Source organism: Ursus arctos, unplaced genomic scaffold (genome assembly GCF_023065955.2).
Source record: "Ursus arctos isolate Adak ecotype North America unplaced genomic scaffold, UrsArc2.0 scaffold_32, whole genome shotgun sequence".
NCBI lineage: Eukaryota > Metazoa > Chordata > Mammalia > Carnivora > Ursidae > Ursus > Ursus arctos.
The window spans coordinates 12387341-12458772 of NW_026623008.1; positions in this window are offsets into that span (position 1 = coordinate 12387341).

The window sequence follows — 71432 nt, forward strand, 5'->3', positions numbered from 1 at the left end:
TCCCCGGGATCTAGCACTTCATCAGAACCACATCTATTTCCTTAGCTCCTTGCCTTCCTGTCCTGTCCCTCCCCCAACTCCTCCCCACCCCGCCACGTTACAGGTTTCTCCTGAGAGCTGTCCCTTAAAAATCCACTTGCATGCAAATCCCATCCCAGGCTCTGCTTCTGGAAAACCTGACCTAAGATAATAACTAACATTTTATTGAGCACAGATGACGCCAGACACCATTCTAAGCGTTCGACCTATACGAACAAATCTAATCACCTCACACAGCTGTGAAGTAGGCACTGTGAAGACAGTTGCTGACACGCAGTGAACGTTCACTAGGACTGACCTTTTGAACCAGAAGATAATTACAGAAGTGATAGAGTGTGGCTTCCTGGGCTAGGTCATAAGAGATGCTGAGGCTTCCATCCTGCTTTCTTGGGTCACCTTCTGAGAGGAAACCAGCTCCTATGTCATGAGGACACTCAAGCGGTCCTGTGGGAGGGTCCAGTTGGTGAGGAACTGAGCCCTCTTGCCAACAGCCAGCATGAACTTGAGAACTTGCCAGACATTGAGTCTGCCATCTTGGAATCAGATTCTCCGGTCCCAGGCAAGCCTTCAGATGAGTGCAGCCCCAGATGATGTCTCGAGAGACTCCCAGCCAGAACCACCCAGCTAAGCTACTCCCGAAACTCTGGCTCCAGAAACAGATCTTAAATGTCTATTGTTTGAAGCCACTAAGTCTTTGGAAAACAAAAAGTTTTATTGTTGAATCCATCACTGCTCCGGATGACTGGTTGCTTGATTCCAAGGGGCCTCTGAGAAATGTGTGAGATGAGTCTCAAGACCATCTCAGGCGAAGAAGGAAGGAAGCATTTACTGGGTGGTTTCCAAGTTTCACTGTCCAAGCGTTGCCTCCTGGGCATGGACACCTCCGTGCTTGCACACACGTGTCCGCCAGGCATCCCATGTCACCCCGTGCATCCCGTGTCACCGAGGGAGGACATCTCGGGGCAGGAAACAAGGCACTTCCCAGTGGTTCCAAAGATTGGAGTCCATACAGAACTGTCACCATACCAGTGGCTGGAGCAAAAGGTGGGGCCAAGAGCAATGGATTGGGTGTCCAAGAGGTGTCCTATACACGGAGTGGGAGGGAGGGAGGAGGCAGTCTGTGCATAAACGAGTAACTAAGAGACGGTGGAGTCAGGGAGTGAGGGAGTGAACATCTGATCACCCACCTGCAGACAGTGCTAGAAATATTACCTCCCCGTCCACTGGTGTGATTCCAGGAGCCCAGGCAGAGTCAGGGATGGAGATGCACCCGGGCTGTGCTGCCAAATCCAGGCAGGATCCTCTCGCGCTGCCGCTCAGCTCCATCTCCTCGTCCTCCCTGCAGGAGAGGGGGCCCTGAGTGCGGCCAGCGAGCTCCAGGTGAGTGAGACAGAGACAGAGACAGAGAGCAAGTCGTGAGCTGCGCCTGGCTCCAGGCACGAGGCAGCGGCGGGGTGCAGGGAGAGCCCTTGGTGCCTTTTCCCGTGGGCGGCATCATGCTAGAGAAACAACCCTGTCGTCTGGAGCCTGACAGGGAGATCGCAGACCCGAAAGGTGTTCCACGGCCTAGAAACTGGACCGGAACAACCTTTCGCTGGGCTGGGACGGCCTGGCTGGGTTTCTAAGTTTCTGGGCTCCGTGGCCACGTGGCTCAGCACCTCCTCCTCCCTTTCCTCACAGAAGAAAACAGGGCCCGAATGACAGCTGTCAGTCCCCATACAGCCCTGTGTCATACACATCCTGATTGTCCCCATTTTACAGATGGAGGAAGCGAGGCCTGGAGAAGGAGTGACTTGTCATGGAGCGACGGCAAGACGGGGAATGAGAACCCCATCAGGAATCTTTCCTATTCATGCCCCGAGAAGGAGCTAAAACCATCGATTCTGTGAGGAAAATGGGCTGCAGCACGATTTTGAAAGGGGGTAGCCAGAGCTCTGAATCAGAACCCTGCAGCTCTATTTCCTCGTCCTCCCTGCAGGAGAGGGGGCCCTGAGTGCTGCCAGCAAGCTCCAGGTGAGTGAGACAGGTGGACCCAGGCTCTGGCCCCTGCTTGGGATCCGGGGCAAGTAATTCCCTACTCCAAGCCTCAGCTTTCCCTGGGGTCTGGACTGTAGATGTGCTGGTGTCCTCTGCTGGGAACCCTGGCCAGAAACTGCAGTAGAGTGCTGCCGTGCATTTATTAAACACCTACCACATACCTGCACCCGGCAAGGCAGTCAACACACGTGCTTGCCCCCATGACTCGGTGAGCCTGGCACGACTGAGCCTGCTTTACAAGCGAAGAGGCAGAGGTTCCGAGAGGTGAGAGGTTAGCTAACTTGCCCAGAGACACTGAGCTGCTAAGGTTTAGAAGCAAAGATTGAACCCAGGTCCCCCTGCGAGCCACTAAGCCACGTGGCGTCCTAAGAAAAAGCATTTACTCTCCTTGCTGCTGCTGCTCATGGTGCCACATCTGGGAGTGCCATTTCCTGGGCACCTACTATTAGTCCGGTGTTATTCTAGGTGATTCTATGTACAATGCAAGTGTCTGCATCAGCGAAGACCTCTTCCTTTGCAAGTGAAGAAATACAACACAAACTCGATCACACAAAATATTTACTGGCTTCCATGGTTGGTAAATCCTGAGATGGACCCCCGCATAGCCAGATCTAGGGCTAAATTCTATTTTCTGTTTCCTCCACTCCACTCTGCTCAATTCCATTCCCTGCCCTGTGCGGGGGCAGGGACATTTTTCCATGTGGCTGCCCCCAGATTTCTGCCCCTCCGGCTTGGGGTGGAATGTGGAATGGAGACTGTCCCTCACCCGTGTGCGTAGAGCCATTCCAGGGAAGGTCCCTGATTGGCTTTTCTCTGGCGTGTAAGCCCATCCTTGGGCTCATCAGTATTTCCAGGGCTGATCAGTATTTCTGGGACCGGTTGGTGTTTCCAGGGCTGGTCGGTGTTTCCAGGGCAATGGGGTCTGTGCCTGGCCAAGCACGTGTCCCATGCCCACTCCCGAGGGTGTTGGTGGGTGAAGGTGGGGTTCTGCAATTGACAGTGCCCCCGGAATCATTCACTCTGTGCACAGAAAACACTGCGTAGCCCCGATTCCGTCCCATTAACCCTCACACAACCCCGTGAGAAAGGTACGACGAACCCGCGTTTTGTAAACGAGGACATAGCGGGTCCAGAAGGATGAATAAACTGTCCAGGTCACATTGCCAGCAAGTGACTCATGCTAATGAGTATTGAGAGATGGGGACTCAGTTAAACTGAATGGATAAAGCGTTAATTGAGCACCTCCTGTGTGCGGGGCTGCAAAGAGAAGCAGGAGGCCCAGCCCCTGCCACCGCGCTGTCTGCAATCTACCTGGGGAAACCACAGTTAAAGAACAACAATGAATTTGAACAATAGGTGGAGGCAGCCGCGGAAGGGCTGTCAGGAGGCTGGAGGTGATTAATTGCTAAACGAGCAGTGCAGACAGTAATTGCTTGAGGAGTTCAGAGGAGAGCGAGAACTGTGGGCTGCAGTCAGGAGCGTGTTTCTGAAAGAGAGAGAGAGACCCTGAACCCGAGCCTGAAGGACAGGAGGATTTGGGGGGTGGGGGGAGAGGCTCCCACATGGGTCCCAGGGCTTGAGACCCAGGCGCTCCTGGCTCTGCAACCCCGTGGCTTCGGCAAGATCCCCGGGCTCTGTCTACAACCTCACACGTTCTCGCCTTTGCCCATGGTCTTGTTCAGATCCCAGCTGTGTGACCTTGGGCCAGGCGCTTCACGTCTCTGAACCTTAGGGTTTTCATCCGTAAATTGGGAGATGGGATTCCTGCTCTGCGGATGTCACTAGATTGTTGTTAAGAATGGCATGAAATTTGGTGCATAAAAGCGTCTTGGGAAGCATAGTGCTTTGTAAATAGAGTGATGATTATGGATGGAGAGCTTCGATGCATTTATTCTTAGCCTGGGGGTGCTGCTGACGATGTGTCAAGGGAGGCTTGTTGTCTCCCTACCCCCTTGAGCCCCATGCTTTACTTTAGGCTGGCATAGCATATAAACGGATTGAAGCCAAAATCACCTGCTTCCCAAACCTGGCACCGCCCCTTACTGCCGGTCTTACTCGGGCATCACGCCTCTAAGCCCCAGTGTGAGGATTAAAAGGGGGACATAAACCACTCCAGCGCCTGGTTTAGAGGAGGTTAATTTATTTCAAACGCTCTTTCCCTTTGGGGGTGCCCTTCTCAAAGCACTTTCTTTATGTTCAGAAGTGACCGGGGGCCAGGAAAACGAATGGGGATTGGCCAGACCCGGGCTGCGTGACTGGCCGTGGACCTGGCAGGTGGAGTGGGCCATCCTGGGGCGGGGCTGTGGCCCCGAGAGCAGGAGGGGGTGTGCGTGCGTACCCCTCGCTCTTGTGGGGGGTCAGTGTACCACCGCTCGGGCCAGATCCGGCCCACAGCTTATCTCTGTGCCCCTCACAAGCTAAGAATAGTTTTCACATTTTAAAAGGCCTAATTAAAAATAAAAAAGAAGACCGCGCTCCCCGGACTCACGTGGCCTACAAAGTCTAAAACATTCCTCTCTGGCTCTTTCCAGGGAAAGTGGGCTGACCCCTGACCCATTTTGTTGTAAACACAGAGAACCCGCTTGCTCTCCTTCTTCTCAAATCCAGCATTTAATGAGTCCACGAGGCGAGGCGGCTCTCCGGGACCACGCCGAGGTTGTTTCTGACCAAATAAAGTTTTGGGGAAGGTGTGTCCGTCAGGCACCAACCAGGAAAAGAGAAACTGCTCTAAGTATTTAATATGGGGCGGGAGGGGCAGTGAGGGAGGCTTAATATAAGGACTTGGTATCCGCAGGGGATGGGAGAGCTGACAGAGGAGGGGAAGGTGACAGCACCCCTGGCTGGAGAATGGGGGCGGTGAGACTGGACCCAGGGTCCAGGGTCCAGGGTCCCGGGGAAGCGGGAAGCGCAGCCGCCCCGACCAGTGGGAGCTAGCCAGTGCCCCGGGGGATGGGCAAGTGAGGAGAGGAACACCTCGGCTTCTCCCTTCTTTCATCCTCTTATTTTCCACTGGTGCCTCCTTTGGGCTACACCTGGCCACCACCACTTCCCATGGGAGGCTTTGAAACAGCCTGCAGCGCCTGGCGGTCCTCTGCTTTCACACCAAACCTGGGTGGGGTGAGGGAGTGAGGGAAAGACACCCAGGCAGGGAGTCGGCCAGGAGGGAGAAGCGGATGTTGCCAAGTCCATCCCTCTGATGGCCACTGGTGAGGCTGAATGCCCGCGGCCATAGAAGTATGTCTGTGTCAGGGGAGGAGAATTTGCACAATGTCCAAGTTCACTGCCGCGCCCTCCTTGGCGGCAGGCGTCCTGTGAGAGGTGGGTCCACATTCATTGCTGTTTGCTTGTGACTTGGCATTCGGCTTCTATTTAATTAGTCGGAAGTGGTCTTAGGCTTCCCACTTCCTGCCTGCCTTTCTCAATCTGGCATTTCCTCTGCTTTGTGGTCACAGAGGTGTGGACAGTTCCCCAGGTTCAGGCATTCCGTGGGCCCCTTCTCAGCCTTCCCATACTCAGGTACCGCGTCCAACTACCTTTGTGACTCTGGTCCCGCGGGCACACTGCTGGTACCATTGTCTTTCTTTTTTTCCCATTCTATTTTTAAACACATTAATAAATCTACTGAGGAAGAAAACTTTCTACCACTGCTGTAAATAGAAACTCAGAATCATATGCCATCAATATAAATAAATACCATGAAGCAGAATCATGTTAATTAAATTCTGGCTAGATTCTCCTGCTTTGGCAAAGGCTGTGAATATGAGGCTCTTCGTTAAAATGGAAATTTGTTAAAAATAAAACAGAGAGGTGTTGCAGAGTGATACCGAGGGGAGACTTTTTCCTTGATGTAATCAGGGGGACCAAAACAGAGCTGGAAAGGGGTCAGCTCTCTCTCCCTGTGTGATTTTAGGCTATCGGTGCTACTGATGTCACTTCTCTTTCCACCCGAAATCATACCGAAATCACACTAAATCGGTCCCACCAGGAGGCTACGTGTCACACCTTGGGGAGCCCAGAGGAAAGGCATCCTTACTATACTATACTATACTCTGTTCATCTCTCCTCTAAAATTTTATTAGCCATTCTCTCACCTTTACCCGAGTTCTTACCTACAATTCAGCCATTTTTACACTTCTTAAAGCTCTGAAATCTCTGTCGAAGTAAATGAATGTTCAAAGACACTCCACGTTCTTTGATTAATTAAGCCAGTACCCAGAAACGAGGGGGATTCCTGTAAATACTTTATTCATGGAACGAGGGCAGGGAGAGCTCATGTTTACTCTTCCACCTTATGAAAATTCTAAGTTTGTTTTTTACAAACAACACTCTAATGATTAAGTTTTCAACAGTAACTTATAAATAGTTACAACTCACCTGTCATCTGTATCAACGTTTATGAATTAATGACATGGTTTTTATGCTATTACTGGTGTTCGGGGATGTTCGTCTTCCTGGTGGCACGTCCGGCTGAATTTTAGGGAAGTCTACCTCCATTACAGGTGGGAGCACACGCATACAGAATAGAATATATGCTATATTAGACCATAATGTCCCATCTTGCAAATGGCACATTGCTTATTATGCGTATGTATTTCTTAAGTGCTTACTGAATGTCAGACTCTGTGTAAAGTCCTCTACCCACCTTTCATCCTCACAACAACCCCAGTTGTGAAAGTACTGTATTAATTCTCATTTTTCCCCAAAGAAACTGAGGATCGGAGAGGTCAAGTCACAGACTTGCCCAAGGTCACAGACTGCTAAGCATCAAAACCGGGTTTAAGTCAGCATGTCTGACCCCAGCACCAACCATCAAAAGCACAGCACTCCTGGCTTTTCTCATTTTCCAATCCCTCCTATGGAGAAACTGAGGCCGGGGGGGGGGAGCAGCCTTGCTGTGGTCCCACTGCCACTGCCTGAGGTTGGGGAGAAGCCAGCCCCTGCCTCCTGCTGCCCTTTCCTGGGCCCTCCTGACTCCTGCACATCCCAATGCTGGACGGTGCCAAGGCCGTCTCTCTGGTCAACCGCACCGGCAGGACTGCCACCGAGCAGCTGAAAACATCGCCGGCATTCCTCCTAATTCTCCTGCCTTTTCTTCAGAACAGAGCATGGAGCTTTTTTTTCCCCCCTGCAGGTCCTAATGTGATTATTTGTGTAGCAGACAAACATACAAATGTACATGACTTTGAATTATGGGGAGTGCCAGGATAGGCTGTATTTAAAACAACAACTCTATTACTCAGAGCTTGAGAAGGCCAGAATAGCATCATCAGGAGGCCTTCTGCTGACGTTTGCCGCGGGATTCCATTTGCTGATGTTTTAGGTCGATTATCCCTTTGTTCAGATCCAACTAGTAATTAGCATTTGGCCTCCTAGGTGCAAGGCCCAGGGATGGGCCTGGGTTGGTGGCGGGCACAAAGAGAAATAAAACTTTCCAGTCTTGAGAGACTTCCTGCCCCCTTCCTTCTCCCCTTCTCCCCCTCCCACCTCTCCTTCTTCCCTCTTTGCTTTTCCCCCTTGTCTTTCTTCCTTCCCTCCCCCATTACCTGCCTCCCTTGTTCCAACAGGTTTGGGGTCCTATTATGTTCTGGGCACCCTGCTAAGGCATTCACACAAAGATAAATCACGATTCCTTTCATGAAGGAGCTAACAAGTTACTACGTTGAAGGTGTGGGAGCTGGAACGGTCCTTTGTTATCATGCCAACAGCTTGCTTTTGAGGTGGACAAGCGGAGTAACCAGAGAAGTGAGTGGACTTCCCCAGGTCACACAGCTGGAGGGCAGCAGCTCGGGATTAATCCTCAGAAATCGAGAATCTTTAGAGATGGCTCTTTCTACCACAGTGGGCTCAAACAACATCGTCAGGCCATGCGGGTACACGGCAGAGACACCTGGGGCCAGCCAGCCAAGGCCGGCTGACAGCAGAACAGTTTCCTGGGCCGTGTCCTAAAACAGGAACTCCTTCCGCGACCCACTGATCACTGACCCCATCTTGCTCCTCCCACCCGCCCCTGCCACAGTCCTCTGAGGGCCTCAATAGTGCTCCTCTAAGCTGTGGGGGTTGCAGCCCCCTTTGTCCCTCCCCCGATGTCCCAGCCAGGCCCAAATTTACGCAATGAAATGTCCAGGAAGAATTTCCCTGCGGTAGGTGAGCTGAGGGTCATGACGACAATCCCAATGAGTAAGAAAGAGGTGGACCTTGAGCACGTGACATACCCACTCTCTGCCTTGGCTTCCTCATCTGTAAAATGGGGTGACAAGAGCCTTACCTCACAAAGCTGCTGGGAGGACCACACGTTCGTTCAGGGGAATGAAGCAGCAGTGGGAAGTGCCGAATGCGTGTGGACTTGCTTTTCATGGGTACACCTGCTGCTCTGAGTCCTGTCCCATGGGCGCTCAGTCCCTCCCTCTTGGTGTCTAGCTCTGATCCTGCAACCCAAATGCAAATGCTTGTTGCCACATCCATGAGATGTTTCTCTGACCCCTCAGATTCCCAGAAGACAAGGCTATTATTGAGCTCCCACTGCATACAAGGCTCTGCGAGGCACACCAGCAGTGAGACCCCAGGCAGCTCAGGGAACCTTTCTATACCTCATGCTTCTCTTTGGAAAAACAGGCCTATGCACAGTACTTGCCTGCCTGGCTGTCCCGAGACAGTAACGAACAAGTTACAAAGACACATAGTGAGTGCGCGGGAATGAGTACAAGCTCTGAGGACTGAGGTGCCCAAGGCCATGGTGTTCAGAGAGAGATTAGCTATGGTCCCTGTCCGGTGGTCACACTTGTCCCAGATCCTGCATGGCCCACCGTGCCTGGCCTACTGATTCCTGCACCCAGTGCAAATCAAGTGCCATGCCCTGCCGTGTCCTCGTCCCTAGCCTGGTGGCTGGCTTGTCCTTCATGGAGACCCACCATCTGATTTGCTGGAAGGATTCCTGCCCAGGCGGCCAAGTCAGGCTCAGCTCTTCATGGCTTGTGCTGGCAACAGCAGGAGAAATCAGGATGAGTAGTTTCCAAAGACTATCTCATTTAATCTGCACGCTGACCCTACGAGGCGGAGGACAACATGACCCCTGTTTTACAGATGGGGAAGCAGAGGCTCAGAGAGGTTAAGGAATTTGCCCAGTGTTGCACGGGTCCTGAGTGGCAGAGCTGGGACTCTGAATCCTCAGGCCACTCTCTCTTTTTTGTAAGGGAGGTATTTCTTATCTTGCACCTTTCTCTTCCAGACTCATCCCGGCTAGTCCCCGGGAAGGCTGTCGGCTCCCGTTGCGCTGCACTCTTGCAGGAGGGGCGAGGGCTGTCCTCCAGGCTCTCTGGATCTGCCCTCTCCCAAGCTGAGGAACAGCCAAACAGGTCTCTGCTCTGACCTTCTGCGGACCCTCGTCCTGATCGCCTCCTGACCTTGACCCTGGCCTTTCCTCTTGCCTCTTGAGGTCATGCCTCCCAGGATGCAGTCACACTGTCCTGTGACTCACTCCCGCTGCCCTGTCCCCAGACACACTGTTGCCAGGGCCCCTGCCTTTGCAAGAGCTCCCCTTCAGCAACAGCCACATGGGCCTGTGTGGCTCTCAGCCTGGGGTCCCCAGAACACAGAGGAATGGGGGGGCGTGGGTTCTAGTCACCCCAAGCCCTGTCAGCTGGCCCCCAGCTGGAACCCCAACATTGACAACTCCTTGAGAACTCCCAGGATAAGCTAATATTTCCCAGACGCATTTGAAGATCAGATTTTTTTTTCCCCTTTGTGACTCCAGGTAACGTATCAAAGAGCCTCCAGGGCCAGCCCTGGTGGGAAGCAGCACAGTGGTCTCATCTGTTCAAATCGTTCCCACTTCTGCTGAAGATTCAACTCATCGTTCAAGGTCCCATTGGAAGCCCACCCCTTCCAGGAAGTTTTCCTTGATTCCTTCAGCTAGATACAATCTTTCGCTTCCAGGAGTCTCCACGCTGGCCGTTTCTGTGAGCAACTCTGTGGCAGGTGCTGGGTGGCACGGAGCCTGAGACGGACTTGGGAGTCCCATGCCAGTTTGTGTCCCGGTACTCCCTCTTAGGTGCTGGGTGACCTCAGACACAGTTACTCAATGTCTCTGAGCCCCACGTGTAACCGTGTCCTCACCTGCACCATGGGATAATAAGAGAACTTGTCTGCAGCGTTTTCACACGAACAGCACAGCAGATCGCGGGACACGTAGTACTCAGTTCGTGAATGGAGGTTGATACTCTTGCTATTGTCAGTAATATTGCTGTTAAGAGGAATGTCGATACCTGTGTGTGGAGTTGAGCTGCCATCTGTGCCAGGACGTAAAGGGCCATTTGGAGTGCGACCTCCCCTCAACGCCCCTCTGCGCCCTATGGCGGGCTGGGGGCCAAGGGAAGCTCAGGCACGCGGCTGGTGAATGGGGTGTCTCACGCCTGTAGTCAGCTCCAAGGAGGAGGCCAAGTTGGGAGGTTGGGCTTCTTCTCTACGAGAGCAGGGAGTTGTCAAGGCCTCCCTCCATCCCCGCTGGGAACGGAAGCCCAGAGCCTGCTGTGGGGTTCATGAGTCTCTCTCTCCCTGTAACACTCTGACAAATGGATCCTCCCTACCCCGCTCCTCCACGGAACCTCTAGGTCCTTTCTCTGGCTGCTTGCTGCCTGGTGGGGACCTCTGAGCAGCCCATTATTGCTTAATTACTGGCTAAGCGCTCTCATCTGTTCTCCGTTTGTCAGCGGCGAGCCCAGGCCAGGGCAGCGGAGAGAACTTCGAAATCCCTCATCGAGCTCTGGCTTCGGGAAAGCAAGCTGCCCGCGTGTCCTTCCTCTCTGAAGGCGGAGCGGCTCCCGGAGCTGGTGTTGGCCGCCCTCCCCTCCGCCGCCGTCTGCACTTCTGCCTTGGCCCTCCTCCTTGCTTTTCTCTTTGTTGTCTTTCCCTATCTCGGTCTTGGCCTCTCCGCTCCCTCTTGCCTGGTGCCACCGGATGAACTTGGTCCCTGCACTCCTGAAAGCCCGGATCTGAAATCCAGTCTCCCACTGGCCAGCTGGGCGACTGAGTGTCCATATGTGGACGTGTGGGATGGGTACAGCGGCAGCGCGGACCTCACGGCAGTGCGGGCAGGAGCAGGCGAGGGTGTGTTGCCCAGTGCAGCTGTGTGTGTTGTACGATGACTGACTGTAATTATAGTTTCGTCCCATACGCGATGTACCTCATCCCTTTCCGTCGCTTCCACAGGGACCTTCACGAAGTTAGGGAGGGATTTGGGCTCAGATCAGCCTGTCAAGCCGGCACCACGGTCCTCTGCTCCTTGTCCACTCGCTCACCTCCTTGCCCTGCAGCAGTGGTCCATATGGATGACGTGGGTCCGGGGGGCGGGGGAAGAGTTCTGCCTTTGTGATAATGCTGTTGAAAAATCTTCTCTGTGTTCTTTTCCCTTGGTGACAAATCAGCTTCCTAAGAAATAGCTAATCTAAAGTGCGAGTGCGCACACGGCCAGGGGCTGGCTGGTTGGGCGTCCCCGCGAGTGAAGTGGAGCGCCGAAGCTGTTGCTGGTTGGGTTCTACGGGAAGCCAGCTGCGGGACGGTGTGCGGGATGGCTGCTGGGGCAGGCGGGTGCTCGCAGGAACAACGCCTGTGGGAAGGAGAAGAAGGAAGCAGGACTGGCTAGAGGGAGAGTCTGAGCTGGGATGCAGTCCTCCATGGCCTTGGCCAGCCGGAGCTGGGACGGCTCATCGGAGTCTGCCCACACTGGGGGAGTGCTGGACTTTATAGCCGTGCGCCAACCAGTCAGTGGGTGTGGGCCACCCCGAAAGGGGGCTGAGACTTGGGAGAGGGGACTCCTCAGCCGAGGCCATCCCTGAAGGGGGCTGACAGTCAGGGTTTGTCAGCAGATAGCCTTCCCAGTAGCTGGGACACTAAGCCCTCTTTCTTTCCTAAGGACCGTCCTGGAGACACATTACAGAGACAACTACAGAAGTTCCTAGAATGTTTCGTCTAGGCTAGTCCTGACCTATCCACACTGGGACCCAGTTCTGCTTCTCCTGACTCTGGTCTTCCCGGCCCTACTTGCTGTTTGCTGCATTTTTTGTCCTCGGGGTCCCGATTACCCCCCCCCCCTCAGACCCAACCTGGCAACCGGACGTGGCTTAGAAGTACCCAGGCGTTTTCTGCCCTTGCGTCTCTCGGCTTCACCCTGACCCCAGTGACCCGTTCGCTAGAGGAAGGACGTAAGCCCCTTCATCAGTCAGCTCCTGGAGTTTCGCACTTATGGAAGGGAGCCATGTCACCAATCACGTAAAGCAGCAGATAATGCAAAATCATTTACATTCGTCCTTCAGCTGCGTTATGTGATTACAAGGGGACGGGAAAAGCGTGGTGGGATTGAGTGTGTGCACTCTGGATTCAGCCTGCCTGAGTGTGTATCTCGGCCCTACCACTTAGCAGCTGCACGACCTTGGAAAAATTATGACACCTTGTCGTGCCTCAGTTTCCTAGTCTGTAACAAGGTGGGTTTAATAATGGTACCTATCTTGTATGGCAGCTGTCAGCTTTAAATGGATCATTACGACATGTCAAGCCCTTAAGACGGTGGCTGGTACGTGGTAATTGCTCCATAAATCCCAGGCAGTAACCAGTGGACAGGGCATCGGAGAAGAGGACCAGCCCCGGGGACAGTCCTACCTCCCCGTCACATGCGTATTTCCTCTAAAGGACAACAAACAGCATGAACCCTGTTCACTGTTGTCTGCCAGACCTCCTGGCAAGTTAATGGCCCCCAATTCACACAGTCTGGGGATTCTGGGGTATCTGTCTTGATCCCCACAGGGTCGTAGAGAAAGGGCTGAAGGAGCCAGCAAGAGGAAGATCTGCCTCCCGGGTTGGCCTTGAACAGCCACATGTACTTGGGGGTGGGGGACCGTCAGAGCAGGGTTGTCCTCCCTGCTCTGGGACACTCCTTTCTTATCTGGAAGGCAAGGGGTTCCTTGCCAGGCTCTAGCGGCTTTGGGTCTTGGTGGGCCTCTGGGCACGGAGGCCATGGAGCCCAGGGGCCAGCAGATGGCACCCTCTCTCCTGTGTCCACCCTCGGGGCAAGGTTTCTCAACTGGCAGGCCCTCAAGGACAAGGATCTGAGGATCTCTAAGGCCGCGGCAGTGAGTGGAGTCCTTGAGCCCTGAACATCTCTGCTCTCCCCACCATCCCTCCCTACCCACCTCTCCAAGCCCCAGCCCTCTGGCTCCCATCATGGCGGCTGGGGCTGTCCCTATGCCTTGGAGATGGAGGTTTGCCCTGCTTTTCTGTTTGACCCCCTGTTACTGCCTGGTTCCATGGCATTTCACAGACACCGTGCTTGTCCCCAGGTCTGCACTGCAGGGCTTGGGGAGCAACAGGACCAGTCGCCTCCTCCCCTTCCTCACCCCTGCGGTCTCCTGCTGCAGGTGCATAGGGCTCTGAGCTGCGCCACACAGTAGAACAGCACGGGAAGCAAGGCAGGGAGGTAGACGGGAAGGAGTTCCCGCAGCCTGGGGTTCTGTCTTGCGGCCCCGGTTCTCTCCTGGAGGGGCTGGTATTTGCTGGGGGCTGGAGGTGATGCTCTTTGAGTCACAGGAGATGAAGAAGTGGAAAGCGGCCCTGAGACATGAGGGAGTAGATAACTTCACAATCATTATCGAGCACTTAGTCCGTGCCAAGCACGCAGCTAACCTACAGCCAGGGACGCAGGTACTGTTATCATGAGGAAGTCAACGGTCAGAGAGGTTCAAGCATTTCCTGAAGGTCACGCAGCCAAGAAGTGGCAAGACTTCAGAAGTGAGTTAGACCATGTGATGCTGTGGGAAGGAGCCTCGTGCAGGAGGCAGCCAATCAGTTCCCCTCTGCCCCTGAAATGTAGTCCGGTGACTTTGGTCAAGGCATTTCCTCTTCCTGGACCTCAGTTTCCCCATTTGAAAATGGAAGCATTGGACTAGCATGCTCTCGAAGGATCCTCCAGCATTAGGAGTCCACGGATAGACTTTCCCTGGGATTAACGCTTTTTAAACACTGTTTGCAAGAACCCACATATGCACAAGCCCAGCCTTATATACAAATGGCGTAGGTGGCAGCCCGCCATCCTGCTGCCAAAGCGCCTGGAGTCCCAGCGCTCTAGAGTCGTGCCTTCTGCGAGTCCCTATCTCAGAATGCCAGGACCAGGGCGGGTGGGGGAGGGCGGGCAGCTAACAGGTTTGGGCCTCTCCTTCTGGGAGGAAGAGTGCTTTCATTCTGATGAACACTGAAACGAGTCTGCATTTCCTGAGTTGAAAATAATTCTCCTATGGGGGAGGGAAGGCTGCCCAACACCGACTGACCGGGAGTGCAGGGAGCCTTCCTTGGGTCACTGGTGGGGAGGGAGCTGTGAAGGGCAGTGGGAGCATGCTGGCCGCTTTAGGAAGCCTCTCTGGCTTTGGCTCCGGACGGACCTGGGTTCAAATCCCGGCAGCTGGGGACCTTTGGGGTATGCTCTGACTTCCTCCCTCCCCGTGCCAAGTCCCTCACTTCTCTGCAACTCAGCAGCTAGAATGTCTTCTTCTGGAGACGGTGGGAGTCAGCCCGGCACCAGCCCCGCCAAATGATCATGTTCCCAGGAGAGGCCCGGAGGCTGGCGCCGGGGAAGTGCCACGCCTCTCCCCTGGATCCTCCTGGCAAGCCCAGCTCCGCACCTCTCCCCTCCCTGTCGGCAGTCTGTCAGCTGCTGATGGACGGGAAGCTGTCATCCTCTTCCCACATCCAGCATGGCCACCGCGTCCCCCACCGGCCCCCTCCTGGCTCCAGGAAGCTGGGAAGCCATTCCTGATGAGGAAGTACTCGGGACCATCTGTGAACCGCGGGCAGCAATAACGCCCGCCTCTCACGGCTCGCTGCACAGGTGGGGTGACGTGCTGGCACGAGATGGGGGCTTGATGTGTGTTGGTGACACCCCAACCGTTTCTGTCCTTAAGGCCGCTGTGTTTCTGAGCTAAAGATGAACGCGGGAATCAGGCCAGATGGGGAGCTTAAGCCTAAGCAACAGCTACATACATTCTCTCCCATAACTTACCAGTACATCTGGCCCCGGGGACCTCAACGGAGAGCAACCACCACAGTCCCAAAATGACAGGGCTACGGGGGCACGATCCATGCGTGGCACACCGTAGACGCCCAACTGATTGTGCCATACTCAGGAGAACACCCAAGTGCCTCCCGTGGCACCTCTGGCGTCTGGGGGATCTGGCCGGTCCCTGCACCGCTGTCTAACCTCATCCCTGCTACTCCCTCTGGCTCACCCACTCACGCCACGGGCCTTCCTGCCCTTCCTGCAACATACTGGGCATGCACCTGCCTCTGGCTTTTAGCCCTTGTGTCTCCTCTTTCTAGAAGGTTTTCCCTGATACCTTGGGTCATTCTCTCACCCCCTTCCCAACTCTTTAGGTGTCACCTCCACAGGGAAGGCTTCCCTGATGACCCTAGGGAAAATAACACCGTCCCCCCGCAACGATCTCTCCCTTCCACACCTCGCGTGTTTCTTTATCTGCTTAGGGTGAGAGCCAGGTGGCAGGGGTGGCAATTTTCACGAGTCTTGTTGGCTGCTGTGCCCCCGGCCCCTAGCACAGTGCCCGGCCCATAGTAGGTGCTCAGTAAACATGCGTGGCATGAATGAATGGATCCATGAATGACGACACGGTGGGCGAGATCATTTGCTCGGATTCATTGTTTCCCAACGCAGGTGCTCCGGATCTCAACGGTGCTGAGGTCTGTGCAGGGATTCCAGAGTTATTCTCAATGGCTCGAAAAAAGTAAAGGAGATCAAGTATTTACCTGGGATTAAAGATACACTGGCTATAGCCTAATAAATGAAGCTCGTTCTGTAACGCTTCGGCAAACATTAACTGAGCACCTACTGTAGCTGGGGCACGATGCCAGGCTGAGAGAGACACACAGTTTGCGCCTTTTGGAGCTCACATGATCCCTGGGGAGCTGACAACGTGCACAGAGAGGGATCCTGGGTGCCTCCACCGACAGGGTCTCTGAGTCTGCATTGGATGGTCCCTCTGCACTGATTGCAAATCTCTGCTCTGCCTTGAGAAGGATTTTACCCTTCATCCTGTTACACCCCAGCCTTCATTTCCTGTCTACAGGGTGACCTGTAAGACCCTCTCCAATTCCCACATTCTGTGGTTTCCTGCGAAGAGCTCAGGGACACAGAGCCGTTGGGTGCTCCTGTTCCTGGAGGAGGCTGGGACACGGAGGGACAGCTCACCACTGGGGTCCAGATGAGGGTAAACTGAGCCCCAGTCCTTCCCTGCTGCCCTTCATGTGGGGAGAAGGCTCTTTTCCCTCATCAGCATCCTGGCACAGCATGCCCGGAGCTGCTTTCCCTCGAGTGGTGAAAGCCAGGCTGAGTGCCAACTTGTTAGGAATAGCTTCCCAGCTTCCTGGAGCCAGGAGGGGGCCGGGTGGGGGATGTGGTGGCGATGCTAGGTGGGGGAAGAGGATGACAGCTTCCTGTCCATCAGCTGCTGACAGACTGCTGAAAGGGAAGGGAGAGGCACAGAGTTGGGCTTGCCAGAAGGATACAGGGGAGAGGTGACAGCATTTCCCGGGTACCAGCCTCCGGGCCTCTCTTGGGAACACACCAACCCAGGGGGGCTGCTGCTGGGCTGGCTCCCACCTCCCACATTCCACAGCCCGTGTGTGCTGAATCCTGCAGTAAAGGATTTGGCTTGGGGAGGGAAGCAGTCAGAGCAAAGCACAAAAGAGCTTCATGGGAAGAGTGGTGACTGTCTCTATAGAGCCTCTTTACCTGCAAAAAGCTGGAAGTATTTAAGTCAGATACCAAGAAGGACTTCCTGATATGGCCAGATGCCAAACAGGGGCTTGTATTATCAAAGAGGAGCGTGGATACCTGCCTGGAGATTGTTGTTTCTGATTTCTGAATCATCTGTATGAATTCTCATTCATTCATTCATTCATTCATTCATTCATTCATTCATTCAACCTTACTTACCTTACTATAGGCCAAGGTTGAGGGCTGGGGAAATAGAGATAAACAAGATAAAGTCCTTTCTCTCAAGGAGTCTAGGAGTGAGACCAGGCATGAAACCAGCTCATTGTAACACGTTAAAGCTTCTGGTGGCATCACAGAGGGGCTGACGAGGACAGCGGGAGTCAGAGGAGATGACATTGGGGCCAAAAATCACAGGAGGCTTCCTGTAGGAGGTGGTACCTGCACTGGGCCCTCTAGAATGTCAGATACCCTGGAGGAGAGGACAATGTGCACAAAGACCCAGAGGTGGGAGACTGCCAGGTGCATGCAGAAGTGGCCAGCGCCCCACGTGACTGAGGCCAATGTGGGTATCAGAGAAGGCTGGGTCACCTGACCCACATCTGGCCAATCAGTATAGTCCCTTCTCCTGGCAATGGGATTGGCTCCAGAATGGCATGTGATCCAAGGTGGTCCAATGAGAATCAGCCCTGGGACCCTTGTGTAATCACCTCCATAACTCAACCGAGGAGGTCCGTCTTAGTCAGCTCAGGCCACTCTAACAAAATACCATAGACCCAGCGACTTACACAACAGACCTTTATTTCTCCCAGTTCTGGAGGCTGGAAGTCCTAGATCAGGGTGCCAGATGGTTGCATCCTGGCAAGAGCCCTCTTCCTGGCTTGCAGATGATTGTCTCCTTGCGTGTCCTCACATGGCAGAGGGCAACGAAAGCTCTCGTCCCCTCATCCTGGTATAAGGGCACCGATCCCATCATGGGGGCTCCACCTCCACGACTACAGCCAAACCCAATTATCTCCAAAGATTCCAGCTCCAAATCCCATCCCATGAAGGATTAGGGCTGCAACATCTGAACCAGGAAGGGACACAAGCATTCAGTCCATAGCAGAGTTATCTTACGCACATGCTCTAATGGGAGATAGGAAGTCGGGAACAGAGAGATGTGGGTTTGAGTTCCAGTCCATCCCATACTCACTGTGTCATCTCGGACACATTATTGCCACCCTCTGGGTCTCAGTTTCCGTGAGTGTAGAATAAGGAACCCTAGCTAGTGGGGCGCCTGGGTGGCTCAGTCGTTAAGCGTCTGCCTTCGGCTCAGGGAGTGATCCCAGCGTTATGGGATCGAGCCCCACAACAGGCTCCTCTGCTGGAAGCCTGCTTCTTCCTCTCCTTCTCCCCCTGCTTGTGTTCCCTCTCTCGCTGGCTGTCTCTCTGTCAAATAAATAAAATCTTAAAAAAAAAAAAAAAGGAACCCTAGCTAGATGAACTCTGAAGCCCTGCCAGCTCTTCCACTCTGACGTCATACATCTCTCCTGCCACCTGCTCTCCAGCCTTGATGCCGCTATCTTGTGGGGGGAGGGGGGAGGGGGGAAGGCAAGCTTCTGCTGAACGTCTGAGCACATGAGCGCAGGAGCTCATCACAATGGTTATCTGCAATTTCTTGTACCTCGCTGGGCCTGCGCTTCCATCCAGTAACAAGATTGGGGGCACATTTTTTTTGATGAGACTTTGCATCTCGGAAGGAGCCGAGAGCCTGCCAGGCTGTCGGGCTCCGCGAGGGCAGGCACTCCACGTGTCCCTCAGCACAGCCCAGCCCGAGCCCGGGATGTGGAGGCCCGGGGACTCTGGTTCCCCCACCGTCTCCCCCATCTCTGTTCTCCGTAAGACCAGGAAGTTCATTATTTCCCTGGCTGGCTTTTCTGGCGAGACTCAAATTAATTTTCCATCTCTCCCCCTCTCCCAAGCCTCGCAATCATTAAATGCCAGGGAAAGTTAAATAAACAGCTGATTTACAGACGCATTTTCTTTCTTTCTTTCTTTTTTTAAAAGCAGGAACCTCTATTAATCAGTCGTGCTCAGAGCAGCCTGATTAAGCAGTTGGCGCACCCTTCAGATGAGCGAGCCTGGGGTCAGAGGGCCTAGAGGCTGGCAAGAGGCTTCTAATCAGGAACTAAAAATAACACAGGCTCCAGCCCCCCCCCCCCATCGAGGTCCAGGGCCAGGACTTTCCTGAGTGCAGGGGTGCAGGGGTGAGGTGAGGCACCCGGCCCCCACCCCCCGGGTCTCCCCACTGCTCTAAGCTGCATGGGTTTTTACAGATAATGTCATTCAACTCCACCACTGTATAGAGACTCAGAGAGGGGAAGGGAATTGCCCGCGGTCACACAGCGAGGCTGTGACAGTGCTGGGACCAGAAGCCTGAAACCCAGTTTGGGGCTAAGGGAGAAAGAGGTTTCCAGATTTAAATGTCTTGAAGAATCCGACAACAGAAGAAAGCACATGGCATCTCCTGGCACCATCAGAGGGCCACAGAGAGGCCATGCACAGGTCCACACTCCAGCACGCAGGGTCATGGATACACATTCCCCCACAGAAGCACCCCCACCCCTGGCTGCACGTGGACATGCACGTGGACCTGGCTCCTGAATGGCTTCTGTTTTCAGCCCTTGGAGAGCAGAGTGATTTTGTCATCTCCCTGGACTGAGTCCCCCCCCCCCCCCCATCCACGATCTTCCGGGATTGTCTTGGCTGGGTGGAGGACTTCTGTCCACCTGCCTTCCGTCCCACTCTCTCTGGTGCCCTTAGGCCCTCTGAAACGGTTTGCAGCGTCCCTGTGAGGCCGGCCCAGCGAGGATCTCAGTGGGCAGCACTCACAACCTTGGGGCCCTGTCCTTCCTCACCCCTTAATGGCCGGTGACCCTGGGCCCCTCGAGACTCTCTAAGGATGGCAAACCCTCCTTCTGTAAGGTGGAGATAACAGTTCTTACTTCTGAAAGCTGTGGCAGGGATGACACGCGAGGGTTTATAGAGCACCTGCCACTGGATTTGTTCAGCAAACATGTGTCAAGGACCCAGGTCCCAAGGGCTGCTCCGGCCTGAGCCCACAATAGGTGCTCAGTAAATGGAAGTGGTTGTCAGTATCTGGCTATTAGGCATCTCCTGGGCAATTGTCTTATGCCAGGTGCAAATAGCCAGACTCCTGGGTGTCTCCAGGGGGAACCCAGGATGGCAGGTGAGACAGACAGTAAGAAACTGATTCCCAATGATGTGAGAAACACTCTAAAAGATGAAACAATGGTCACAACCAAATTGGAGCTCACATATCTAGGTGCTTCCTGCGTGCCTGGGGCTCTGCTAAAGGCTTTGCCTCCTTGTCTTAATAAATTCTCAAAACGACCCAGGAGGGGAGTGCTGGTATCGCCTTCATTTTACAGGTGAGCAAGCTGAGGCACAGAGAGGGTTGGTAACTTGGGGGGGGTGTCACACAGCAGGTGGGTGGTGAAAAGGTCAACAGAAGCCCAGAGGAAGGGGTACTAACCCCAGAGGGGGAGTCAGGCAGGGGAGAACCTCTTAAGAGGAGAGCCTGAGGTGGCCCTTGAACCCTGAGATCCCCGTGCCCTCCAGAGAACCAACCGCTTCCAAACCCAGAAGGGGCAGTCATGTGACCCATCTCCCGTGGCCCTGGCTGGTTGGGCCAGGATGAGCACCTGACCAAGGAGCTGGGCCAATCAGACTCTTGCTTTCAAGAATTTAAGCAAGCGGAACCAGAGAATGGGAGGTACAGCGTGGGAAGCCTGCAATGTCAGATAGGAGGGGATGCAGTGGAAGGAAGGGGGGCGGAGTGGGTCCTGAAAGACCTAAGACCCGCAGAGCTAAGAAAGTGCAGTTGTGTTTGGGGGTGGGTGGGAAAGGGTGGGAATGAAGCTAGTTTGGACGGATTTGTTCCCGTTTCTGAGTTCTAGAGGCCCAGCTGTTCTTCTGGCTTCTGGGGTTCATGGGGGGGGTTCCCCTCCCAGCCTGATAATCAAGTCCTCTTAAATGAAGCTAGAGTGGGCTTCTGTTTCTTGCCACCAAATGACGCCAGCCTAAGACCGGCGAGCAGATGTGTCTGTGGCAGCCCGAGAAGACAAGAAAGGCAGAGGCCGAGACGGGGAGAGGCGCTTGCTGGTGCGAAGCCTGCAGGCTGCTACAGAGCGGGGAGGTGGCTTCGGGGAGGGGGCGCAGAGAACAAACAGTGCAGAGCCAGCGGGCCTCTCTGCCTCCGAGGAGTTGGTGCCCAGATGTTGATGGGGCTGCTGGGCCCTCCGCCTTGGAACAGAGGCCCCGGAGCTCATTTTCAATCAGGCCCTGTCCCCGGCACAGAAGCAGAGTTAATTAAACATAGCCTTCCCTTCTGCAAGGAAATGGAAAGCCACCTCCTGTTAGAACAATTAGTACTTACAGCCCCGCCCCTCCTTCCTTCCTCCCGCCTTCTCTTCATACCTGGCCTTCATCATCTCAGACTCTGCTTCCCGTCCATCAATTAGCACTAAGAAGCCAAGAAGAAAGGAGCGGAGAAGGGACAGATGGCCCATTTATTCCTCCCTGGGACAGGGAGACCCTCCCTGTCGGCAAGGGTAGGGGCACGGCCACAGTGCCGGGGTAGAGACCCAGGCCTCTGCGTTGTCGGGAGCAGGTGTCCCAACCTCTCTGTTGTCTCATCCATATCACAGGGATCGTAAGGCCTCATAAGACCGTCAGCATCCAATGAGATCTGGGTGGAGGAAGTGCCAAGCCCAGGGCCTGGCATCAATGCATTTCCTTCCTACTGCCAAGGTAGGTGGGGCTAGGGACCTGTGGTCCACAAGCCTTGCTGTGTGACGTCAGGCTGGTTACTTGGCTTCTCTGGGCCTCTGTGGAAGGGAAGGCTATGGGCATCTCTCTGTGTAAAGCACATGCCCCAGAAAGCTGGAGGGCAGGCGGGATGGCACAGCGACATGGGACCTGTGCTCTGGCTCAGACTGCGTGCATCACCCCCTACCCCCCCCCCCCCCCAGCTCTCCGGTTTCCTTGCCGCACCTGCTCGATCCAGTGGTTAACTCCCCGAGCCTCAGTCCCCTTGCAGGGTGGACGGGATCGCCGCGCCTGAGGCATGCAGAACAGCGCTTAGCCCTCAACGACAGCACTTGGTAAGCATTGGCTATTGTGCTTATTCATAGCCTTATTTTTAGTCCAGTCTAGCCCCTGCCTTCAAAGACACTGTGGCCAAACAGTGAAGCCTATTCTTGGAGGATGAATCTGAGTTTCCATCAAAAGTGAGTCTGGAAAGAAGGGTCGCTGTCTTGGCCGCTGTGCTCATGTCTGAGATCGGGAAGCGTCGGGGGACACTGCTGGTGCCCTGGTTTTGTCCTCCCTAAACCAGAGCTAGTGCAGCTCAACAGGCCGGGGCGTCAGGAGGATTAAGTGGGGTTGCTACGCCGAGTTTTCGGTGTGTGGCCCTCCCCTCCATCCACTGCCACCTTGAAAGTCCCCGGCAAACTGGGGGCACCGTTGGACACCTGCTGCACACAGGCACGGACACGGGAGGCAGAGCTGAAGTCGCCTGCTCTCAGCGCGGAGGGGCAAACCTGACATGCGTTACTAAGCAGTGGCTTCGGGCTCTGGGATCTGGTGATGAATCCTTCCTGGGGGGTGATACCTCCAGAGCAGAGTGGGGAGGTACCGATGCAAGCGCCAGAGGGGCCGAGAGACAAGAGAGGAGCTTCTCAGGATGGGATGGCCCAGCCTCGCTCAGGCATTGGTCTGACCCAGCCATTGTGACTGGAAGTGCATCTTGTGGTCTAACCTGAATCCTTCCTGCTGCAGCAGCATCTCATGTCCCCTGATCCTCATCCTTCTAATAACAGATCATGTGAACTAGGGGCCAGCTTGGCAAATGTGAGGTCAGACTAACAGATAATGAGAGAATTTCCTTGTGGGTTTCAGAAATAGCTTGGAAAGCAACTCCCAGAGCAGTCCCGGCCACAGTGGAAGCCTGGCACCTCGAGTCTTCCGTGGTGACTCCTTTGCAGGGGTGACATTGACAGATGGTGGTGGGTTAGCACCAGCCACACTGGACAGCTGGACAACCGGACTGTTCTCGCTAAGATCAATCTCACCGCTTTACACCTTTGAGATGGGTGGTCATTAAAAAAAAAATTTTTTTTTTTTTTAATTTGGGTTTTGCTAGAGGTGGCGTCTGGACATACTGTGAATGGACAGACTTGTCTTTGGTCTTAGATCTATACCCCTTCCCCAAGCCACTAATTATCATTGAGCGAATGATCGATGGACTTGGCTGAGCTGTGCAAAGCTGGAACGGTTGGGGCGAGCTGCCCACAAACCCAGCTTCAAAATCAACCCCAATTGGGAGGAAAGTGACTTTTTGATCTTAAAAATACTGATGGGCAGAAAGTCCCTTTTGAACAGGACATGTGTAGGCTCTGAGGATAGAGACACTGAAAGATCTACAAGGTCCTGGCCCCCAGGAAGCTGACATTCTAGTCGGGAGAGGAGACACATGTGCAGCACGTGACCCCTCCAGCCCCCGACCCCCCGCGGTCCCCCACGGCGGGGGAACCATCTACCTCCCTGCAAAGTTTGTTGTCTTCTGTGTTGTCTGTCCCCGCACGGCGGGCAGGGAATTGGTCTCGTTCACGGCTGCATCCCAAGCACCCAGCAGAGTCCCAGGCACACAGCAGGTGCTCAATAAACACATGCCAAATGAGCAGATGAGTGAGTGAAGGCAGGTGGGATGGTCTCAGCAAGTCTTCCCTGGGGCGTGGGATGGCCACAGGGGTCACTCGGGCTCTCACTCTGTGGCCACGTGTTTCCTGGCAGGGTGGAGACCCCAGCCTCCTCCCTGGCTCTGGGACGCTCTGTGTCCCCTGCTCCTGACTCTCTTCCTTCCCCCGCCACCCTGCCTGCCTGAGCTGACCGAGGAGGAGAGCCCGGCTGGGTCCGAGTGTTCAGCTTCAGGAGGCTGTCTCTGCTCTCCCATCCTGGGACGCTGAGTGCTGGCAGCTGCCCCACACTCCCCTCCTCTGCCCTTGTCTTCTAGACAAATCCTGTGCCTGTCAATGTTAGTGTCCAAAGGTTTATTCCCCAAGACAGACTTGGCTTCCATCCACCGCTGACCAACATGTGACCTTGGCCAAACGACGGTATATTACTGAACATCAATGTATTTATCTATAGAATGAAAATAATAGTGAAAATACTAATTGAATCCCATTGTTTTGTAGGAAGGTTTGCTGAGATAATGCGTATGAAGCACTTGGTTCCGTGCTCAGCACCTAAGTGATTTGTATCTTCTCCTCACGTCTTTCGGCAGCCACTCTCGTCATTATGATAATCTTCAATTTTTATGTGTTGGGCACTTAGTAGGTGCTAACAAATCAATCCGTACTTAGCCTCTTGCTCTCTTTTGAAGTCAGGGCTTTTATTTTGTCATTGTTATGAGGGTGAGGACAGAGGGTTTGGATTCACCTGTTCCTGCTGACCCAGAGTTTACCCTTCCGGGCGAAATTCTCCCTCTGGCAATTGTCAGAAGAGCTCTTCTTGCCAAATCGATATTGACTAGAGGACAATCCCGGCAAACAGGTGTTCAGAGCCCCCTCACACCTGTTGTCTAGCTGTATTTGAGGGGAGCAAACATCAGAGCCCAGAGAGGTTTGGTGCGTTATCTAGGGTCACACAGCGGGCTGATCCAACCCACCCTCCAGCTTCTGGTTAAGGGCTCCAAGTGCCAGGCTGCTCTCACCACCACCACCACCACCACCACCACCACCACCATTAATTGTCATCATCTACATGTGAATGGGACGGTTATGTCTTCGAGTCATTTCTGCAACCTCCCTCTGTCATGATTCTCTAACAGCCCTGGGAGCTGGGCAGGGCAGGGCAGGATCAGCCCAACATTATTGCCATTTTTCAAAGGGGAAAGCTGAGACTCAGAAGAGACTCAGCCTGGCCTAAGGTCACACAGAGGGATCAGCCCCCCGGCGCCCAGCCTGGCTTCCAGCCTGCAGACCGGGGAGCGCTGGTGCGACGTCCTGGTGCTGCTGCTTCGTGCTGCTCGCCCCCAGCCCCACAGCTGCCCTCCCAGCCCAGCTCCCGGAGCCCTCAGCTGGGAGCCCTCAAGGGGACGGACACTGCTTGCAGGAGACCTCAGAAACGGTTTTAGGGGCCCGAGATCCCCGGACACCAACAGGCGATGGTTTTTTTCCTTCTCTTGAAGAAAAGAAGAGATTTATAGCTTCCAGCTCTCGACCCTGCTTTGAACCAAGTTGCACAAAGCAACAGGCGTCCCTTCCTGGAAGACAGATGGTGTCTCTGCAAAGGAAGACGGGAGCCCAAAAGGCTGGCAACTTCCCTGGTAAAAGTTTCTTCTTGTTTAGAAATCACCTTGGGGGTTTTAAAAAATAGAATGCATGGACGAACACGGTGGAATTTGTCACGGGGACTTTGCAGCGCGTGAGAGGAGCTGGGATTTCAGGTCGTTCTGGGGCCCATCACTTCTCCCCCGAGGAGGGCAATGTATGAGGTCAGACCAGCCCCCCTATACCCGGAAGGTGCACTTGAATCTGTCCCTGCTGCTCGGCTGCAGGCCTGCGGGGAGCCCCTCTTTGACTAATGGGAGCCCCACTGGCTCTGGGGCCCAGAACCCACCAGCTTCTTATGAGGATTAAGTGAGTTGGTGCAGGTAAAGCCCTTGGAAGAGTGCCCAGCACCTGGCGGACTCCGCGGAAGTGTAAGCCGCTGTTACTATTATTCACGGGACTCATATAATGGCAGGCAGAGGGTAGGAACTGTACGTAATAGAGCAATCCTTCAGCGTGGTGGAGGGAATCAAAGGAAAATAAACCCCTTTTGGTTGCTGTCTCTCAGTGTCCTGAAACTTGTATCTCATTGCTTTTAAAAAGAAAAACAATAACGACAGCAAAACAAAGCAGGGTCTGACCCAGAGAACCGGCCTCTGGACCTGGGTAGGTGCTCTGACATTGGCCAGGGGAGAAAAGAGCCCAGAGGCGGGGCTGTGGTGCCAACGCCCATTTCACAAACCAGTTGTGTCACTGGGCCACAAGACGGCCTGGGTCCCTGGGCGGCAGGCCTGGAGTCCATCGTTGGGGCTGCTGCGCCTGCCAGGGGCAGCAAGGGCCTGCACTTGAACATCAGGGATGCGATGGGCATCTGCCCAGGGGGCGGAGGGTCTGGACTCACCAGGGAAGTTTCCTCTCTTAGCCTGGACACTTCATCTGGTGTCCAGACGCCTGAGCGATGAGCCTTTGCTAGAAGCAATGGCAACACCTCCGTCCCTGAGTTGGAGAGGAGGTGGTTACACCACCTGCAGGACAAAGGCCATCTGTCTTTCCGGTGTTCCTGCCTTCTGTCTGCTCTTGTCTTGTGCAGAAGTGGTCTAGAAGAGACCCTCGGGGAAGTGGGGGCTGCAGGTGATATTGCAGGCTTTTGTGCTGCACGGACCCCTTCCCACCTGCCCCCACCGCTCGGTATCCGAAGGTGGGGCAGCCTCCATCTGAATCGGGGCAGGACGCTGGGCCACAGAGCAGTGACCACAGGAGTCATTAGACCCGTGTCCATAAAGCAATTATTAGGCACCGGGCAATAAGTGCGGGGTCTCTTTGCTCCAAGTAATCCCATGAGGATGCTGTGACAACCCCGTTTTCCAGATGAGAAAACAGAGTCTCAGAGAGAGAAAACAGTTTGTCCCGAATCATAGTTTGAAAGAAGCAGAATCAGGATTTGGAGTGAGCTACGTGTGATTCCGTTCTTGACCCCCGCGCTGCCGCGTGCTTTATAAAGTGGGAAATACCTAGTTTTGTTTTTAAATAATAGACCCACTCCCCATCTTTTTTCTTTTTTAATAGATTCCAAAGTTTTCCCGCCCATTAATTTACTTGATCCTACAAGGAAGACTGGGGGGTTGCCTCCGCATTTTTGCAATGAGGGAACTGAGGCCCGGAGAGGTAAGGTGACTCACCCTGAGTGGGCACGGGGAAGCCGGGACTCCTGCCTCCTCTCCAGGAATGCTGGGCTAGAGGCGGCTGAGTGTCTGGGAGAAGCCATTGGGGTGTTCTGCCTACAGAAGGAATGATTATCGTAAACTCATTTCCCAGAGTATCGTTCCCCTCTTTTCGGAGATTGGATTTTGGTCATTAATAAGGGCCACGTTCCCCAGCCTTCCATCATCACCTCCAGCTTTGGAACTTCCTCCCTCTGCGGCAGTTTAACCAAGTTACTCATTAACTGCTATGTACCCAGAAGGTATTTATATCAACTGCGCATTTGGAAATTCAGCAGCACTTGAGGTGTGGGTAACAAGCTGATGACCTGCTTGGGGACGGGTAAGATCTGGGGAATCTGCTCTGGCAGGCCTCACCTTCCCGTGACCCGGAGTGTGCAGAAGGGCACCTGTGGCTCTGAGAGTGGAAGCCTCAGGAGGCAGGGGGCTGACACATGTAAGTGTTGTCATTCCCTTGCTTAAAATTTTCACTGGTTCCCCACCACCTAGCCAGCCTTCCTTCCTCCCTTCCTCCCTTCCTTCCTCCCTTCCTTCCTTCCTTCCTTCCTTCCTTCCTTCCATCCATCCTTCCTTCCTTCCTTCCATCCATCCTTCCTTCCATCCTTCCTTCCTTCCTTCCTTCCTTCCTTCCTTCCTTCCATCCTTCCTTCCTTCCTTCCTTCCTTCCTTCCTTCCTTCCATCCTTCCTTCCTTCCTTCCTTCCTTCCTTCCTTCCTTCCTTCCTTCCTTCCATCCTTCCTTCCATCCTTCCTTCCATCCATCCTTCCTTCCTTCCTTCCTTCCATCCATCCTTCCTTCCTTCCATCCATCCTTCCTTCCTTCCTTCCATCCTTCCTTCCTTCCATCCATCCTTCCTTCCTTCCTTCCTTCCATCCTTCCTTCCTTCCTTCCTTCCTTCCTTCCTTCCTTCCATCCTTCCTTCCTTCCTTCCTTCCTTCCTTCCTTCCTTCCTTCCTTCCATCCTTCCTTCCATCCTTCCTTCCATCCATCCTTCCTTCCTTCCTTCCTTCCATCCATCCTTCCTTCCTTCCATCCATCCTTCCTTCCTTCCTTCCTTCCTTCCTTCCTTCCTTCCTTCCATCCATCCTTCCTTCCTTCCATCCTTCCTTCCTTCCTTCCTTCCTTCCTTCCTTCCTTCCTTCCATCCTTCCTTCCTTCCTTCCTTCCTTCCATCCTTCCTTCCTTCCTTCCTTCCTTCCTTCCTTCCTTCCTTCCATCCATCCTTCCTTCCTTCCATCCTTCCTTCCTTCCTTCCTTCCTTCCTTCCTTCCTTCCATCCTTCCTTCCTTCCATCCTTCCTTCCTTCCTTCCTTCCTTCCTTCCTTCCTTCCTTCCTTCCATCCTTCCTTCCTTCCTTCCTTCCTTCCTTCCTTCCTTCCTTCCTTCCATCCTTCCTTCCTTCCTTCCTTCCTTCCTTCCTTCCTTCCTTCCATCCATCCTTCCTTCCTTCCTTCCTTCCTTCCATCCATCCTTCCTTCCTTCCATCGTTCCTTCCTTCCTTCCTTCCTTCCTTCCTTCCTTCCTTCCATCCTTCCTTCCTTCCTTCCTTCCTTCCTTCCTTCCTTCCATCCTTCCTTCCTTCCTTCCTTCCTTCCTTCCTTCCTTCCTTCCATCCTTCCTTCCTTCCTTCCTTCCTTCCATCCATCCTTCCTTCCTTCCATCCTTCCTTCCTTCCTTCCTTCCTTCCTTCCTTCCTTCCTTCCTTCCATCCTTCCTTCCTTCCATCTTTCCTTCCTTCCTTCCTTCCTTCCTTCCTTCCTTCCTTCCTTCCATCCTTCCTTCCATCCTTCCATCCTTCCTTCCTTCCTTCCTTCCTTCCTTCCTTCCTTCCTTCCATCCTTCCTTCCTTCCTTCCTTCCTTCCTTCCATCCTTCCTTCCTTCCTTCCTTCCTTCCTTCCATCCTTCCTTCCTTCCTTCCTTCCTTCCTTCCTTCCTTCCATCCTTCCTTCCTTCCTTCCTTCCTTCCTTCCTTCCTTCCTTCCATCCTTCCTTCCTTCCTTCCTTCCATCCTTCCTTCCTTCCTTCCTTCCTTCCTTCCTTCCTTCCTTCCATCCTTCCTTCCTTCCTTCCTTCCTTCCTTCCATCCTTCCTTCCTTCCTTCCTTCCTTCCTTCCTTCCTTCCATCCTTCCTTCCTTCCTTCCTTCCATCCTTCCTTCCTTCCTTCCTTCCTTCCTTCCTTCCTTCCTTCCTTCCATCCTTCCTTCCTTCCTTCCTTCCTTCCTTCCTTCCTTCCATCCTTCCTTCCTTCCTTCCTTCCTTCCTTCCTTCCTTCCTTCCTTCCATCCTTCCTTCCTTCCTTCCTTCCTTCCTTCCATCCTTCCTTCCTTCCTTCCTTCCTTCCTTCCTTCCATCCTTCCTTCCATCTTTCCTTCCTTCCTTCCTTCCTTCCTTCCATCCTTCCTTCCTTCCTTCCATCCTTCCATCCTTCCTTCCTTCCTTCCTTCCTTCCTTCCTTCCTTCCTTCCATCCTTCCTTCCTTCCATCTTTCCTTCCTTCCTTCCTTCCTTCCTTCCTTCCTTCCTTCCATCCTTCCTTCCTTCCATCCATCCTTCCTTCCTTCCATCTTTCCTTCCTTCCTTCCTTCCTTCCTTCCTTCCTTCCTTCCTTCCATCTTTCCTTCCTTCCTTCCTTCCTTCCTTCCTTCCTTCCTTCCATCCTTCCTTCCTTCCATCCTTCCTTCCTTCCTTTTTCCATCTTTCCTTCCTTCCTTCTTTCCATCCTTCTATCCTTCCATCTTTCTTTCCTTCCTTCCATGTTTCCTTCCTTCCTTCCTTCCTTCCTTCCTTCCTTCCTTCCTTCCTTCCCTTCCTTGGTCTTTCCTTCCATCCTTCTTTCCTTCCTTCCTTCCTCCTTTCTTTCATTCTTTCCTTCCATCCTTCCATCCATCTTTCCTTCTTCCTTCCTTCCTTCCTTCCTTCCTTCCTTCCTTCCTTCCTTCCTTCCTCCCTCCTTCCTTCCACAATCCATCCATCCTTCTATCCATCCATCCATGCATCTTCATCCGTCTTTTCCTTCCTTCCTTCCTCCCTTCCTTTGTTCTTTCCTTCCATCCTTCCAACCATCTTTTCTTCCTCCCTTCCTTCCTTCCTTCCTTCCTTCCTTCCTTCCTTCCTTCCATTCATCTTAATTCATCATTAGTTCATTAATTTAATGACTGCCTACCATATCCTGCTCTAATTTTCCTGTTTTCCAAAGCAGTTATCACCGTTTAACATGCTGAAACAGTTATTTACCTATTGATCAATCTAATTGATCTATCTATCCTCATTATTATTTATTGCCTTTCTCTCTCCACCACCATTTTTCCTTCCCTGACTAGAATGAAAGACCTACGAGGGCAAGAACCTTGGTTTTATTTACTTGTATTCTAAGTGCCACCCAGTAGGCACTTAATAAGTGTTTGTTAAGTGAGTGAATAAACATGGATATAATATTAAACAAGACACAAATTTATAGAAATTAAGGTAAAAATGGAGATTTCAAATATATAAAGAAAACTCATTTGTCTGGACCCCTACAAGCAGTATTTCCTTCCAACAGCCTCTAGTGCTTCTTATGAGGGAAAGTTTGAGATCACAGGCCAATAGGAGGAATTCTGAGCTTCCAGCATCTGACCCCTGCCCTCCTCTCATCACTATCTCACAGGCTTTCCAGTTAGTTGGACTTGCTTGTGCTTTCCAAACACGCTTAGAGCTATCTTTTCATACCCCAGGGCCTTTGCACATGCTCCCCCCCCCGAATCTCTTTTACCCTTTGTCCATCTGGAAAACTTTCTGAACACTATTTGGGACTAGGTTCAGATTACACCTCCTTTGGGACATATTCCTAGTCTTTTTTCTTCCCATTCTGGGCAAAATTAGACCCACCCTCCTCCTCTTGTGGTTACCCCTACTGAAGAACATTTCAGATGGTGAATTTGCTTATTTCTGTGTGTATCCTTCATGGCATGGGAGTGAATTATTGTAATAATAACTATTTGTGAAATTATTATAATGATAGTGGCTACTGATGATTGGGTACCTATCATTTACTGTTCCAAGTGTTTCAACATTCAATCCTCATAATAACTTTATGAGGTAGGAGCTATTATTTTCCCCATTTATAAATGAGAAAATCAGTGTAGAGAGATTATGGTAATTTACCCAAGATTACACCTTTAAATATGGTGGAACCACAGATAGAACCTGGGCAAGCTGACTCCGGAGCCCTGAGCTGAATGTCTCTGTGACATTGGACAAGACCTGGCACCTTGTCCAGGTCCCAGTTTTCCCATCTGTACAATGAATTGTTAGTATGAAGTAATGTTTAAGGACTCTCTCACTGAGGATGCTCTTTGGAGTCTCTTCTCTTTAGAGATGATGTCTCCATGCAGCAACCTCTTCCGTGTAGAAACGTGGTGGGGACCCTGTAAAGTTGGGAGAAGAGGATGCCAGAAAGCATTTGTTTCTAGGGCAGTTTTGGTCTCGGAGGATGGGTGGGGAAATGGGTGATAGTGTGAACATAGAAGAGACTCTTTCTGGACTATGTTACATTGTATCATTTTCCCTCAGTTTTCCTTTCCTTCTGGCCTTTCCCATGGTTTCCCTGTGGGAAGAATATACTTTCTCATCGACTTTAGACTTAACCATGTGATTTACTTTGGCCAATAGAACGTGAGTAGGAATAAGTGTGTGCTCATTCTAAGACAAGATCTTTGGAGCCATGGCAAGCTCCTGCCAGCACTATTGAGCTTCTGTTCTCCATGAGGAAGTCTGAGACCAGAGGTCCTAGAATAAGAACACATAAAACAGACCTGGTTTCTCCTTAAATTGACCTGGAGTCAGCCTGGCCCAACTTAACCCAGCCAAAATCAACCAAACGGTAGATGACCTACAGGCCTATAAGTATGAAACACATACTTGGCGTCATGAGTCATTGAGAATTTGGAGATGTTTGTTACGCAGCATTGGTATAGTGGAAATCTGACCAATATATAGACTAAACACCAAACCAGTGTAAGTGTAGCATCCTTGTTGAATTATATTGTCCTTAATCATAAAGAGGTCTAACAATAATGTCAAATTAACAGTGACATTTGAGGAAACAGGTAATATTCAGACTTTCTGAACTCCTTGCTAAGCGTAAGCAACATCTTGTGAGGTTGGGGTGGGGGGCGTTTTGATGGGCCAGACACCCATTTAGTGGCTCTTCTTTGTCCTTGCTGTTCTATAGCTAATAAAGGTTTATTTCCTCTGCTAATCAAGCATGCTTCCAAGGGAAGTGCCTGGTCCCAGCCTTCTAGAGGAAAGGGTCTTGAGTGGGCAAGACCTGTTCCCTATTTAATTGATAAGGAGGACCTCCATGGTTTGATGCGTGGAGGGCATGGAGGAATCTGGCTTGGATTACTTGAAATATTAAGCAATGAGGGAAGATGTCCCAGCAGAGAGGTTGATGTGTCCTCTTCTTCCCGCTCCCCGAGTCTGTCATATGGCTGTGGGTGGTTTCAGTGGCATGTTGAGGAGGAGATGGAAATGGTGGGAAGGGACTTGAAAGTTTTCTGTAATTTTGGAGCCTGCACAATCTTTGTGAAATCTCTCTGATTCAGGCTTGGCTTGGGCATTGCCTCCTTCCATGATTCTGCACACGCCAGTAAAATCTCCTATGATCCTGCCAGCCTGTTTTCTTAGTTCTTGTGACCCAAGGCTAGGGTCATGGCTGCAGTGATGAATGGGTCCTGTGGTTGCGACACTGACAAGTTGTCTCATGGGATCCCATATTAGTTTCCTATGGCTGCTGGAACAAATGTCCACAAACCCATTGGATGAAAACAACGTTCATTAACTCTCCTACAGTCCTGGAGATCAGAGGTCTGAAATCAGCCAGAGTCAAGGTGTGAGCAGGGTTGGCTCCTTCTGGACGCTCTGAGTGAGAACATGTTTCTTTGCCTTTTTCAGCTTCTAGAGGTGCCTGCTTCCCTTGGCTCATGACCTCTGCCTCCATCAGCCCAGCCTCTTGCTTTCATTCTCACATCTCCTAGTACTGACCCTGCTTCTTCTGTCCCCCTTGTGATTACATTGGGTCCACCTGGACAATCCAGGAGAATCTTCATATCTCAAGGTCTGCAAAGTGCTTTTTACCATGTAGGGTAACATATTCACCGGTTCTGAGAATTAAGATGTAGACATCTTTGGAAGGGGCATTTCTGCCCCAAAGACCCTGCAGGATAGGGGACACAGGTACTAATATGCGGCCATTTCCATTTTACAGTAGAGGAACAGAGAGCAGTAGGTTGCTTAGGGAGGCTTAGGGAATTGGAGAAACTTGCCCGAGATCACCGAGCCACTAAGTAGTAGAGTCAGGATTTAAATCCAGGTCTTCTATAATGAAAAATATGCCATGGATGCTGCTTACCAGATCCTCTTTACCAGACCAGCCCACCCATCCCAGCCGCTGTGAAGGCAGACATCTAACAGCGTCCGGCTGCCCTCTTCTCCAGAGAATTGCGATTTTGCCAGGAAATGCCTGGAAGATTGCCCCTCCCCCAGGGGTTCTCCTAGGAAATAGCTGGTGGATAATGGTGGATAATGGAGCTGACCTGCTTCCCTCAAGGTGAGACAACTCTGCAGTGTCCTTCATGCTCCAGAACTCCCCAGGGGATAGAAGCTAGACTCCAGCTGACCCCACCTCTTTATTTAGCTTCTTCCCCTGCACCTGTCCTACTTCCCCCACTCTCCAATTTCTCCTGCAGGCTCTCCTTCTGGAAATCACTTCCACGGGAATTACAATCTCAGGCTCTAGTTGCAGGGACCCTCACCTAGGACACGGTCTCAGTTAGGAATAGGACAAGGAAGCAGAACCATTAGGACTGCTAAAGAGTGAAGGATTAGTTATAGAGATTTGACCTCATACAGTTGTAGGGACTAGGTTAACAGTCTGTGTAGGGTTGTTGCCTCTGCATTCAGTGCTTATCCTGAAGACAGCTAGGCAGGCAGTTCAGAAAAAAAGACAAATACGCAGTAGGGCAAACAATGACATCTGTACGAACCTGCAGTCATGAATCGGAACTCATGCAGTTCTTGCCATCTCCAAGCTCCCGACCTGCAAAGAAGCTGACATGCTTTACCCCGGAGTTGCACGGCACCCTGACTGGGACCTGGAGATGCTGTAGGAGAAAGTGTAGCCGGAACTGGGGTTGCTGTGGGCCCAGTTGCTGCCCCACCCCTATGAGGTCAGCCATGTGCTCATCCTACAGTGACCCACAGGCAAGCCTGGCTGCTGCCTCACTTCACTTCTGTCTTCTGATGCCAGTTCCAAGCAAATCGCTCTACTGCCAACTAAACTCAGAGCCAAAAAGGGAAAGGGATTCTGGGAAATGTAGTTCCAGCTTCGTTAAACTGACTTGGTATAAAATCATCATTGACCACCCGTGTAGCCCAGCCATGTACACACCTCTTTTAACCATATTGAACTTCCCAATTAAGATCAGAGTGGGCATGAAAAGGACAGCATAGGGATTATAGTCAGCAGTACTGGTAATAATTTTGTGCACTGACTGCACTTACCATGATGAGGACTGCAGTTGTATAGAATTGTCGAATCACTATGTTGTACACCTGAAATGAATATAGCATTGTAGGTCAATTATACTTCAATAGAAAAAATAAAACATTGGAGCAAAATCATGCTTCTTTCTAATGTAATGGAGCTATCCCTGCTACAACTGAAAACACACTAACCTTCTTCCCCAAAGAAGAAAAACGTTCTTTTATCTTTGGGTGATGTTCATACCTTTCCCAGGTGGGTCACAATCCTTCATAGACAGTCTGTCATTTAAATACTGAATGATCAGTTAGCAACTGTTAACAGATCTTATGCTAGATGGTAGGGGAATCAGGGCAGGGGAGGGGGAGAATTAATGAACATCCACATAAATATTGTCCTACAGAATAAGGAAGAAATACTCCACTCTGTTACCTTCCTCCTTTCTTCAACTGGTCATGTATGTGATTGTAACTGGTATTTGTAATTTCCTTCTTCCACTGCTCATTTCATATTCCATTTTCCCTCAGCAGTAATCTTGGCCTATCACGGTTCCTTGCCTGATGGGGTAACTCAACTTTCATCCCTTAAGGGTCTGGACCATTCACTGTTCTACCTATCATGGATGGTTATGTTTCTTTATTTGTTTTTATTTTGATTCCAGTATGGTTAACATACAGTGTTATATTAGTTTTAGGTGTCCAATATAGTGATTCAACTTTTTTTTTTTTAATTTTTAAGGGTGGTTGTGTTTTTTAATTGCTTGTATAACAAGACATGGGAATACTTAGAGGTGCCTCAGGGGATCTCTTGAATTCAGGGCATCTTCATCATCATCGGACAGCAGCAACCCAATTTCCCCTGATATTCAGAATTGATGCGTCTAGCCAGTAGGGAGACCCACTTCTATGCCCATCGATTTATTGGTGTGGAGAGCCCAAAGTAGCAATCTCAACTCCAATGTCATGGGACCATTGTTATGCCTCACGGTGGAAACATTCCTCCTTTGGGAACTAAGATCTCTGGACCAACAGACCTAAAGTGATGGGGACAAAAGGCAAAGGTTTTGTTAGTGAATTATATAAGATAATAGAGGAGCCATAGCTATTTCCACCTCAATTCCTGGGCCTGGGAATCTTGGCCATGAGATGAATAGCACTGTGTATTGGTTGCTGGTTTTATAGCATAGATTGCTTTCTGGAGGCTATTGCCCCAGCCCTGTGAGATGTTGTCATAAGGCTGGCACCATAACCAAGACTTCGAAAGGCCATTCCGCCGTTCTGTCAGACCAGCTGTTTCAGGGTGATGGAGATCGTGGTAAGACTAGCGAGTGAGCTGAACATGGGCCCACTGCCACACTTTACTTGTTATAAAAGATTTACTCGGTCAGATGCAAAGTGGTGTGTGGTATGCTATGATGAATAGAACATTCTGTAAGTCCACTGGGGTGGCTTTGTCAAAAACACTGTGAGTGGGGAAGGCAAATCCATATCCAGGGTAAGGGTCTGGATCAGCAAATGAGAACAAAGCATGGTGCCTATTGGGGGTTCAGTGCTGGCTTCTGTGGTTGGTGCTTGGGTACTTAGCATGACTGCAGCTAGCTCAGCCGTGATGAGCAAAAGTCCAGTTTGCTGCATCCTTGCATAACCTCCATCCTTTGCTCCATGGCCATTTTGTTCACAAGCCCATGGGAAAAGATGGGGAGGTCTTGGGAAAGAGTTTGGCTGAAATCCACAAAATGGATCACGTTGCCTATCTGCTTATTGGAGTCCCCCTCCACTGAAGCGACTCTTTGATCCGCATTTACACAAACACAGATCTGTTCACCCAGTCCACCCATTCAGCAAGTTCTAGCCATGCAAGTCTCCCCAAGACCTCATTTCACCAACTTTCCAGTTATGTTTCTTTCAAGTGCCAATTAACCACAGCCCATACATCAGTGTAGATTCATACCTATGGCCATCTCTCCACCTAGGCTAAGTAAGTAAAGTCCTGCCACTGGTAGGATCTCCTTGACCACTGGCTCCAAGGGTAGGGTGGGGGGCTGCAGCTTCCCCTTCTGGGTAGCACCAGCCTATGGTGCAGAACCTCCTGTAAACCAGAGCTTTTTTTTTTCTTCTTTAGTCAACTTGTCAGTGAATTCTGCACAAGGCCATAGGTACGGATTGAGAGAGAGGAAGTAACGTAGCATGAGCAGGAGAGCGGGGCATTCGAAGTATTTGCTCAGGTGACTTACTTGAGTCTTCTTGAGCCGCTGGAGCTGATATATGTGCCACTTCCATTCAGTGATGAAATTGCTACTGCAAATGCTCAATTTTATGGTTTGGTTGCTCAGACAACACTCGGTTCATTGATGAGCAGCTCAGAAGGCATGTTAACTTGGGGCCCATGATCAAGCTTTCAGTGTCTAGTAAGGCCCAATAGCAATCCAGAAGCCACTTCTCGGAAAGAGAATAATTATCTCTGGAGAGTAGCACGGCTTTTCTCTGAAATCTTAAGGGCCTGTGCTATTATCCACCGATGAGGCCTGCCTAAGTCTGGTACAATATCCTTATCTGCCACAGACCTTTCAAGAGACATCAGATCTTCTGGGTGGCACAGACCAACTGGCAGAGCAGCTCACATGGCTGCCTGCACCTGTTGGGGCTGGATGAACAGGTCTTGCGTGATAAATCCATTTCAACATTTCAATATCCCTAAGCCTTTGGATACTCCCCTCTACAATCTACCAGGGAAAGGCTGGCTTTAGAACTTCATTTACTGTAGGCCACCTTTGCATCTAGGGTTTTAGTCAATCAACCAAGCAAACAGTTAGAGCCAGTCCCAGCTGCTTGAGCTCACACATTGAATCCACAATCTCTGCTTCTTTTTTTTTTTTTTTTTAAAGATTTTATTTATTTATTCGACAGAGATAGAGACAGTCAGCGAGAGAGGGAACACAAGCAGGGGGAGTGGGAGAGGAAGAAGCAGGCTCATAGCAGAAGAGCCTGATGTGGGGCTCGATCCCAGAACGCCGGGATCATGCCCTGAGCCGAAGGCAGACGCTTAACCGCTGTGCCACCCAGGCGCCCCCAGAATCTCTGCTTCTTGCACCCACGTCAATGCATTTGGCCTGATCCGACACTCTAGTTTTTCCACTGTGATCCAATATCCTTAGGGTTCATTCTGAGAACTACAGAGAAGGGGCTGCCGGGAAATGTCATTCCAGCTGAACTGAGTTGACACAGTGCAAAGCGTGGGAGACAGCATGCCTTACTTTACCATGTTGCCTTTCAGCTTCCAAACAAAAATACTGCATTTCCCTGGAAGTGGGGTGTGTGTCTTCTTAGAGTCACAAGAGCAAATGCAATAGTGTTCTTTCCCCAGATTGAGACCCAAGGTCACCCTCAGAGTCATGCTCATCCTCTATGGGGGCATCCCTCTCTCTCTCTGTAATAATAATAGCTACCCACCTCCAGTCTGCCCTTAACTCACACCATTTCACCTAATTCTGACAACCTTAGGGTGAACCACTCTCCCCATTTTACAGATGTAGAAACTGACGCTGGGGGGTGGGGAATGGAAGGCAAAATTGTGTCACTGGAAAGGGATGGAAACAGAATTCAGACTGACTTTCCAGCTTCTGTAGCCAAAGCATACTTTGGGGAGTCTCCTCCCCTCTCTCTTCCCTGCTGGAGTTAATATTCATACCAGTTATTGGTAAGGGATTGGATATGGAGCCCCAGAACCATAGAATGTCCTTGGTAGATGGGGTCCTAAAGAGCACTTTAGAGTTAAGGAAATTGGAGCCCAGAAAAGCAAGGCAATTTGTCCAAAGCAACCCAATGGGTCATCAACAGGACTCGGGCCAGAAGAGGATGGCTGGAGCTACCCCTACGGGGGTCGGGAATTAAGTAGTTAAATGAGCTTGCCATTCCAAAAAGCCTGAGGCTGGGATCCACATCAGCCTTGGACAAAAATGCCTGTTCAGGAGTCCCATAGGTTTTCCTGTCATACCCTGTGGTCCTAGTAGCCAGGCAGAACCGGGAGCTTGGCTCTAACCAAGCTGCATCAACTGCCTACCTCATTGTCCCCATCAAAGTCCACAGAGAGAGTCCCCTTTGCTGCTCACGAGATGCTGCTTGCATTTCTCAGTCTTCATTTTGTGCAAGGGGAGTGGGGAGTCTCTCTTCCTGGTTTGTCTGCTCTAAGAGCAGGGCAAGGGGTTCCATGGAGGCAAAGGACCTATTCCTTGAGGACGAGCCTGGTTTGTGTGCTCAAATAGAAACACACAAGCAACGTTGTCTTCTTCTGGGCTCATCCAGGCAAAGCTAGTGTGGAAACTCCTGCTCTTGTCTTAGCATCTGAAGTTCAATGGATTCTCTAGGGCATCCAGCAGAAGTGCCATCTCCTTGACATGTGGCCCCTCAGCTCTTTCTCTTCATGCAGAGCCTGAGGAATGAGCAGTCACTGGAGGAGGAGAGCTTGGGCTGGATTCATGTAGCCATTCAACAAATTTCACTGAGGTCCTCCATGGGCTGGCACTGCCAGAAGGACTGGGGTGATGAGCAGTACAGCAGACAATACCTTGCCCTGCAGAGTCATATTCTAGTGCAGAATTTAATAAAAACAACAAATAACTAAATTCTGTGGTGTGGTCAAGGTAATCTGTGATATGGGAGAGAGAAAAGCAGAGTAAGGTAAGACGGGGCAGGAGTGAGAGCAAGAGGGTGAGTTGCAGAATTACTGGGGGAGGCGAGGGAGGGCCTCACTGGGAAGGTGGGATTCGAGCAGAGACTCAAAGGAGGAAAGGGGGCTCCCTGTGGATGTCTGGGGAGGATCCTGCCAGGCAGAGGAAACAGCCAGTGCAAAGGCCCTGGGGCAGGGGAGTGCTGGTGTGTTCCAGGAAAGGTGAGGAGGCCACAATGGCTGAGCAGAGGGGAGTGAGGAGATGTGGAAGAGGAGACAAGAAGGGTGAGGACAGATCCTACCGCAACTTGAGCTGTGGTGAGTGAGGACCAGGCTTTTATTCTCACTGCAGGGTGTCAGTCAAGCAGAGGGGCTGCATGATAACTAAACATCCAGTGCGGTAACTTATGTCTGTAAAGGTGTCTCAGGCTGCTGCACAGAGAACGGACTGCAGGGGCTGGGTTGGGAGGGGCCGTTGCAGTAACCAGGTAGGTGAGAGGTGATGGGGGCTCAGGCCCAGATTGCTGGAGGGGGGTAGTAAGTAGCCTTCAGAGTTGGGAAGATGCTTTATTTAATTTTTATTTATTTCGTTTTAAAGATTTTATGTATTTATTTGAGAGAAGAGAGAGGGCATAAGCAGGGGGAGGGGAAGAGAAGCAGCTCCCCACTGAGCAGGGAGCCTGACGCTGGGCTCGATCCCAGGACCCCAAGATCATGACCTGAGCCGAAAGCAGACACTTAACCGACTGAGCCACCCAGGCGCCCCAAAGAGTCGGGAAGATATTTTAAAAGTGGAGCCAATAGAACTTGCTGATGGGTCAGATGTGGGGTACGGGAGGGAGAGATGACGCCGAGCTTCTGAGAAACTGGAGGGGTGGACATAAAGTAGAGCTTTCTGACCAGCTCTGCCGCTTCCTGGCCAGGGTACCTCGGGCAGGTGACTTACTTAGCATCTCTGTGCCTCGGTTTCCTCCACTGTAAATTCAAGAGAACAATAGTCCCAACTTCCTCAGGTGATTATGACGCCTGACCTGGTACACAGTCAGTGCTCAATGAACGTCAGCTCTCGTTATTATTACGGTTGCTGTTCCTTGGGGTAGTCTCTAGACCAGGGGTCCGCAAACCACAGCCGGAGGGGCCCACTTTTATAAAAGAAGGACCCCTGGAACACAGCCACCCAGTTCGTGTACAGGTCATGTGTGCTGCTTATCCCGCTGCTGGCCCAGTTGGGTCTTTGCAGTAGACACTGCGTGATTGTAAAGCCAAAATGTTCACAGCTCTTTACAGAGAGTCTGCGAACCTCTGCTCTAGACCGAATCAGCTCTTTGTCTGAGCATGTTCCAGGAAAGATTTCTCACCCTCTTGGAGCTGCTGGGACAGGGGTGCAGTGCCATGGATGACCTGTGCCGCCCATCCCACCACACTAAGGCTATCCCCCCACCCAAGCCTGTGGATCACCTCTGGAGAGGTGCCGGGGCCACCCGTCCCTCCTTCCCGAGCATGCTGGTGGGATACCCGCGTGCCCAGCACCGTGCCTGGGCAACGTGGTGCTACAGAGTCACAGGCTGAGTGGAGAGATGAGTAGCTGGTGGGGTCCGTGGCCCTGAGGTAGATCTGGATCTGCCAGCAGCTGAGGCCACGGCCCACCCCGTCCTGCCTCCCTCTCCCCCTCCCCGGCTCAGCCCAGCCTCTCCAGGCAACGTTTGCCCATCAGTCACTGACCCGGGAGAAGGCAGACCAGCTGGGGAAGCAGCCGGCCAGGGTGTGATACAGCTGTGCCTCTCACTGGCCGTGCGTAACCTGGGACAAGTCACCTAGCCTCTCAGAGTCTGGGCTGTCACCTGTACAAGAAGGAAGTCTTCTAGGTTTGGCCAAGAGTTGGAAACTCGTTTCCTCAGGAACCTTGGCTGCCTTGTCTGCATCCTAATAACAGGACCCAATCGCAGCGCTTGGCATGTGACAGGTGCTCAGAAAACGTTTGTTGAGTGAATAAAGGAGCGCCGAGCCTGCGTGGGATGGATACCGAATCACGAAGGCTGCTTGTGATCCTAATTTTGCTACGAGATTGGAGGATTCTCTGAAGCGCCATGTCAGGGGCAGCTGGGAGTTCCGGGGCCCGGGTGTGGTTTTCGGGGCGGCAGGAAGCAGGAGACAGGCTGCGGAGGCTGCCAACAGGTTTGGATTCCCTGGGGAAGCGGGCGGGTGAGCGAAGGCCGTGGGCAGCTCTGACACACACACACACACAGAGACAGGTGATAGATGAAAAGACAGAGAGATAGATTGACAGATAAATAAATACAAGACAGAAGGAGAGGCCGACAGGCGGGTTGCCAGGCAGGCAGATAAATAGGTAGATAAGTGGCGGCTCGTGTCCTCCGAGCTCAGCGTTCCTCCTCCCTCCGCTGTCACACACTCCTGCTGAGACAGCCAGCCCGGTGCTGACTCAGAGCCTGAGGGTCGGGGCCTCGGGGGGGATGCCCTGGGGGCAGCAGTGTCATATCAGCCCGGCTGCCTTTCTGGGCAGATGTCGGGCAAAGGGAGGCACGGCGGTGGGCGTGTGGCCGGAGAGAACCTGGCTACAGGTGGGAGTCTTGGGTTTGAGCCTCTGCCATCCATGCCCTGGCCGTGTGACCTGGAGCGGAGTTGTCTGCTGCCCCAGAGCCTGAGGCCGTGGTGAGAGGCGGTGGAAGCGGGAGTGGGATGACGGCTCACAGGCACCCACCTGACACCCAGCTGGGGGAGTCACACCGTGCTGGCGTGAGGGCTGTTGGCATATGCTCGCCCTCGCGGGGGTCTGCCAGCCTGTGCAGGAGCGGGAGCTCAGCCATGCAAGCGGGGGGTGGGGTGCATGTCGCAGGTACTGGCTCCTCGGCCTGGACTGCCTGCCTCGAGAAAGGGGGGAGCACATGTGGGGACTCCGCTCCCTTGCTTCACAGCTGTGCCAGCCGGGCCACGGGGCCAGGGCCCACATCCCTGTCCCCGAATCTCACAAGTACCCTGCAAAATCATCTTGACGTCAAGAGGCCAAATGGGCTACCGAATTCGCAGAACCCAGGGCAACATGAAAACATCAGGCTCCATGTTCAAACATCATTAATTTCAAGATGGCAGCACAGCAAACCAGGCCCCGTGGGCCCGCACAGGTGGCGCGCCTGCAAAGCCAGCCCCGTCCGTGCCCACGGTCTCCTGGCTTGTGTGGTGGGGGAGGGGATGGTGAAGGACAGCGGCCCCTCTGTCTGTACCTGGGTTCCACCACTTCTAGTGCTGTGACTTTGGACAGGCCGCTTGGTCCCTCTGGGCCTCAGTCTCCTTACAGTAAAATGGGAGTAATAGCACCGTCAGTGCTCATGCTGGTTGAGTCAGATAAATGGATGAGTCCACCTCAAGTGCAGAGCCCTGTGCCTGGTGCAGGTACCAATAAACGTCCCCTATCCTCATCATCTTGCAGACCAAGTTACGGAGCTAGTAGGTAACCACGTCCAGAGCTGGGCCAGGCGGCCGTCACCAGCCCCCCCACAGCCCAGGGTCCGATCACCACAGTTGGCTTTTCCCAGGTCTCAAGGGACAGCAGGAGTTTGCTTTTTCCCTTAGAGAAGCTCATAGCATGTCTCTTGAGGAGCAAATATGTCACCTGCTGCCACTGGCTATCAGCCCCTGCTTCCTCTCCTCCTTGAGTCTCCCAGAGCCTGTTCCTGACGTCCTCCTCCTCTCCTTCCCCCATTAAGATGCCCTTGACATTCACTTGTACCAACCTCACCTGAGTCCCCAGAGACAGGGTCTAGTCCCCAGGCCAGGGCCTTGGGCTGCTGTGGGCCCTGTGCCCTCTCCACAGATACCTTTGTCCCCTCCTTCGCGTTGGCACGTGAGGTTAGTTAGAAGAAAATGACCCTTGATGTCATGCTCTTCACAGTCCTGGTTTCTGGTTTTAACCTAACGAATTGCAGGCATCCCTGCCTCATCTTGCCATTTCTTCTGGAAGGCAGGGTCGCTCTGGGGATGGTAAGGCATCCCAAGCCCTTTGGTGGCCAGACCTCCTGTTCCTCTGCCTGGACTGAAGTAAACTTCGAGGGGGTCTGCCCTTCAAGGATACTGGGGTCCAGAACAGAGGCCTGGGTGGCATGCTGACTGGTGATGGGGTTTACGAGGGTCCGAGCTCTTGCGAGTGTTTGAAACAGACACTGCTGGTGATGTCGTCAGCATGCAAAGCTTCTATACTCTCAAGGACTTGAAGGCACTTTCCCCTCAAGTTATGGGGCTTTAAACTCTCTGATTCAGGACCTTGAATTGACGGAGGCAGGTCTGTCCTGGGAAGCTCGAGAAGCCTTTGGGTTGCTGCTGGTATTTCTTCGGTACCATTGAAACCCAGTCTGAGAGACAGCTTTCCAGAATACCTCTGCTCTTTTGCTCTCCTGCAGCAGAGCTGACCGCAGCCTCAGTGAGGGGGCAGCAGTGAGGGGACGGCAGAGGAGGGTTAATATTGGTCAAGCTTCTACGGAGCCCGTGCTAGAAACTCTCACCCCAGAGGAGCAGCTCAGTCAAGTCTGGAGCCAGCTCGCTTAGGTTTGAATGCTGGCTCTGCTCTGACTAGCTGTGTTCCCTTGAGCAAGTCACTTAACCTCTCTGTGTCTACTTCAAAGAGCTGTTGTGGGAATTAAATTAAGTATATACGTCTAGTGCCCAGAACTGGGCCTGGCATATTGTGAGAGCATGTATTAGCTGCGCTGTGTGCTCTTTTGGACTTTCCCCAAACCTGCTAGAGTGGGTCCTATTAGGACCCCCATATTATAGAGGAAAAGAGTAAGGCTCCAAGAAGGTCGTGTCTTGCCCCAAGCCATGCAGCTGAGGAAGGGGCAGGGGGCAGTGTATGCCTGGCCTGCCTCGTGCCCAGCCCAGGCCTTCTGGGCCACCCATACGTGCAGGTGGGCTCAGCCTAAGCAAGCCTGGAAGGAAGGAGGAAGCAAAAGCTGTTCTGAACCACCACCTCCAAGTAGGTCCCCAAAGTCCTTGTCAGAGGCAGTCTGTTGGCACTTCCCAAACTCATGCTGACAGTCCTGTCCCTTGATCTTATGCCGGGCCAGCTGGGAAGGGGAGCAGCCCTCCTCCTTGCCTCCCAGCCTGTCAGATCCACTCCAGCTCAGCTGAAGGGAGCAGCTGGCACAGGGCTGCCCCGTCCATCACTTAGGGAAGCGTCTGCTCGGCCTCTCTGACAAGCTGCCCACCATCTCCAGGCTTGGCGGCCAGGGTGACTGGTACCTGAGTATGGATGGCGGCCCCCGAGGGGAGGGTGATGGTCAGGTAGTGACCAGCCCAGGGACCCTCAGACAAGCTTTCTGCTTTGACAGCTGAGTCAGCTCTGATAACCCAGCCTGGCTGTCCTGGCTCCGAGGTCCATTAGAGAATCCTTCAGAATGGGATGGAGGACAATAGAATAGATGTAAGGATAGAGCTTCTAAACGCGTCTATGTTCGGGTGAGGAAGGTAAAGCTGGCCTGTTGGCCTAAATTCCCTTCAGGGTACCAGGAATCACAGCCACTGACTCCCAGAGTCTTAGAGCTGGGAGAGCAAGTTAGGGGTTTCTTGGTACCATTGCTTCATTTTCCAGATGGGTAAACTGAGGTTTGGCTTACCTACTCTAGGTTACTCTCCCAAGGCCCTACAGTGAAACTTACTTGACTGAGCTGGACCTAGAGCCTAAATTCTAGAGACGCAGACCGATGTGCCTGCAGAGAGATTTCCATTCCTAGCCAGACTCAGGTCTCTGCAGAGCCGGCCGCTCCTGACCCCACCTCCACCCCCACCATGCTGATAACACTGGCTGACATTTATTGAGCATTTACTATATGCCAGGCACTCTTCCAAATGCTTTATAAGCACTAACTTATTTTACCTCACCTCTTAGGGAGCAGTTAATAGCATTTTCCTCATTTCACACACAGGGAATGAAGTCACAGAGAATAATTTGCCCAAAGTCCTTCTGCCAGAAAATAGCAGTCAGGCCTTGAATCCAGATCATTGGGCTCTAGAGTCCAGTGTCTTGAAAATATAGGAAAATACCATTTCAAGGGAGCTAGAGCCCCTTGTCCTCAAGTAGTCTTATGGTCTATCAGTTTTGTGCGCCACTGAATGCCTTTCATAAAAATCCTCTTTACTGTGTCTTCACTGGAGGGCCCCAGGGCCATCAGCAGACTGGATTTGAAGTGGTTTCATGAAATAGGCTATAGGAAAATAGTGCTAGTGCGTAGGGAAATCCTGCAGCCGAGGAGGAAAGATCAGAGCAAGGAGGCATGGAGAGGATTCTTGTCTGGTGCCTGGGCTGGGATGGGGCAAGACAAGTGAGTTCTAATGCCCAGCCAGTCCCTCCTTGGTGTGTCTTCCCTGGGCCGCAGAAACCCCATCTGTAAGGGGGGAAGTCTGTCCAACAAATGTGCTCTCTAAAGACCTTTCCAGCTCTGACATTTGAGGATTTGATGAGTGGCACCTGGTAATCCTTGTATTTTCCCACAGGTTTGCATCAAAATGGCTCCCTAAAACTTCTCTGCCCTCTCCACAGGCATCTGCTCTCCAGTGAGGTTTTTCCACCCACCCTGGAGCTGGATAATTCCTGTTGTTGGGAAAATCTTCCTCAGGCATAACTGAAGAGCCCCTTCCTCTATTCGATCTATCTTCCTTCTTCAAGGAGGCTTTGTGTCCTCTTCTTAATGCCAGACTCACTCAGAACATGATCCCAGGCTCAAATTTGCCATCACGGGTCAGGGCATGTCCAGGCCCGTCAGAGATGCTGTTGCTGAGCAAATGAACCACGGCTGGGAGAGGATGTGCTACCCCCGACATGCCAACCTGAGCCCATAGGTGTGGAGGAGACTCTCCGTTCCCTTAAGTCAGACAGAGACTGTGTGGGGCAGGACAGAAGGCTCAACTAAGGCCGTATGCTACAGGGTGAGCCCCTCAGCTCACCTCACCCCATGACCTGGGTGAGATGGTCTACCCTCTCAGGGGGCAGGGAACTCAGGACCACCTGATGTTCCTCTGCAGGCTGGCACCTGAATGCAGCATGACATGTATCCCTCCCAGGCTATTTGCATGCCTACCCAATCCACTCACCTTGCTTTTATTCATTCTCTCAATAATTTGGCATTTACCAAGCCCCTGCTGAGTGTCACACTCCAGGATGGTGCCTGGCCTCCCAGGATCTTATGGATTGGCGAAAAACAGCACAGAGCCTGGACTCAGATGGACCTGGGTTTAAGCTTTGGCTCTTGCACTGTAACAAGCTGTAAGTTTCGGGGGAGCTGCTTTGCTCTTCCAATCCTCTGTATCCTTACCTATAAAACAGGCATAATAATACCGACCTTCTACAGCGAGGCCTTTATCTATTTGGTGCCTAGCATAGTGTTAAGTAAATGTTAGTCCCCTTTCTACCCCTTTTTCCACTCCTGCCTTTACTCTCATATGTCATGACTTTTGCAAGTATGTCTCCCACTTACTGCACCAGACTGGAGACTCTTTGTGTGCTCTCTTCTCTTACACCCCACTGCCCACCCTGGAGCAGGATCTGCGTTGTCTTCCCAGACCAAGAGCTCCCTGAGAAGGACTTCTTCCCTACCATTCTGCTGATCCCTCCAGGGATGGGAGCTGACCATGGTGCTGACTTGCTCTTGCCATTCTCACCGAAGAGGAAGAGAATTGTATTCTACAGATGTCTTCACACCCCTGTGTGGATCCTCTGGATCCTCCCATCACAAAAGTGTTTCCAAGTGTGAAAGACTCCATCAGACTCAGGTTGTATGAACAAGCCTAGAAACACTCTAGAGCGGTGAACAGCTCGGTGACCAAGCAAACCAAGGGTGCCCACTCCTCCTGCCCCCACTCCTCTGATGATGGAGGAGGGTGGGGGGTGAGGTGAGTGGGAAGTTTTAAAATGCACAAAAAGCACAGCGGTAAGACAATCTCCTACATGCCTCCCTGCTGTCTTCCAACCTACCCAATATGTTGCAGCCAGATTCATCTTCTGGAAGACTTGCTGTTATCTAAGAATCACAGAACACTAAGAAGTAGAAGACTCTGAATCTAGGCTAGCCTTCGTCACCCGTTTCACCAGTAGAATGCTACAGCAGTGACATTCTGGGCCTTTCAATGCCAGGTTATAAAAACTTTGCAGCTTCTACCTGGATGTATAGAGTGTTTAGCCAGGGGAAGCCAGCTACCATGTAAAAACTCTCCCTACTCTGAGACCGCCGAGCTGTGAGGAAGGATAGCTTGGCACCTGAAGAGACAGAGAGAGTTGCCTGGCCAGCCTTTGGCTGATCCGCTATCCCAGGTGAGGTGCCAGACATGTGAATGAAGAAACATCGTGGACACATAGCAGCCCTGTGACTGCAACTGCATGACAGACCCAGGTGAGCTCTGCCCAGTGGAGCCCAGTCAACCCACAGACCTTGAGGAGATAATAAATTTGTATTTTAATCCACTAAGTTGCAGGCGTGGTTTGTTACAGAGTAACACGTGGCGGGAACGGTGTGCACCTACAGACCCTTGAGCTCCTCCTATCATGCGTTCATAGAGTGTTATTTTGAGTATTCATATTGGCAGGGAGGTGAGCTCTTCAATCTAGACTCCACATCTCTTGCATTTGGTGGTGCAGTTGTTAGAAAGTGGTCACCCAGCCATACCGTATTTCCCCACTCCCTTTGCAACTTGGTTGGTCAGGTGACTGAGCTCTGACCAGCAGATTAGGGGTAAAAGTGATGAACACCACAACATCATATCAAAAGATAAGGAAGGGCTACAAAAATGCCCTGTGTGGGGGTGCCTGGATGGCCCAGTTGGTTAAGCATCCGACTGTTAATTTCGGCTCAGTTCATGATCTCAGGATCGTGAGATCGAGCCCTGCATTGGGCTCTGCACTCAGCATGGAGTCTGCTTGTCCCTCTCCCTCTGCTTCCTCCACTCCCTCTGCCTCTAAAATAAATAAAATCTTTTTTAAAAATGCCCTGTGTGGTGGTCTTCCATACTTTCTGCCTCCCTCTGCCTGTCAGTTGGGTGTGAATTTGGGAGCTGTAAGTTGAACATGAAGATGCTTCCATCTGCCTGGGTTGCTGAGGAGACCTCTCTCACAGATTGATCTGCATGCAGAAGAGAAAAAAATTTTTCATTTAAGCCACTGAGATTTGAAGGGGTGTGGTGGTTCCATGGCGTATTACTTAACACTATAATTGTAAATTATGTGTTCTCACCAGTTAGGTTAAACACCACAAGGACAAATACAACACGTAACTTGCTCACCCTTGTACCCCCAACCCTCACCCGGTGCCTGGAACATAGGGCACATGTGATAAATACCCCATGAATGAATGAGTGCATGCATGGGCTATTTATTTATTTTTCTGCAGGGTTATCTGAATCACACTTGACCCTCAGGCTAAACTTTGATGGCTTGGTTGTCATGCTCACCCAGGTGTTAGTTACAGACTGTACATATTTGTCCCCCCAAACGCAAATGTTGAAGTCCTACATATGCAGTGTGTTGGTATTAGGAAGTAGGGCCTGTGGGAGGTAATTAGGATAAGATGAGGTCATGAGGGTGGAGCCCCCATGAATTAGAGCCCCTTTAAGAGCCAAGAGAGCGCTTGCTTCCTCTCTGCTCTCTGCCCAGTGAAGACACGTTGAGAAGTCACCAGTCTGCAAGCCAGAAGAGGGTTCTCACCAGAATCCAACCGTTGCTGGCATCTTAATTGCGGATTTCTAGTCTCCAGAACTGTCAGAAATAAATTTCTGTTGTTTACAAGCCAGTCAGCCTATGGCACTTTGTGATAACAGCCGGCCGGACTAAGACAGTGGTGAACCTGACATGCAAAAATCCCTCTCCTCCCAGAGCCTCCCTGGAGAGGCGGGAGCTGGGGAGCCCAGCTTCCAATTCCTCCCTTTGCTTTGGCCTGATTTTAACGACTGATGTTTTTTTAGGTCTTTTTTTTTTTTTTAAGGTAGAGGAGGGTTAGGCGGGTGGCAGCTTCATTCTACTCAGAAGCTAAAAGGCTCGTTGATTTTTCTGATATCCTTTGAATGTGCCCCTTCTCCACAGACAGCTCCTCGCAGCTGTTAGGACTTCAAATTCCTCGTGCATTGAGGGGGGCAGAGAAAAGATATGAAAGGCTTTTCAGCTGACACAAAAGAGGGGGAAAAAAGTGGAATAAAAACGACAATGTGGTTAATACATAAAACGGTGAAATTTCTGGCACTCACTGTATCATTAATCTGTCTAAAGTGGCTTTGATCTCTTCTGCTTTAATTAACTTGTAATTATAACATGATGATTTTTGCAGCGGGCAGAATCTGGGAGCTGGGCCCTGAAAGGGACTTCAGCCTCCGAGTGGCATCATAAAGCAGGGTTTGCAGTATCTGTCTTTCAGAGACGCGCTTCCCACATCTGTGCTCACACATGCATGGGTACACACACATACTCGAGCACCCCAAGCTTCCCCATCACACGTTGCCATGGGATGGTAGCTGTGTGTTCATAACAGCTTCCCAGACCTTAGGTCTGAGCTGAGGGTTATCTGGGCAGGGTCTTGTCAGGGTAAAGCTGGTGGGGGAGCAGGACATATTATTTATGAACATATCTCAAGACAACCCTGGCAGGTCGGTATTATTAGTCTCATTTTCTGGATGAGGACACTGAGGCTCAGAGTTTAATTCACCTACCTAAGGTCAGCTAGTTAGAAGAGTGGTAAATTGACTTGTTGGCCTCAACTCTTCACCTCATCCTTGCCATGGCCTCACCGTGGAGGGACACTTGACTTTGGGTTTGGCTATGAAATTTGTTTTGCGTGTTGGTGAAAGTGACCAAATGGGCCCAGTCTCACCTTCAGGTCCCAGGAGAGCCCAAGAGGCAGACCTGAGTCACCCCAGTGGCTGTCAGCCTGGCCAACATCCAGCAGACCTACAAGTGCATGAGTATAGTAAATAACTCTCTCTGTTAAGTCCTGGGTTTGGGGCAACAGGAGGTAACCGACACATTGGTGGGATTGGGCTTTAAACCCAACCCCAGAGGTCCATCTGTCTCTAAGACCCACATGCTTTCCTCAGTTCCCTGTGGCCTGAGAGCTGAGGGCGACGGAGGCTGTCAGCCCAGTGATTCCGACTGGCGAGGGTGGGAGAGGGACACCAGAGTTCTGTCCCTGTCGCCCCTATATCACTCGGAGCTCTTCCACTTCCATCTGTCTTGTACTGGTCTGCTCTGTGATATTGCATTCAAAGAATGTGTTCAAACAATGTTTGAAAACCACATACCGACTCCACTCTCCTCCTTTTACAAGTGAGGAGACAGAGGCTCATAGAAGCACAGTGGCTTGGCTGTGGCCACAGCTGGTCAGAGGCAGAGTCAGGATTAGAACCCATCCTTTCCAGGCCCCTTACCCAGAAAACTGCATCACAAAATGTATCAGGAATCTCTGAGACAGAAGGAGCAGGCAGCGATACTGATGGGGCGTCAGGCAGCAAGAAGAGGCTCAGAGCAGGGATGTCCGTGGGTGTGCTGGTCTTCATCTCCCACTGCCTCGGCTGGCTCTTATCTCCCCCCCAGCCCCCCATGAAACCTCCCCAGCTCATGGAAGCCAGGCTCCCTGGTGTTATAGCTTATGGGCTTCCAGCCCCCTTGCTCTTCTCTCTATTTCATGCAAGGGGGTAGCCTCCTCGTCCCAACCTGACTGTAAAGACCTCAGGGACAGGACTCCAAGTTTCATCTCTGCCTCCCCGGCATACGGTTCAGGGCCAAAGCTGGTCCCAGGGCAAACTGTTGATTTATACACAGTGACGTTCCAGTTTCATTTAGTGCAGGGCTGGGAACACATGTGTCTCGATGATCATACGTGGGTGGATATGTCCCAGTGAGGACAGGAGGTGGGACGGGTGGACTAAACTCACATTAACTAGTCAGCATCAGACCACACAGAGTGTCTTGTGGGCATCGCCTTTAATCTTTCCAACAACCCTATGGGATAGTCATTCATTCACTCGTGCATTCATGCACTCGTGCATTCACACATTCATTCGTGCAACAAATATTTCTGAGCGTCTTCTCTGAGTCAGGCTCTGTGCTGGGCTCTGGGATATAGTGGGGCTCATGATTTCATCTGACAAACTGAGGCACACAGCAAGGAAGAGACTTGCCCAGGGCCACACACCGGTTTGATATATCTAGGGTTCAGACACAGACCTTTCTCACTCTGAGTACTTTTGCAGCTCTTACTTGCCTGGGGTCTCTTTCCTTCAAGTCTTCCTGGCTTCTCTTCTTCCACCATGCCTTCACTACCTACCCACTCAATCTCTGGCAAGTTCCATCACTTGTTCACTCATTCATGCATGCACTCATCCATTCAGGTTCTTGCAAAGACCCTGGCATGCTCAGACCTGTGCTGGACATTGGGCACAGCCCGTAATAACTCAGCCAACATCAAGCCTGGAAGCCAACCTGGGATTTCTAGGGGTTTTTTTTTCCAGGTGTGGTCAGCTCCAGCAGAGGTGGGCAGAAGGTGAGAGGGCAGGAGCAGAGAGAGTGATGTTGGGAAACCTGGAGTGTCAGGAGCAAATCATGAACAAATGTCAGTATTTTTGGACCAAAAAAAAAAAAGATATGCAAATGAGATGCAAAATGATGCAAATCACGGACATTCAATTTCAGTCCAAAGCTACTTTTGGTAATAAGTCTGCAGCAGGGCTGGCAATGGAAGAGAGGGTGTATCAGCAGGGCCAGCACATCCTGTGCCCCAACCCTTAGCCCCTCCTTGGAAGGGGAGCAGAGTTGTGCTGAAGCAGTTGGGGTGGCTGTGCAAATGGGGGCATCATCACCAGGCTGGGCGGTGCGGGGTGCAGGAAGGAGCAAATACAGTCCTGCCTGGGGTGTGGTGATGAGGTTTCTGGGCAGGAGTAAGTGTGAAGGAAGATGTAAATCTGAAAAGCACATCACTCACTGAGTGTGCAGGGTGCTGTGTGGGCAAGCATGAGGGTAGGAGCAGAGCCCGTGGTCCCAGGGCCTGGGGGTCAGGGTGCATGGGTGGTGGGGGCTTGGGAAAGAAGACTGGAGATGTAAGTAGGACCACAGTCTGAGGCATTTGGTCTAGAGTTAGAGTGGAAGATCCAGATGCCTCCGGGGGCCAGTATTAATGAGAGAAGCTGGCTGTTGTTTGCATTTTAAATACATGGAAATATCCATCACTTCCACAAAGAAACATACTCTCTTTATTTTCCTTGAATCATGAAGCCCTCAAGGTCTAGCTTTCCTTTGCCAACTTTTGACAGAGACATGTACAGAAGAATTTCTCTAAAATAAGGAAGCCGAGAGCATAAGATAGATGGTGACTAGTGCTCAGACTTGATGTTGGGGAAATAGGAGTGGGGAGGACTGTTGTCACAGCGTGGGGACTGCACAGGTCCCAGGCTCATGGGGCAGCTGCTTCTCAGGCCCAGATGGTCGGTGCCATGCAGGAAAGCACAGAACCTTCTGGTTTTTCCAAAGAAAGTCTTCTGATTTTTCTATGTAAGGGCCTTCAATGTGTAAATGGTGGCTCAAACTCTTTTTTTTAACACATGGTGGGAGCAAAAAGAAAAGAGAAAGTACAAGGAAAGGAAAAAGAAAGGAAAGAAGAAAAATCTGGAGGCCGTGAGCCACCAATTGAAGCCTCTGTGTGGAGGAGGGTTTGGGGAAGGAGAGAAGGCTGGAGGAGGGGAGGTCACTTCATGGTAGCTGCACTTGTCACAATTTAGGGTATGTGGGTGCCTTGGCATGCCAGTAAGAATAACAAGGAGGGAATGTGTGAAGATGTATCAGTTATCTCCAAGCTGCGTAACAAACAATCAAAAAAAACCTCAGTGCCAGACTATTGTTAGATATGAGTCTGAGTCGGCTGGGTGGTTGTGCTGGACGAGTGGACCTGGGCACACTCATGATATGAGGGCACACTCATCTGTCTGCCCAGTTCAGCCAGGAGGCTCTGATGATCTTGGCTGGGCTCTCTCTCACATCTGGGGCCTGGTTGGGACAACAGAGCTGATTGGGCTCTGCTCATTCCTCCAGCCTGCAAGCCCAGGAGTGTTACAAAGGGTAGAAAAACAAGGGAGAGACCAAAAGCACATAAGAATCTGGAGACATAGGTTCAAAACTGGTATGGAAGCATTTCTGGCACTTTTGGTCAAACAAGTCACATGGCCAAGCCCAGCTCCAAGAGGGAGAGAAATACATTGGACCTTGTAGTGGGCAGAGCTGCACAGTCACGTTGCAAAAGGCATGGATATAAGGATGGGTGAAGTAGGTCATTTTTGCAATTTATTTATGATAGTGTAGCTTTGGGTAAGTCAGCCACTCTGTCTGGACCTGCTTTGTCATCTGTAGAAGGAGGATGTTGCATGGAATGATCCTTCCAGCTCAGCTAACCTGAGGACCCACCTCTGGTCAGGCCTCCAGAGCCCAGCTGGATTCTAGCTGGCAACAGCGAGGAGAAGGATCTTACCTCTGTCCCTCCTCTGCTGTGCCCAGAAAGTGCCTGCCCAGGATTCCAGGCACCTTTCATCAGGGATCAATAGCTCTTTGCCTTCCCTAATGGGCTCCCTGAGGGTTGGCAGTTGCCGCAGAGCCATGGGGAGAGATGCATTAGCCCCCCCTTGTGCTCCCAAGGGGCGTTCATCCTTAATGGAGAGAGGGACATGGCTGGTTCAGTCTCTCCATTGTTTGAGTATTAATGAAGCTTTTATAGATGGCATCTTGCTGGGCAGGGTGACACAAAAGAGACTTTCTCACAGACCCAGTTTCCATGTGTTGAAACCTGCAGGAACCTGCTTAAAGGAATTCATCCCATCCATGTGTCCATCCATCCATCCATCTGGCCATCCATCCATCTTTGTGTCCATCCATCCATCCATCCATCCATCCATCCATCCATCCATCTTCTTAAGACCTTTTATGTGCCAGGACAGGTGCAGACAGCACAGAGATGAATAAAGCAAGGCCCGGGGGGACGGGCACACAAGTAAGCAGTCAATGGACTATTCTGGGTGTTGGGTGTAGCTAAGCATGGAGGAAGGAGCCAGGCAGAGGTAAATTTCACCTGAGGGAAAAGATGTGGCTGGCTCTCTGCAGGCCCAAAGAGCTGTTTTCCAACATTGAAAGGATGAAGGGTCATCCCAAGCCAGAGTACAAGGATCAGAGCCCTGTCCTTCATGGGCCTACATCTAAGATAGTAACCGGTGAGAGTCTTCATGGGAGAACACCATGATGATGGGACGTGTGCCTGTGGGACCCATGAGGCTAAGCTCCAGACTGCTGCTTTGTAACCTCAGCCCTAGGGAAAGGCCACTCCATCCTGCCCCGGCAGCCCCTGATGAGATGTGTGTGGGCAAGGGTCCTGAGCTCTCATGATTTGTGGCCACCCGTGGGAAGGGTTGCTGAGCAGCCAATGGGGTGAGTTCATCCATATCAACACTCCAGAGGGCTTTCCCCTGAGAGTAACTGGTCCAGTCAGAAAGACCCAGGTAAGCTGGTGCATAGCTGTGGTTATACATCTGGGCTCCGGCCACCACCCCACTTCCCTCGCCCGAGTGAGTGGAAGCTAGGAAAGACCAGACAAGAGTGAGACCCTCTTCCCCAGCAGGGCAGAACACTTACATTTCTCTTGCAGCCACAAAAAGATTCCTAAGTGCTCAAAATTGGGTGTCTAATTTCAGGGAGACCCCGAAAGTCCAGAACAAGAACCCCAACTTTAGGACTTTTAGATTAGCCACCTAATTAGACCTCCTGCTGAGACCAATGAAACTTTCTAGTGTCATTAGACAGAGCCGTACCCAGCTCCCGCCAAGATGAGAAGGGTTTTGAGACATTGCCTCTGTTACAACCACAGCCCCTGGCCCCTGAGAGATGCAGCCGCCCAGGAAGATGAAGGGACTCGGCCATTTCTCTCTGTAGTCAGAACCAGGAGGTGCCTGGCAAAATGGAAATTTCACATCCAACGAGAGTCTCTTCGCCATGGAAAATCTCAGTATCGATCCATCACTTATTGCTTCTCCAGTTCCAAAGATGGATTGTGTAGATATGTAAAATAAGTGTAACAAATAAAGGAAATACATTTAAAATGTACAAGAATTGGCCAATTTTGCAATATTTCACCTCAATTTTATATGCTGTCAAATATACTTGAAATACATGTGCGCTAAGCATGACAAATATATAGAAACTAAAGCTCTATTATTTTGCTGTAATGGGCCAGGGGAATAGCTCTGAAATAATATTCTTCTGTCTGCAATAAAGGCTTTTCTCTGAAGCTGTCTTAATGCTGTGAACAAAACCTAGAGCTCTCTCAAGGGCTTCTTCCTTTGAATTAGTGCCCCTCTCCGTGGCCTTCTACCATGATGAGTTTTGCAACCAGCTGGTGGGTGGATGGGGACCTCACCCATGATGCAGCAGGGCACAGGTAGCGTGACACCCTGGCTCAGGCTGATAAGCATGGAGAGGATGGGTGAGTATGAGAATGCATGCTTGGCAACACAGTGTCTGTGTGGCAGGCACACCTGCCCAGTGCCCACCCCCTGCAGATAGATACACCTTGTCTGTCTGTATCTCTCCTTGAGCAGCAGTCCTCGGGAAAACTGGAGGCACACTTGGCTTGAGAGATTGGCTGCAGGTGGCTGTGTGGCATGGCAGAAGTAGGCTGGGGAGGAGTCTAAAGGGGCCAGGGAACCAGTCTCTGCAGTTAAACGGGTTCAGAACTGCACTCTGCCATTCATGGGCTGTGAGATTTTGGAGAGTCACATAACCTCTGTGAGACTCACTTTCTTGGCTATAAAAAGGGAATAATATTTTCAATGTTATGTCACCCCACTGCACAGAGATGGTGCTCCCTGAAGTTGTACAGTGTGCTACCTGTGCAGCTGTACATGGCAGTTCTGCATAGTATACAGACCCTGGCACATAGTAGGAATGAAACAGGTAATAACTCTCATTATCACTGTGATTCTTAGTCCTAAGCACAACTACTTCTAGAATGTTGGATTTGGAAGGGGCCCAAAGGAGGCTGTTTTACAGAGATTAAAGAAGAGGACACTGGAATCAGACAGGCTCAGAGTCATATCTTTGCTCTGGCACTTCCTAGCTCAGTTATCCTGGGAAAGTTTTTTTTTTTTTTATCTCTGCCTCAGTTTCCTCTTCCATAAAATGGGGATAATAATGGAGCCGGTTACTGCAAGGATGAAGTCTGATAATTCAAGTCTGAGCATTTATTGGTCAACGTCTGGCAAATGACAGATGTTCAAAATGTTAGTTTGCACAGGCAACTGGCGAGACAGAGGGAGAGTATGGCCACCATGAGGTTGAAAGCAGTTAGAAGCAACACACCAGATGTACCCACAGTGATACGGATCAATTGCAAAGCCCAGTGCTGATGGAAATGCCACTTAAGTACGTTGAAAATGCATGCATACAAAACAACAATATGCATTCCACCAAAAGACCAACAAACAGAAGGGTCCACATAAAACACACCAGAAGGGTTGTCTGTGGGAGGAAAGAGAGGGAGTGGGGATTGAGGATAAAAGGGAATATGTCAATATATAAGGATGGGATGGCAAAGCCACAAGTCCTTCTTTTTTTTTTTTAAGATTTTATTTATTTATTTGAGAGACAGAGAGCATGAGAGGGGGGAGGGTCAGAGTGAGAAGCAGACTCCCTGCTGAGCAGGGAACCCGACATGGGACTCAATCCTGGGACTCCAGGATCATGACCTGAGCTGAAGGCAGATACTTAACCAACTGAACCACCCAGGCGCCCAGACACAAGTCCTTCTTACGAAGTCTCTGGATGGCACTCTTCCAGAGCCAAGGAGTCAAGGATCGCTTCCGGCTGAGCCCCATCCAATGTCAAGGCTGGGAAGTAGCTCGGAAACTGTCCATCCAGTTGAAGGGGAGGAGAGAGAAAGACAGAGTGGGCAGCCTGGCCTGTGGAGTACATGACTACGGAGAAGGGGGTCATGGTCAATGGGAGGGGTCTGGAAAGTTCTATTTTAAGTTCGCACTACCATGTACAAAGGGAGTCATGTCTGCTGACTCCCTCATCTTGTGGGTTTGGAGGAAATCAGGAAAGCAGGCCGTCCCACCCCTGGGCCAGTGCAGCTGAAGGAGGGCAGAGTGAGAGACAAAAGGTCGGGAAGAAGAGGCCCCTAAGCCGGAAGTGGCCACAAGCCCTGCTCCCCGGGGAGGGCTCAGAAAACCGGGAGAGCATCAACCAGCTTGCACCAGAACTTTGGCTAAGGGGCTCGAACCCATGACATTAAAGACCAGGGTGCTTGTCCTACACTGGGTCATAAGAAGGAGCTGGAAGTAGAACTGACCACCTTGTCCCTGGGTGGGAGTACTGGCATTCTGAGGGTACGTCATCAACAGGACATTGCAGCAGAACTGAAAATTCAGGCCTGGGTTGCGGGGTGTGAGAAATAGAGACATTAATGGATTCTGGTTGAAAATGAATGAATGATTGAATACTTTATATGCAACACCTGCCACCTAATTTGGTAGAATTTTTCAACTTTTCAACTACTCACTTTGGGGATGTGTCGCTCAGAACTGTTGTGAATCACTTGGTCACCTGTTCCTCTTTCTTCTGTCCCTCTCTTCCTTCTCTCCTCACCCGTGTCCCCTGTCTTGCTCCTCTGGCACTTCTCTTTCTCTCTCTCCTCCTCAGCACAGAGATGCCACTCTGGACCAGCGTTGACCTCAGTCCCCACAGATGCTTCCCAAGTAGGAGAAAAGTCAAATTGTTCAAAGGTTTCACCTGCCTCAGCCTCCCACCCAGCCTCATGCCTTCCTAGGGGACAAAAGGCCCGTGGAGCCACCAATGTGACAGTCAGGGCTGCTGCACCCCGGGAGGGAAACGCTAAGCCCTGGACACACCCATGCAATCTTGCCTTCCTACAGAGTCACAAATGCATGCAGACATACACACACACGCACAGACACACAAACACACAACGGCTTACCTTAGCACATGAGCACACAAACATGGACCCATACCTAGGTCCCCAAACATAGGTGCAAACCCAGACACGCAGGCACGCACAGCCCCACATGTAGACACGCACTCATATAAGCACCTGTACAGAAGACGCCAAAGGAACGAAATAGACACCTACATGTCACCCACGCAGGTGAACCGGGAAGCGGAAGAGGAAGGCCCGCCTCCCGGCCCTCCCCCTCCCACTCAGGTATACAAGCTAACACGCACATACGCGGAGAGCACCACACACGGGCTCGAGCAGCTACACAGTCAGTAACCCTCTCCTCTCCCCAATCCGCCTCCTCCTCTCCTGGCACGTGGCAGGGACTGCAAGAGGCCAAAGCAGAGACTCCCTTGGGACCCCTGCAGAGGCTGCAAGAGACCATTTGAACTCTATCGCCCCTGCTGGGTTTGGGTCTGCAGCAAATCCGAGTGACTGCGACAGGCGTTCCAGCTAATTCCCCGTGCCGTGTTGGTGGAAGAATTCCACTCGGATGGTGCATCCATGTGAGAGGTCTGGAGGAAGGAAACACCACTGCCCACCGCCCTTGCCTAGCCACACATGCCAGTCCAGGTGCCTGTGGGGAGCAGGTCAGAGACCGAGAGGCTTCAGAGAAACCCTTGCAGGCTTCCAGGGGGCTGGGCAGACCTCTTCCTTCAAGCAGGAAAGCGGGGTGCTTTCCTGTCTTTGTAAGGTTTTGGGGTGAGCGTAATTAGCCCCATGAGCTAGCACAGTGTGGGGACCAATGTCGGAGCACCAGCCAGGCACTGTGCCCACACCATCTCATCGGATCTCAGCGCTTCTCTCCCCGCTGGACCACTGCCTCGGCTTCCTGCTTCCCTGCTTGCCTCTTTGCAAGGAGACATTCTCTGCGTATCAGTCAGAATGACTCTGTTAACATATAAGTTCTCATGCCACTCCTCTGCACAGAACCTTCCAAGGGCTTCCGTTCCATCAACTGGAAAGCTAAAGCCCCACAACTTCTGATGCCCTTTATCATCTGGCGCCTCATTGCCCCCCATCCTGCTTTTCCCCCTTTGCTCTTTCTGCTCCAGCCACATCGGCTCCCTTGCTGTTGCTTACCCACACCAGGCCTCTTCCTGCCTCAGAACCTTGCTGATCCCTCCCCTGACAATGCTTCCATTGTTGATCAGTGGCACGACTCCCTTCAACATCACCTCCGTGGAGCCTTCCTTGGACATCTGACCTATGATTACATCCTACCAAGCTCCTATTGCCTCTCCCAGCTTCACTCTTCTCCATAACGCTTACCACTATCTAGCAAACACTACACTTTACTCATTTTCTGGTCTACTCTCTGTCTCCCCATTTCACATGAGCTCATAAGAGCAGAGTCTGACTCGTTCCGCTTAATGCCTAGGGCAGTACTTGTACTTGGCATATAGTGCGTGCTCAACATATATTTACTGAAGGAAGGGACCATCCTGTGAGGCAGGCATTTTCACGCCCATTTCACAGATGAGGAAGCTGAGGATACTAACGCTGCAGCAATCTGTCTAGACCCACAAGGCTGGCAAGTGGTAGAGTCTGAGTTTGAACCCAGATTGATTTGGCTCACAAGCCAGAGGCCATACTTGTCCTGCCTGGCTGCCACCTGTAATCGCACCACAAATAACCACATGCCATGCAAACTCCACACCCATGCTTGTCAAACTGTGGTGCACGTCAAGGTCCATGCCGATCCCTGGGCTCTTGTTAAGTCAAATGGTGCTTTGCACAACACACTTTGAGAAACCCAGCTATATGCTATTTTCCCAAGATACTGAAGATCCAGGATGTCACTTGGCTAAACCCTCTCACGATGTTGCAGAAAGCATTATATTCTGCACTTCCTTTTTGAAACCTACCTGCCTAGGTGATGGTAGTGGCAGCCCCCCCCCAACCCCCTTTTTAGGACCTGGCAATCTAGGGTCAGGGCCAAAGGAAAATAACCTTTACTGAACTCCGATTACATGTGACCCCTATGTGAGGAACATTACCTGTGCTGAGGAGGCAGACAAGCATTGTAGCTACGCGCACAGGGGCTGGACTCAGTCTGCTGGCTTGGAGGTCTAGTTCTATCCTTTTGTTAGCTGCTTAATGTTGGGCGACTTATTTATCCTTTCTGAGCTTCCATTCTCCTACCTGTGGAGTGCTGACTTTGTTGCAAATGGTTGTCTCCAATACTTACTGCTTTCTTTTTCTTTTTGTTGTAGAACTGACTGGCTTGAGCTGGGCACATGGTCACCAGCTAAAGACTACATTTCCCAACCTCCTGTGTGTCTAGGTGTGGTCACGTGATTCTGTTCTGACCAATAAGACTTAAGAGGAAGTTATGGGAACACCTTCCGGGTCATGCCCTTAAAAGAGCAAGAGCTGTCCTCCACTTCTGCTCTGGCCCCAGCCCGCTGATGGGCCACATGTGGACAGCAGCAGAGCAATAAAGGTGAAGGAAGCCTTGATCTTGACAGCGTGAAGCTTCTTGATCAGCCTGGGATCCACGTCACCCAAGACAGGCACTTCCATCTTGTTTAAAGCACTCTCCTTTTGGTGTTTGGTGCAGCAGCGGAGGCTGTGTCTTGGCTACAATGCACTTTGGCTCCAGAGTGGGGCGCTGCCAAAACAACTCAAAAGCCGTGAAGCTTTGGCCTGTGTCAGGGGGTGAGTGGTGAAGACGCAGGAGTCCCGGGGTGGGGAGATGGCGGCCCTCGTCGCCACATGGCAGACATCCAAAGTCAATCCCTCCAAAGCAGATTACCCACCAGCAGTGTTTGACTCTAGCGGGTCTTCAAACTCTCAGAATGTTGCGTGCCTACATTATTTCTTCATGTTCAGCAGAGTTCTGTGAGAGAGACGATCTCAGGCTAGGCACAAAGGAATTGGAAGAGTCTTAGTGGGTGGGAGAGAAGACCGAAGCCTTAACCCGTTCCTGAGCAATTCAAGCCGTCAAGGATGGAGTGTGGCAGCAGAGTCAGATCCGAACTCTGCCTTCCCAGCCAAGCCTCCTGTCCCAAGGGCCCCCCGAGGAGGCCTCCTGTGGGTTGGGAGATCCTGGGAAGTTAAAGACAAAGAGTTTATAGACAGAATCACCACACCTGGAAGAGATCTGTACGTGGAACTGATGAAGCAAAAGGAAGGAGAGTCTACACAAGTCATTCTATCGCTAAGTTTCTCTGGGACGAATTGGTCGCCCTAGGCAAGAGCTGCTTCTGGCACAGGGCTTCCCAGGTACCCCGGCACCTCTGGCCAAGCCCAGCTGCTCTCCTTCCAGGGGAATGGGAGAGGTTCTGGCAAGACAGGGCAAAGAGAACCCAGGTGTGATCACCACACGGTCCGGTTTGAATCCTGATCATGCCATTTACTACCTGTGGGACCTGGAGCAGGGAATTTGCTTCTGTGGACCCGCGTCTCCGCATCTGTTTACAGAGGCACCTGGCACGTAGCAAGTGCTCAGTCCGGTGGCAGTTATGGTGTTGGGGTGATCAATGTGAATTGCTGTCATCTCAGTGGCCTCATGCCACTTGTGCAGTTGTTGATTTCTTACTCATATGACAGTCCGGTGGTACCTGGGTAGGGAGCCTTTCTCCATCTCCCAGCTACACTGCTCAAGGTCTCCAAGCAGGGGAGGAGAGATCTGGAGGATGTTCCTAAGGGCTAGGCCTGGAAGTGACTGACATCCCTCTGCCCAATGCTGTTGGCTGGAAGCTGTCAGTGGCGTAACCACATTGCAGGGATGCTGGGCAGTGTGATTCACCATGTACCCAGGGGAGGAAGGAGCATCTTGGCCACATCTGGGCTGCTGTACAGGTGTGATCCCCTGTATCTCATGTGATAGTCTGCATGTTTTCAGCCTCTCCAAGCTCAGTTTCCTCATGGTAAATGGAGCTAACGATGCCAGTTTTATTATTACGAAGCTCACAGAAAGAAAGGGAAATTCAGAGCGTTTGGTGTGTGGAGGCCGTTCAGGGAATGTTATTTTCCTTCCTTTCTTTGCTCTCCAGGCCTCCTCTTTGCCCCACCTCCATTTTGCCTCCCTGCCCACCCCTTCTGTCCTCCTCGCTCCTTCCTTCCCCTGCAGTGAGCAGGTGACAGCCAGCAGGGCCCCTGGTCCACCATCACTAAACCTGATCGTTTTCAACCAAAGGGATCAAGTTACCAAAGAAAACCTTGCGAGTGAAGGTGGTGGCACAGAGTGGGTGACTGGAGCCATGTCCCCTGCTCCCCATCATAAATCTCTGGGAAAACCATTAGCGGGCCCTGCAGCCCAGAGACAAATTACGAGGCAGGGGATCAATGTTATTTTTTCCACAAGCTGAATTCATAACGGTTTATGGCAAAATCGATGCAAATCTTCATGAATAAGTGAAGGCAGGTGCATGTTGGAGAATAATGAAGGGGTTCAATGGGGGAACCTCAGCCAGTTGGCACTGGGAGTGGGGGCCAGGAGGGAGTCACCTGCCCAGGTGCCCTGGGGTTTGGTCCTGTGTGGTGCCACGGGGCCCCTCACGGACTGGTCACAGGCTGCTCGCACTCCCCTGGAGGAGGGGGCCCAAGGGTGGGCGGGGGGTTACGAACAGATGGTACTTTCAAGAGAACTTACTCTGAGCTTTATGCTTTGTGTTCCTACTCGATCCTCACACCCAGGCCAGAGATCGATGCCATCGAAACCCTCATTTCACAGTTCTGGAAACCGAGGCTGAGAGAGCTGAAGCAACTTGGCATCACCTGGTTAATAACCAGCAACGTCTGGATTCAAACCCAGGCCCTCCCTATCCCAGAGGCCCAGCATTACTTTTTCCAATGAGCATGGCCTGTCCGTCCTATGCTTTCCTGCCTCTGGCCTCTGCACAGGCTAGGGCCTCGGTCTGGAGTGCCTGACTCCTCTTTCCTCGGCCCAAGAAAGAGACACTCCTCATTGGGCCTCCCCACCTGGTTACAATGCTGCTGGGAAGTGTCTGTGCCTCTTCACCTGGCATCGTCATGCCCTCCTGGTGGGATTTGTGTATATGACTAGTGTGGACCCTGTGTCTACGGAGTGCTTGTCCTCCCAGCTCCTTACCTAGGCTGTGAGCTACTTCAGGGTTGGACAGCATCCTCTCTTACCATCTTTCCTCCAATCCATGAATCTGCATGCCGGCACCGACATTCATCCTTCTATCCATCCAATTGTCCACTCAGCCATCCATTTGTCCATCCATCATCCATCCATCCATCCATCCATCCATCCATCCATCCATCCTTCCCTCTTTTTGCCCATCCATCCATCCATCCATCCATCCATCCATCCATCCATCCCTCTTTTTGCCCATCCATCTATCCATCCACCCATCCATCCATCCATCCATCCATCCATCCATCCATCCATCCCTGTTTGTCCATCCACCCATCCATCTGTCCATCCATCCATCCATCCATCCATCCTTCCCTCTTTTTGCCCATCCATCCATCCATCCATCCATCCATCCATCCATCCCTGTTTGTCCATCCACCCATCCATCCGTCCATCCCTCTTTTTGTCCATCCATCAACCCTTTGTTTATCCATTCATCCACCCTTCCATCCATCCATCTGTCCATCCTCCAGCCTTCCATCTGTCCTTCCATCTTTTCATGTTTAATGGGTGTATACTTTCAGTTTCGCAAGATGAAAAGAGCTCTGGAGCTGGACGGTGGTGATAGTAGGACACCGGTGTGAATGTCCTTCACGCCACCGAACTGCACTCTTAAACACGGTTACAATGCTACATTTCATGTTATGTACATTTTGCTACAATTAAAAAATTAATTAATTAAGAAAATTATCAAATTTCCTGGGGAGGCTGCAGTACACCACTCCCTCCCCACCTGTTTCTAATCCAAACTCTTGCTCGAGCTCTACCTTAAGTCCTGCCTCCCCCCCACATCACCAGCGGGTGACTCCAGCCTTTCTCCAGCTCTCCCGCCTCCAGATTCCCCAGGTGCTCACACTTTTCACAGAATCATTTAAAAAGTGTCGGTAATAGCAGCCAACGCACACTGAGTGTCCTTTAGGTCGGTGTTCTTTAACTGCTCTGTGTGGACTGACACATGTCCCCCCTGTGAGCTACGCACCGCCGTTTGTCTCATTCTGAAGGTGAGGAAACTGAGGCCCAGGGAAGTTCAGTGACTTGCCCGAGCTTCCTCAGCTAGTAGGCTAAAGGGGCAGAACTCAGACCCAGCACAGATGACACCCTGTCCTTATAGCTACCCGGTGCGGCTTCTCACAAGCCATATTTACTTATTTACCCCCCAGGCATTGAGCCCATGTAAGTCTCCTCTCCCCAAGACCTCATGAGCTCCTAAAGATGGGGACTGGGTGTTCATGCTCATATTACCCACTCCTGACCCAGTGTGGACGCAAAGTCAGGGCTCTGTAACTCAGAGCCAGAGCTTGAGGGAGGAGCGGTCCCCTTTAGTGCAAAACGGAAGGGGGTGCCAAAAATCTCAGTGTAAGATCAATTCTATTTTAATGCAATCTTTTAAAATACCAAATTTAATGCAAAAAAAATCTATGATGAACAAATCATCAAAATTTTAAATGAAGATAAGATCCAATCCTGTACAGTCCTGCCTCAGTGCTTACCTGAATTCCAATCCTTTTCTGACTACCTGGGGTGCTTGTTAAGATGGAGTCGTGCCCCGGCATGTTTTGGGGGATCGCTGACACCATTTGTTGTAATAAGTAGCCATTCCCCTCTGCTCCGACCCATTTGGCGGGAACCGTGAAGCAGTAGAGCAAGGACTCTGAAGCCAGTCTTGGCTGGGCAGCCTATTTCTGGGCCGCCGTAGCTGTGTGACCTCGGGCAAATTGCTTCACCTTTCTGTGCCTCAATTTCCTCCCCTGTAAATGGTGTGTCTAATAGTACTAACTTTGTAGCGCGGCCCCGAAAATTAAATGAGATAAAGCGTGTGAAGAGCTCAGCACAGCAACTGACCCTTAGCTAACTACAAAGGGCAAAGCTCGGGTAAAAATGATTCAGCCGATTCCTCCCTCCAGGAGACGAAAAGGGAGTGGGACATGTGAGTCTGTGTTAGCGGGCATCAAAAGCCATCAGCTTTTGTTTCTCCTTCTGTTGTTTCCCCGTTGACATTTCTTGACCACACCCGGCATGGGGGAGTTCCCAGGTGCAGAAGTGGGAGCGGAGACCCGCAGACCCGCAGACAGGCTGGGAGGAGGGGCAGAGAGGAAAGTGAGGCCCAGCTTATCAGAGCGAGGCAGCTGACAGCTTCTGTTTCCCACTCTCTAGGCCTTGCCTATTTCTCCATTAACTTCAATAGGAGGCGTTTCTGGCTCTCCAGAAGCCTGCTCTGTCCACATTGCTACACGTCTGGAGGAGAAAGTACCGGGGAGAATGAGCTGCTTTAGCCCTCCGTGCTGCCAGGGGTGCTCAGAGAGCCAGATGTCCGGGGGCCGATGGGCAGCACATCGGGAAGGCAGGTGGAATTTTTTCAACCAGATGTGTTGAGCATTGTGGTGACTTGGGGACACAACGTGAGGCCTTGGTCCGGGGGAACAGCAAAGAGATGGCCAGTGCAATCCCTCAGGGCCTCTGCAGACCAAAGGTGGCTCTTGTCTCCATCTCCTAGCTGAGACTTTGAGTGAGACTCTCTGCTCTTCACTGCCCCTCAAGGCCAGGCTCCTGAAGCCGAGGGCTCTGGCCGGGGTTTTCTGTCCATGAAGCCATGGGTAAAGGGTCTCCCTGAGGAGTCAAGGGGACAGAACCCAGGCCTGTGGTGACAGAAAGGAAGGGGAAGGACCTTGCCGGCTGGTCTTTGGGTTGGTTAGGGAAGCAGTGGCCACCAGGCCATCTCATTCACGTGCCAATCCTCAAAAGAATCTCAGGAGGAAGAGAAATGGCAATGACTTCCCTCATATAAAGATGGGGAAACTGAGGCTTAAGGAGGTTGAGGGATTGTGTTAAGCCACCCGGGAGTATTGGACAGTGCTGGGATGGGCCACATGGTTCTTTGAGGGTACGTTACTTCCAGTATGCCGGGCTGACAACCTGGCCGTGATGGCCCAACTCTGCCTTCCAGAGACCTTGCCCTTCCTCTCTCTTCGGGATCAAAGGAGTGGGGGGAAGCAGCGGAAATGTCCATCATGCAGCCATATGGGTGGGAGAGAACAGGCATCAGGCTCACTTCTTCACGGGGGCCTGAAAATCGTCCTCATTTGCAGTGAATCAGCCATCCCAGGGTGCCGGGGCTAGAAGGGACCCTGTTGCTTCCGTTCAGCGCCTGCCAACAAGAGGGTTTTTTTTTCCTAGAAGAGCCAAGACTATGACCCAAATCCCTTGACCCCTGCGATCAATCCCCTGGTCTCCACTGGAGGTAGCCTCCCTGGGGGAGGCCAGACCCCCCACTGGCCCGCTCCCTGACCATAGGCAGGTTCCGCCTGCTCTGAGCTCTGGTTTCCTGGATGAATGAAGGAACAAGTCCCTGCCCCGTATGACTCAAAGAGCAGTTAAGAATTCAGATAACAGTATCAACTTAAGGGTATAGAGAGCTAACGCTTTCTCAGTCCCCACCGTGTGCACCAGGCCCTGGGCTGGGCACCTGACCTGCGAGGTCCCAGTGACTGCAAACACAACCACCTCTTCTTCCTGGAATAGCACCTGACTCCCCCTCTCCTTGCCCCTTCCCCAAATCTCTTCATCAGCTGACACCCAGTCAATACCGCAGTCTCCACTAGATCCCACCTCCTCCGGGAAGCTCACCCTGCTAACCAGTGGCCCGTCTGTGTGTTGCCAGGCAGCCTGGGCGTCCTGGCACAGCACTGGCCACAGAACGTGTTGCCCATTTTACTGTCTGCCTCTGCACTCAACCATCAGATCTGTGTGCGTAGACAAGGTCTGTGTCTGTCTTGTTTATGGTGGCACCTGAGTGCCCCTCGAGGTACCTGATGCATGGTATGTATGTGCTGCGTATCTGTTAGATTTTACTGAGGAATCTGAGATTGTGGATACGGCAAAACTGCACATTATAAAGGGCAATTTTACTTCAAAGAGGGGGCCGGAGGTATGAGGTGTTGCAATCCCACAGCCTACCTACAGAGGGCAATACTGAGCCCAAGGGCCCGCTCTAGCGGTCAACGTGGGAGGGAGATGTGATGGTGTTTGGGGACCAAGGGGTCTTTCGCCCTTGCATCACATCACATGGTGATGCCACAGAGCCTACCTCGGGGATGCCAGAGACCCACATGGGTTAATTCCAGCAACGGAATGATTTCCTGGGGTTTTAGCTCCTGGCTCAGGAGCCCTGCCCAGCTTGTGGTCAGGGGTTGATCAATCGCACCTAGACCCTATTTATTATTTCGGCTGCATTTGCTGCCTCTCTCCTTTCCTGTTGCCCAATTAGATTTAATTAGATATTGATAAGAGTTGCTGGTGGAGTGAGCCTCTGTGGTCCCAGGCGGGAAGATGGAGGGAAAGCTGCAGAAAAAGGAGGCCAGAGGAAGGGGACAGCCAGTGTGCGGGGAGCCAAGGAGCTGGCGTTCCCAGGGCTACTTCCGAAGCCTGCACTTCCATCCACCTTCCCGTCCCCATCGTTTGCGGCCCCTCCCCCAGCCTCTCCGCTCTCCTGCAGGATCCATAGCCTGGTCCACGCCTGCACTGGCTGGTCCCTCTCTCTAGCCTGTGTCCCTTCTCCAAGCCCCAGGTATTTTAATGCAGGTGTGTCCTGGAAGAGGGTGGCACACTTTGAAATACTGTTCAGCAGAAATGCTCTCCCCTCTCTTCCCACTTTGGTAAAGCGTCCCAATGACTGGATGTGGAGCTTGACGCCGTGGCTTGCTTCGACCAGTGCAAAGTTGGCAGACATGACCTGAGCAGAGGCCCTAAATATGCGCGCGTCCATGGCTCAATGTCTTGCGTTCTTGTGACAGAACGGAAGCAGAAGATGCCCAGGGTGGCCACTGCCCCCACGGGGTAGGCTCCAGAATGACCACCCAAGAGTCGGATCTGAGCCCAACCTGCAGGCAGAATGGAGGAACCCTGCCTGGTCCCGCCTGGACCGGCCACGCCACAGCCCAGCTGAGCCCCAGCAGCACGAGGGTAAATGTGCTATGACTGCAAGTCACAGAGTCTGTGCTGTTTGTTACGCAACACGCTCCCTGTCAGAGCCTGGCTAGTACAGAGGGTGGGTGGGTGGGACCTCAGTGAATGACACAGCAAAACAGATGATTCTAGACCATGAGACTGGAGACCTGGGCTCTCGTCCAAAACTTTCTGCTAACTCCCTCCGTGGCTTTGGCAGAGAAGGAAAGAAGACCATACTGGTTGATCAACTTCTGTGGGCCAGGCACTGTGCTAAGAACTTTCCATATATCGCTCTGTTTTATCACCACCATTTCTATCTTATTTGGACCCTAATCTATGCCAGGCTTTGTGTTAAGTGCTTATAATGCTAATTAGGATTATGCTAAAAATGGTACCCATGCATAAATGATTAATAACTTAAAACAAAACCCCCAGCCATTTGTTGAAGGCATATCATGGGACAAGCTTGCATCGGGCTATTTAAATATACTGTTTCAACTTACCCTCAATACAGCCACAGAGAATGATCTGGCATAACACGTCAGTAGTGCTGAGAGAGGGAAACCCTGGCCGGGCTGTTAGGGAAGCCTGGCTCTGATGGCAGCGAAGGAAAGTCAGATTTGTTTTGTCCCAAAGCCCCTATGTTACTTTCCTGTGGCTGTAGTAGCGAGTTACCACAAACTGCGGGGCTGAAGACCACAGACACTCATTTCCTCACAGTTCTAGAGGCCAGAAGTCCAAGATCAAGACATGGGCAAGAGCACAGTCCTTCCAGAGGCTCCGGGGGAGATACTGATCCTTGCCTCCTCCAGCTTTGACACTGCCAGCGCTCCAGCCCCTGCTTCCGGCCTCACGCCAACTTCTGTTGGCCTCGATCTCCCTCTGCTTTTCTCCGAAGGACACCTGTCATTGGATTTAGGATGCACCCGGGTCCTCCAGATTCTCTCCTCATCTTGAGACCCCTGACGTAATCTTGTCTGCAAGACCCTTTTTCCAAGCAAGGTTACATCACAGGGTATAGGGATTTGACACAGATATCTTTTGATCTATCACCTCTTTGTGAACATGGACCCATCCTGCCCTTCCACAGATATTATTCACATTTTATCTTCACAGTGACCCTCTGAGCACTGAGGCTCAGAGAGGTTGTGTAACTCTCCGGGAAGAATCAGCACCAGGGTCAAGATTTGCTCTCTGGCTTGAAAGCTCTTGCTCTCAGTCTTAAACTTGCTCCGTGAACCCCACCCATCCGTCTGGGCTCAGAGATGCCCACACTCTGAGGAGTACCTGGAGAAGTCCCCTGGACCAGCTGCAGTTGGTGGCCAGTGGGCAGCCTCCCTAGGTGACATGAGTCACCAGCAGGGTTTTCAGGGGAATAAGTGGGGATGCTGGGCGGAGAAAGCCCCAGGACCAGCAGCCGCCTCTGGAGTGGGAGAGCAGGCGGCCTTGCCCTGGAGACTTTGCCACGAGGGCTCAGCCCAGGCCGAGCCTGGCCTTTCCATCCCTGTGGCTCCAGTGAAGCCCCCTCCTCCTCCCCGAGCCACCTGTTCCCTCACCAGCCCTCAGGTAAGGAACTGTGCGCCAGCAGGCTACCGGGATGGGATCGGAATGGCGATGGGAATGGGCCTGTCTGGCTCCGGTCAGTGTTTGAAGGGGTGGATGGAGCCGGTTGGGGGCACAGGCGTGAGACCCCCCCACCCATCCTTTGTGGCGAGTCCTACCAAATGCCACAGAGATGCATGGGAGCCCCTGGGTGTTACATCATTTAATAACCTCAATACAATTCGTTTCCCCCTCTTTTTTGTAATTGCTTTATTGAATCATAATTTAGATACAAGAAACTGCACTTTAAAGTGATACACTGGATGGATTCTGATGCATGTATACATCTGTAAAGCCATCGCCGCAATCAAGACAATGAATATATACATCACTCTCCGAAGTTTCCTTGAGCCCCTTCGTAATTAATTTCCCCCTCCTCGATCTCCCTGCCATTTCCAGGCAATCACTGATCTGCTTTCTGCCACTACGGATTAGTTTGCGTTTTCCAGCGTATATTTTATATAAATGGAGCCGTACAGTACAGACTATTTCTCGTGTGGCTTCTCTCGCTCAGCACGATTGTTTCGCAATCCGACCGTGTTGTATCATGTATCAGCAGTTCGTTCTTTTTATTGATGGCTCCCGGTCCATCTTGTGCCTGTTCAGCCGTTTCTTTACCCACTCACCTGTTGATGGACTCTGGATCTTTTCTGTTTTTTGACAGTTACGAACAAAGCCGCTGTGCCCGTGTGGGTAAACGCCCTTGTGTGGACGCATGCATTCTTTGCCCTTGGAATGGCTGGACCATATGGTGGGTGCATGTTTAATTTAAGAAACCACCAAACCCTTCCGAAGTGTGTGTACCAATTCCCGTTCCCACCGGCTGTGCGCGCGATTTCCCGTTGCCCCACCTCCTTGCGGCGCTCAGTACAGCCGGTCTCATTCTCCGCCGTGCTCATGAGTCCGTGGGTCTCTCTGTGGCCTTAATTGGCACGGCCTGTGTCTAATAACGTTGAGCATCTTCCTGTGTGCTCATTTGCCATCCCTACATCTTCTTTGGTGAAATGTCTGCTCAAATCCTTTGCCCCTCTTTAATTGGGTTGTTTATTTTCTTCCCGTCGCGTTTTGAGAATTCTTAATATATTCCAGATACGTCTTTTAGCAGATGTACGGTTTGTGGATATTTTTTTTCAGCCTTTGTCTTGCCTTTTCATCCCCGTAACAGTACTTCTCAAAGAGCACGAGTTTGCCATTTTGATGAAGTCCAATTTTTCAATTTGTTCTTTCGCAGATCGTGTTACTGATGTTGTATCTAGGAAATCTTGGCCTGGCCCGGAGTCTGGAAAATCTTCAGCAGCAGCGAGCTGGGACGGCTGTGGGGCCTGACACACATGCCCCTTGTTTCTTGGGGATCAAACTCTTTCACTGGCTGGCGCCCCGTGTCTTAAAAACCATTGTTTAGTATATTCTGTCTGGTTCGTGCTGTGGTTTTGGGCCGGAGGGTCAAGCTGATCCCTGCCATCCCATCTTGACCTGAAACCCCGATAAACTTTGAAGGGAGGCATGATTTTGCTCCCACTGTCACCCAGTTCTTGGTAGAGGACAGGGCTCAGAGAGGCACAGTGACTCACCCAGGGCCCTACAGCACACACACGGCAGTACCAGGATAGAAGCCCAGGGCTGCCTGACTCCGAAGCCCAGACTTGCTGCTGGAAGTTCC